Genomic DNA, 72,089 nt, shown 5'->3' with positions numbered 1-72,089 from the left:
TAGACGTCAGAAGATTCGCGGTTAACAGTCACGGTAAACAGACACACTCCCTTGGTCGCAGTGAGACTGTTATTATTGTCTACGCTCTGGTATCCGACGACGGTGGTCAACTTAACATACTCCCTACGGCTGGCCCTCAGTTCATGAAGTAGGAACACAGGATAGGGGAAGCAAGATTCTTCACTGGAGTTAGCGCTGCCTGGTAAGTTAGTGAAGCAGTTCGTCATGATGTCTCAGGGAGCAACTTTCCATATCCTCATGAGGACAACCAGATTCTGTTCCGCTTCACACACATGAGCTGGTGCTATACACACTGCACACGGCTTTTTTCTGTTGTGCAGTGTTCAAATGGACGATAGCATACATAATGAGGTACCTCAAACATAATGTCATTCGCTATGGCACCCAGCATAGGTCCCACAATCATCGCACATGCAAAAACCCATTTTGCGTTTCCGTAACATAGCATCCTGAAAACTATGAATCAAAGTGATCAGCTGTATGCAGTGTAGACTTCTGAATAGCATTTGATTCAATAGCATAGAAACGCTTTTTTAAGAAAGTACGATGATATAAGTAGCGCATAAAACAAAATTCGTGACTGTAGTGAGGATTTGTTGACAGATAGGGCAAGCTATGTTTATTTGTATGAAGAGTAATCGACAGATATGTAAGTAAATTCGGGTATGCCACAGGGAGTATCGACAGATACGTAAATAAATTCAGGTATGCCACAGGGAGTGTGTTGCCATACTTGTTCACTTTGTACAGGGTGTAGTAACAGGTATAAGTGCAGATATTTTTACATGTGATATCTTAATATGTACACACATCAGTCTGTTGGATGTTTTTTCTCTGCAACACAGTCTTCGTACAAACACATCACAAACTTTACGACCTAATTTTTGTGTGCAGTCGTAACCGCACCACTAAATCGACTATGCCTGTCAGTACAGATTAACCACTTTGCGTCCTCGAGTCCACGCTTCAGCAGCTAGCCTGCTTCCCATGGGAGCTACACATTGATTGCTTGCTCTTGCCACATGTTCTTGGAAGTATTAACCAACCTAAAAGCATATGACTTGTAGTAACTATATTACTGGGGAAATGACGGGAATACCGATATAATGTCTTCAGTGCACCATCCTCTGTTACCAATAGAAGTATCTGCGATTATATCTGTTGCACGCTGTATATTAATGACCCGGAAAAAAATATTAACAGTAAACTCAGTTCCTGAAGAGGATACAGTTATTCATAATGAAGTACTGGCTGAAAAAAGCTCCAAAATATTAGTCCACATCTGGATTATACATATTTCGATGTGGTGCAAAGACTGGCCAATTTTCTTCAAACCAGGAATATGAAATTAAGCTCTTCGTAAAATGAAAACGTAGTATCTAGTGACTACATCAGTGAGACACAACTGGACTTAGTCAACTAAAACAAACAACAACTTGTAGTGATAAATGAAGTGCCAGCACAGGTGCAGCCGTAGCTAACGCAGGCAGCAGACGTCAGGTAACTGGTACAATACTTGGAAAATTCAAACAATCTGCAAAGGAGATCCCGTACAACTCTCTCGTCGGATCCGTCCTAGAATATTGCTCACATGTGCAGGACTCCCATCTAAAGTATACAAAGACAAACAACACGATTGTACAAAGGTTTTTCGACCCACGAAGATACTGAAAAAACTAACTAACAAACATTTCCAGATAGACGCCAACTATTACGTGAAAGCCTAGTTCCAAAGTTTCATGAACCAGTATCAGCTGAGGAATCTACGACTATATGATATCTCTTACGTATGCTATCGAAGGAATCGTGAAGACAAGGTTATACTAATTACAACAAGTATGGGAGTACGTAATCAGTTGTTCGCCCCGTACCATACCTGAATCGTAAGGTAATAAACAGTGGTACAGTGAGAAGAACCCTTTGTCATGAACTTCAGAATCGTAGAGGGCACGCAGCAATTTCAGAAAGAAAGTTATATTTGTCATTCCACGCATAGACCATTCCAAAACAAGTGTGGTGCGGAGTCAGAAGAGAGTACAGGGTCTGGATCTCTACACAGACAGTTCTGCTACGGTACGGATAATAGTGTGGCCGTGAAATGGAGCGACAACGGGAGAAGTATTCCAAACATGTAAGTACAGTACGTGGGATAGTATGATTCTTGTTGTAAAAATGTGTAAATAGCTCATAGATTACCCATGAAATTCTGGCGATACATGGCCCAAACGAAATGTTAAAATAATTACTGTTACGGTCTCCTGGAAACGCTACTCGCTTCGTACATAGTACAGGCACCTGTCTACGTCCACAGATACCTAGACACCACGAGCCAAGGTAACTTTTAATGAGTACAGCACTACACTTCAAAGTAACAAATATACATGGCACTCTTTTCCAACAAAATCACTAAGTCCCTGAAAACAATGGCCAGAAAGCTTTGCCAGTTGTTCAGACCCTCGAGCATGGAGATCCGCTCCTTGGTCACGGAGCGATTGGACCACCGCCATGAGAACGTCCTCATTTTTGCAAAGTCTATTCGCCAAACACGTTCTTTGCTTTGCATAAAGGTTGATAACGGATGGAGCAATATCTTGGCTTCCCGATCAGCATCACCCACCCACATTTATGAGGTCTTGGTCTAATCGTTGACGCCATTTCATTATACCGGATGATAAATTGCTAACTGCCCGTACTCCGCCAGAATTTCATGTTTAATTTGTTGGCCATTTAGACGTTTTGCAGACAAAAATCGCACGACTTCGCTTATCTGACCTTTGGAGTACGTTTCCAGTGTAGTGTCTTTTCCATTGCACGCTATGATGCACCTGTTATCCGTACCGCAGCAGGCCTGAGTGTGCATGAACGGTGGAACAAGTACTCTTTTCTGACAAAGTCCCACTCTTGTTACGCAGTTGTCTCAGCGTGCGACGGCGCAGCTATGTAATCTCTTCTCTGAAATCTCTACGTAGGACCGGTTGTTGAAATCAAATACAACAATACAAATCACCGTTATTTAGGTTTTATTTTGATGCTAACAGTATCCTCGATACACTAAGTCATATTCAGGCCTATACAGTGAAGGTTATAACAGAGCAATAAGTACATATTGAAATACAGAGTTATTGTCTAAAAGATGCAAGTGTTACGTATTAATTTACACAATTAAAAGAACTCAGTCTTAATTAAAATCCAGATGGTACAAAGTAATATGTACTATCAGAAATTAGTTATTCTTGCACATTGTGAAATCTTCAGTAACGTAATGGAAGCATTCATAAAACAGAAGTGTCACAGTAATTTAACCATCAGTCGAGTATATACTTTATCTGCTAAAATGTATGGTTATATGTGGCAGACTCTACTGGTTTTGTCAAAAAGTAAAAGACGGGTAAAGGGACAGTCTAATCATATGTAAAGTAGGTAACAGGATCATGTATCAGGTAAAGTAAAGGGGGTACACTATAACCAATGGGACTATTTATAGTAAGTACACATACAGGAACGATATATTAAAAAGACATTACACCTATTTGAACACCAACTCAATGGTTATTAGACAGTATTCCACAAGGAGGAACCAAAAGAACATTCTAGGATGATGACTGTAAGAAGTAATAAATAAAAATACGAAAAGTAAAAAGTAAACTTGTGTCCAGCCATATGATAAGACCTTGGATACCAGAACCCATAAGTGGATACTGGGTACTTTAACTTTTCAAAATGCACACCTTTTCCAACAATAACACAAGGTTTTTGCCGGCCGGGGTGACCGAGCTGTTCTAGGCGCTACAGTCTGGAACCGCGCGACCGCTACGGTCGCAGGTTCGAATCCTGCCTCGGGCATGGATGTATGTGATGTCCTTAGGTTAGTTAGGTTTAAAAGTTCTAGGGGACTGATGACCTCAGAAGTTAAGTCCCATAGTGCTCAGAGCCATTATTAACACAAGGTTTTTATGTTTCTATTTGTAGGAACACTATTTGGAAGATGGAACACGCACCAGTTATTTCGGTAGAAAATTCCTAACGTCATACTTCTTGGGAGTATCTATCAAACAAAGAAAATCAACAGTAGTCTCGTTATAGGAAGTCGCTCAAAAAAAACGTATTATTAGTAACATGTTTTTGAGTGAGGTCCACCTTTAGCAAAACTCTACTTTGCCTTTGTCCCAGACATATTTCACTGCAGTCACAGCATCATCAGTGGCTTTTTTATTGTTATGGCTTCTTACCACATGGCGTGGTTTTCCTGCTGTATTACATTTTTATAGTGTCTGCTTTTCTTTACAATTTGTCACCTGCAAGGTATCTTTCTCCGTCATCTTCTTCATTGCCAAGTTCAGTGTTTAGAGTTGTCGCTGTCTATTAGACTACGTCACTATGGATTTTAAATATCGGTTAGTGCTCAACCAGACCGGACGTTGACTGTTGAATATAAGTCACAGGGGAACCCAAAAACCAATAGGTAAGCTCAAGTACATACCACGAAATTTTAAATCAAATGAGAGTCCACATTGGGTCCAAAATTATCAAAGTACAGGATCATATACACTTTATCATATAGTATCCGAATATCTCACTTCTTAATCACATAATCGCGTAAAAGTCACTAGAAAATAATCGCCACTACATAGACCATCGTTACAGCATTTGAATGCAGATGAAAATTGCATAGATGTGACAGCTACATCCGTCCTTAGGGTACTGTAAAGCCGAATGGACCGAAACATCTACGTAGCTAAACCTAAAGTACACATACCCTAATGGTCTAACTATACGAAACATGTCATGTAAATCCAGTACTATAATTGACCACAAAGACACAAATCAACACGAGAGGGTGTCTACTCACCTGCTTCAATCAAGTAACCTTCGTGTTACAAAATACAGCAGCACTGGTCTCGTAACGATTATTCTGGAAAGAGAGGTCAACATGAGTAATAAAATAATGAAAAATATATCAGAGATAAGGTCTGGTACCGTCAAAAATATACTCACACGTGTTCCTTCAACAACTGTCAGCAACTGTCAATACATCCATTCAAACTAGAGGGCCAAAGATGACATCACAACCTGTTCCATATTGCCTGGAAGAGTCTACTTAAGACGAGTCGTCATATCGCAGTTCGGTTACTGGCACAGAACGGACTTAGGATATATTATAAGAAGATGGACGCAAACTTGACAAGGAAGCCTACGAATGAACGACAAGCAATAACTAGAAAATATCTAAAACCACACATCAGGTATGCCATCGTCAACCTCAAAAAACACGTCGTAAAGATACCACGGAATTCGCAAAGTATAAAAATCACGAAAAGTTTGTAGTACGATATTCCATTACTATTAACACTTATGTGTAACAAAGGTAGTCAGAAATAAATGTACATTACATGAAAACATATGAGTAATTGATCAAATTAAAAGAAGTCACTAAATGTTTCAAAGAACTGTTTATTTTTAAAAACAACCTGCTCATTTAACAGGTCATCAGGTTCATTACCCAAATGAATAAATATCTCCATCTCTTCTAGTAAAACCATCGTTCCCCCTGTATCTATAAAGTGTAAACAATGCTTTCTACGTGATGCTTCTTAGTTCTGAGGTGTTCTTTAACCGTTGTACGTTTAATTGTATGTAGGGATGTGTGCTCTCGGAATCGTTCCGTAAATGATCTATCAGTTTGGCTAATATAGAACGCATACATCTAATTTTATAAATGCCATGCTTCATCAGAGGGTCATTGTGCTCCATGGAATGCGTCAGTACTTTAACTAAAGTATTATTATTACTGAAATCTACGTTAACATTAGTGTTCATAAACGCACTTGCTATCTTATTAGGTATCTGGCCCTTGTACTCCATACGTGTATAAATTTTATGCATTGAGTTTTCCAGGTCAAGACCTCTCATTTAACAGGTTCGAATCTTTCCTCAGTATTCTAATATGAATGTTATCAACAATGTCCGGTGAGAAACCATTACTCACTGCTATGTCCTTGAGTATATTATTATCTTTTCTGATCTCCCCACTATTCAGTGGAATTCTAGTAAGCTTACTACACTACTGGCCATTAAAATTGCTGCACTAAGCAGAAATGCAGATGATAAATGGATATTCATTGGACAAATATATTATACTGGAACTGACATGTGATTACGTTCTCACGCAATTTGCGAGCATAGATCCTGAGAAATCAGTATCCAGAACAACCACCTCTGGCTGTAATGACGGTTTTGATACGCCTGGGCATTGAGTCAAACAGAGCTTGGATGGCGTGTACAGGTGCAGCTGCCCATGCAGCTTCAACACGATACCACAGTTCATCAAGAGTAGTGACTGGCGTATTGTGACGACCCAGTTGCTCGGCCACCATTGACCAGACGTTTTCAATTGGTGAGAGATCTGGAGAATGTGATGGCCAGGGCAGCAGTCGAACATTTTGTGTATCCAGAAAGGCTCGAACAGGACCTGCAACAAGCGGTCGTGCTTTATCCTGCTTAAATGTAGGGTTTCGAAGGGATCGAATGAAGGGTAGAGCCACAGGTCGTAACACATCTGAAATGTAACGTTCACTGTTCAAAGTGTCGTCAATACGAACAAGAGGCGACTGAGGCGTGTAACCAATGGCACCTCATACCGTCACACCGGGTGATACGCCAGTATGGCGATGAAGAATACACGCTTGCAATGTGCGTTCAGCGCGATAACGCCAAACATGGATGCGACCATCATGATGCGTAAACAGAACCAGCATTCATTCGAAAAAATTACGTTTTGCCATTCGTGCCCCAGGTTCGTCGTTGAATACACCATCGCAGGCGCTCGGGTCTGTGATGCAGCGTCAAGGGTAACCGCAGCCATGGTCTTCGAGGTGATAGTCCATACTGCTGCAAACATCGTCGAACTGTTTGCGCAGATGGTTTTTGTCTTGCAAACGTCCCCATCTGTTGACCCAGGGATCGAGACGTGGCTGCACGATCCGTTACAGTCATGCGGATGAGGTGCCTGTCATCTCGACTGCTAGTGATACGGGGCCGTTGGGATCCAGCACGGCGTTCCGCATTACCCTCCTGAACCCACAGATCCCTTATTCTGCTAAGTCATTGGATCTCGACCAACGCGAGCAGACATGTCGCGATACGATAAATCGAAGTTGCGATAGGCTACAATCCGACGTTTTTTCCTAGTCTGAAACGCGATGGTACGCATTTCTCCTCCTTACACGAGGCATCACAACGACGTTTCACCAGGAAACGCCGGTCAACTGCTGTTTGTGTAAGAGAAGTCGGTTGGAAACTTTACTCATGTCAGCACGTTGTAGCTGTCGGCACCGGCTCCAACCTTGTGTGAATGCTCTGAAAAGCTAATCATTTGCATATCACAACATCTTCTTCCTGTCGGTTAAATTTCGCGTCTGTAGTACGTCATCTTCGTGGTGTAGCAATTTTAACGGCCAGTAATGTAACAAGGCTGTAAAAGAAGGACGTTTATTACTGGTTGATATGTGCTGAATGAAACGGAATAACAGCATCTGATGTGGAAGGGTTTCTGTAAATTGCAAACTTGTGTGCACCATTGTTGTTAATCAAAGCGATATCTAAAAGGTTAGTTTTATTATTATTTGTGAAATTTCTCGTGCTTCCTTCCGATGCTTTTGTACATCGCTCCATCTGCGACTGATCTCCTGATCTTCACCGAATAGAGTGCTGCAGAGCATGGCTGACGTGGACGGGGAAGGAAGATAGGTGGAAGTCAGAGTTTAACGCACGGTTGATGATAATGTCATTAAGAGGTGATACGATGGAGAAGGAATTCAACGATTCCTTTTAAAAGGAACCGTTCCAGCATTTGTGTTGTGCGATTTATTGAAACAAGGAAAAACTAAATTTGGATAGCGGGACAGCAATCTGAACCGCCGTCTTAACGAAAGCGAAACCAACGTTTTAGCCTGTTCGCCACCTCGCTCGATGGTACTGGAGCCACGAATTAGAAACGCTGGCAGCCGCACTGTGGTCTAGTCCCTAAGGCTTCACACAGTTGTTACGCTGGAACACCAGTTGAAAGACCATCATTTCACAAAGGGCCTGCAACAGCAAAGTCAGGCATGTGTCCCTCTAGTTACAGAGGCAATCTGAAATAGCTGTGGCACCCCTGGTTAATGAAAATGGGCAGGTGTTGTTGTGGCAAACTACTGCTGACTCTAGCTCCCATATTCAGAGAAAATAACATGACCAGATAAAAAGATATATTTTTGTTTTACACAAACAGTAATTACTAATCAAAATATTATTTAATATTGTGGGATAACTATAACCTGAAATACTGTGTATCATTCTATAATCCTAAACAACTAAACCGGTTCATGGGGACCCATTACCAGTTGTAGACTGCCTGTTTAACAGGCTCCAGGTAGCGTAACTCACAACTGGCAAATACCTAGATTTTGTTCCTCCAATATTTGAGAATAGTGCATTTAGTGCCAACATAATTTCGAACATTTAATAAGTTCTTTGTCGCTGACCCCCCTCCCCTTCTACACACACACACATACACACACACACACACACACACACACACACACACACACAAACGATGGAAAGCGTTTGTACCTTAGTACATATTCACTGTCGATGCAGTAAAACTACCGAATCAGACATTACGTTCTAATCTCCTTTATTACAAACTATTCGCAACGCGTTTTTCGGGTGGTATCCACATATACGATAGAATTTCCAGCAAAATGGTATCATTGTACGACAAATAGTTCAAGAGACAAGGCGTCATGAACTTTGAGATGCGTGAAACACTAGCTTTAGCTTCAAACCGAGCGTAAGTTAGCCAAGACTGTACTCGTGTAGTGCTTGATAATGAGAGTACTTATCGGCTTCCGGAGAACTTTAAACACAATTTCAAAGGTTTCCTAATCGTTTTTCTCGCTTGCGTTCTTAAACTCAAATATTAAACACCTTAACTCATTTGGAATGTAATCATTAGCGGCAAGCTGTTATATGATCGTATGAAAATCCTGAGATATATGTTGTTTGTTCAGACGTCCTGATAGAGTTCTCACAGAGACGCGGGAAGTAAATTCCACCCACCAAAACCCAACGCCAATACAACCGCGGGAAGAGCTGATGTAAGGCTGTGGGGGGAGGGGGGGAAGGGTGGGGACAAAGTGCACATTCATCACACACTATAGATGTGCTTAGGCTTCTGTATGCACGGTACGTCTATCACTTGGTAATGGCTGCTTTACACTTTATTGTATTTTTCGATCGTCTTTGTAGAAAAACCTTGTGTAGGACATGTAAACAAATAACAGGTTCCTTCCGAATGTCAAACAGATGATTTCTAATGTTGTTTATTTTCTTTTACCCACGAGGAGAGCGTAGAAACATTTTTGCTGACGCGACAGCGGGGTGTTATTTCATTTGCATGAGAAATTTAAAAAAAAGTTCAATGACACGACTTATACAGCTCACTATAACCCACTATTGTAGCAATAGGCCGAAAATCTCTACTCTGACATATGTAGAAACACTAATAATTTAGTAAACAAACCGCCAAGACAGTGAGCTGCATTTGCCTCGCTGGAATATAGTGTTGTCATTAGTGTTAGACAGCCCGCCAGGCTAGCCGCGCGGTCTAACGCTCTGCTTCCCGAGCGGGAAGGCGTACCAGTTCCCGGCACGAATCCGCCCGGCGGATTAGTGTCGAGGTCCGGTGTGACGGCCAGCCTGTGGATGGTTTTTAAGGCAGTTGTCCATCTGCCTCGGCGAATGCGGACTCGTTTCCTTTACTCCGCATCAGTTACCCTATGTCGGCGATTGCTGCGCAAACACTGTCTCCACATACGCGTACACCATAATTACTCTACCACACAAACATTTGGGGTCACACTCGTCTGGCATGAGACGTTCCCGAAGGAGGGAGAGAGGGGTAGGAGGGGGAGGGGGTTCCTCTGGGGCCCGAACCCCACAACCACCCTGGGTTAGGTGTGAGGCGGCGGTGGGGTGAGTGGACTGCTATGGCCTGTTGTGGGGTTGTGAACCACTGAGTGTTACGGCGAGACAAAGCCTCTCCGTCGCGTCTAGGTCCCCGGTTTAATACACAATACAAGCACTGTAAGACAGCAGTTTTAAAAATAAAAGAAATTGGCCGAGTGCTAGTAGGGCCCGCGCTGAGGGTTCCTTTTTTTCCGTCTGTCTTCTGAGTTTTTTGATCCGTCCCGCCACATATTCCCCTCCTGTGCCAACCTCTTCGTCTTGGAGTAGCACTTGCAAGCATCTTCCTCAGTTATTTGCCGGATGTATTCCAGTCTCCGCCTTTTCAACAGTTTCTACCCTACACAGCTCCGTCTAGTACCATGGGAGTTATTTCCTGACGTCTTAACTGATGTCCTACCATCCTGTCCCTTCTTCTGGTCAGTCTTTTGCATATAGTCCTTTCCTCACCGGTTCTGCGGAGAACCTCCTCATTCCTTATCTTATCAGTCCACCTAATTTTCAACATTCTTCTGTAGCACCATGTTTCAAATGTTTCGACCGTCTCCTTTTCCGCTCTTTCCACACTCCGTATTTCACTATCATACGGTGCTCTGCTCCAAACATACATCTCAAAAAGTTCTTCTTCTTATACTAGCAGACTTCTTTTGGTCAGGAACGCCATTTTCGGCCAGTGCTAGTCTGCTTTTGAAGTCCACCTTTCTCCACCCATCACGGGTTATTTTCTTGCCCAGAGAGCAGAACTCCTTAACTTCATCTACTTTGTGATCGCCAGTCCTGATATTAAGTTTCTGACAGTTCTTATTTCTGCTACTTCTCGTTACTTTCGTCTTCCTTCGGTTTACTCTCAGTCCGTGTTTTGTACTATTTAGACCGTTCATTCCGTTCGCAGATCCTGTAATTCTTTTTCACGTTCACCGAGGATAGCAACGTCATCAGCGAATCTGATTACTGACAGCCTTTCACGTTGAATGTTAACTCCACTCTGGAACCTTTCTGCTATTTTCGTCATTGCTTCTTCGATGTGTTAATTGAAAAGTTTATCCGAGCGCTTCGTACTTTGTGTTCCACTCTTATTATTTCCTCTTCGTTCTTGTATATATCGTATATTACCCGTCTTTCCGAAAAGATTATCCCTGTTCTCCTCAGAAGTTGGAAGATCTTGAAACATTTTGCACTGTCGAACGCTTTTTCCAGGTCGAGAAATCCTATGACCCTGTCTAGATTTTTCTTTAGTCTTTCCATTATCAACTACAACGTCAGAATTGCCTCTGCAGTGGCTATACCTTTCCTAAAGCCAAACTGATCCTCATCTTACAAATCTTCATTTCTCTTTTCTCTCTTGTTCCTATCAGCAACTTGGACGCATGAGCTTTTAAGCTGATGCTGGAAAATTCTCGCACTTGTCGGCTCTTGCAACACTCGCCCGGGGACTGGGTGTTTGTGTTGTCTTCATCATCATCATCATCATCATCATCATCATTCTTGACAGTGGCAAAATTGGGCTGTGTTAAACTTGGGGCTTTGTACATGCGCTGAAGTGCGCGCAGTTGAGCGCCCCATAAACCGAACAACACCTCAAAACTCAGATGCTATATCGCCAGACTTACATATTTTACACACCAATATGAATAGTCGTCTTCTTGCCATTTCTCACAATGATTTTTGAAATCCCGATAGGATGTTATCTATCCTTTCTGCCTCATCAGAATTTAAGTATTCCAGAGTTCTTTTAGATTCTCATTCTAGTACTGGATCCCCTATCCCTTCTATATCGACTCATGTTTCTTCTTGTCTCATGTCATCCAATAAGTTCTCCCCGCCATAGAGGCCTTCAACGTCTTCTTGGATTGAATTGAATACACTGAGTGTTCCTTACAAACTTATTTATCTACAACCGAGAATGTCAGCGATTTCTGCTTGTTATCGGTATCGATACTGGCAAGATATGGGTTCAGGGAGTTCGAAGACCGAATCAAAATCTCTACAATGCTTCCTTAGACTAGCGAGGACACACAAAAAGAAACGAGGCAGGGACATCAGCTTATACAGGCAGAGAGCGCAGATCTAATAAAACATTTCTTATTTATTTACTAAAACGTGACTGCAACTTACATCTTATGTTTGCATGCAGTAATGTTCGGCTGTTATTCTTTTGACGGGCTATGAATGTTGTAACTCCCCACGGAAATTTTAATTTAAATGAATTTTTGATATTGTAACCTCTGAACAAAATTGGCTCCCATTTATAATCTCTGTGCAGAAATGCAATCACATTTAATGTTCCCACAAAATTCTTTTCCCATTTAATGTTAAGTTCGAAACGGAAAAATTCCTAAACACCAAAAATAATAAAAAAAATTCAGGAACCTGGTAAATTTTACGACGACAGCAACGCTGCGCCACGGCCCTGTACTCTGAATAAAAAAGCAAAAATTCTTACCTCAATAAAAACTGCGAATATATCTGCTCTTACCTAAAAAATTTTCGGCACAGCTCCGTGCAATACTGGCCTATGCTTTGTGACTCGTGAAAGGAATTAATTATTCATTGGATAAAATCTTTAAATTGAAATGAATGCTTTTTTTTTTAAAAAAAGTACTTTATATTATAAAAGATATTATTGGGGCATTTTTTTTTGAAAGAAATTGGATGACAGTTAACATACATTACCAGATATGCGCAAGGCTGCTTCTTTACCTTCTACAATAATACTAATCCTCCAGAGTCCCGACCAAAGCAGACTGCCGACACGTGCCGACTACCGCTGACTACTGCCGACTCACGCAGACTACTGTCGACTACTGCCGACTCACTCAGACTACTGTCGACTAGCGACAAACAACAACTAACTACATACTGCTCTCTGGTCAGAGACTCTCCTAAGTCTTGCCTGTTGCAGGCAGCGCATACATCGCATACCTCTTACAATGTAATGTATTTTCAAAAGGCAAAAGTATGTTTTCATATGATACAATTGCAGATTCACAAGTTTCAGATTTTGTACGTTACTTGTACTTTGAAATCTTACTTCCCCAGAATTACGTGAATACTGGTCACTGGAAACTAGCCTGTAGGTTTTTGATGAGTGCGTTTGCGAGTTTCAAAATATGTAACATATATCGCCGAATCTTTTCATCGCATTGACTTAGAAGCTCAAAGAGATCATAGACCTCAGTATGTGACATAAAGCTGAACCTGATACGTCTATCCATCCCTGAGGAAAAGGGTCTTAACAGACAGATAGACACACAATTAAGAAAAATTGACAAAAAATTCTATTGTGTGATATAATTACAAATTAATAATTTTCGAATTTTTGCATTACTTGCAGTTTTAAACGTTGCTTCTTACTATTTCAATGATTCTAGGTCAGCGGACAGTATCCTATAGATTTTGGTGAGTGAATTTGTGAGTTTCGAAGTATGTGACATTAATGGCCGTATCTTTCGATTGCATTGTCTTGGAAGCTTAAAAAAAGGGGCCATAGACCTTAATATGTGACATTAATATGAACTTCACACGTCCGTCTGCTCCAGAGAAAATGGGTTCTTAACAGTTGGATAGACGGACACCCAGGCAGATCGACGAAAAAGCGATGTCATAAGGGTCTCCTTTTTATGTAGAGACTGAGGCATAGAATCCTAAAAATGGCGTTTCGCACTTGCAATTTTAACAGTAATTTCTTCAAGAATATGTATCCCCCAGTGATTTTAAAGATGCACAGAATAGCAAATTCCGTATAGCAGTCACTTACAGAAAATTAGTGGGATCCATCACACCCGATAGAACAGAAAACATATATATATATATATATATAAATTGCATTAATTTAGTGTTTTCACAAATTCGTATTTGAGTATTAACCACAAGACATTTTAATATAATTGAAGACGTTACTTGTTTTATTCTGTTATACTACTAATGAATTATTTGTTTAAGTTTGCTGCTAACGACTGTACTTAATCTATATCTATGCCAAAAAGAATTACTTTTAACTACAGATCCTACACGAATGTTACCCCAAACGCTTAAAATTTTAAAATAGTAACTACTTTTCTGAATTCATGATTAGGAAAGAAAAGAGCTTAATTTGGGCAACAATGAATACTGTATGTAGGTTTGCATAATACAAACTGCACGCCATTATTCACTTTATGAAAGCCAACTTTTACAAAATATGTCGGTATGAGAGGCTGCTGATGCTTTCAAAGCCTGGTTTACACCACAGTCAATGAAAGCGAACGGACATGTAAAGCCAATTTGCCATTGTCCACTGCCGTTAGATTGTACCTATGAACAGGCATTAACGCTACTGGGAATACAAAAGATCGCGAGATATCCTATGAAAGCTGCCTTACTGTTTTGTGGTGGTAATAAGGAACACACAAGATACAACACTATATAGTCGCAATGCAGAACTTTGATATTAAAATACAGTTATTCTACAGCACGTGCGCCCTATATTTCCCGAAATAGGCAAAGTGGGGAAACGAAGAATGTATGCATCTGAAAACTTGTGGAAAAGAGTGAAACGCTTGAAACAAAATCGTTTCTAGCTTGCCTTAGCTTAACTTTCAACATAAGTCGCTTGACAATTTTCGCTGACATCTCCTTACAGTCAAGCAGGAACATTAATTTCCGATCAGCAACATAACCTGGAAAATGACTAGCATTCACACTGTAGTTACTAGCAAATGGAGACATTAACGTCAGTGACTTTTTCGCATTTCTATAGCTACTGCATATCACATAGTTTATGATTACAGTCACTTTATGCGAAGCTCTTCAAGGATTTTATTTATGTGCGGACAAGCCGGACGATGAACGAGCCGTTATTCTTTTCTCGTCTGTCGAAGGATATACTCCAATAGACGTTAATCGGAGAGTGTAGGATGTGTATGGGGCAGCAGGTCTTTCGAAAACTACCGTTGTGGAATGGTGCGACAAGGGGTGTTGCTGGTTCATGATAACGCGCGTCCACATATCTCAAATATCGTAACGCTCAACCTACGCCCTCATGTGAGTGACACTCGGAAACATTCCCTATAGTCCTGATCTCGTTCCATGCGATTATCACGCCTTCGGAAGCTTAAAAGAAGTCTTTGAAGTCCCGACGATGCTGTGCAGCAGGCATTAACGGACTTCTTCACGCAGGTAGACACAATGTTTTACCAAACGGTTATCTACAACCTGGTGCGTCGGTGAAATGATTGCCTCAGTGCTCACGGCGAATTGGTCTGATTGGCTTACTATGGACTGAGCGGTCCCAGAACGGAAACTTTTTTCACCCCTTATTCGTCTGCCCCTTCCGATCGGTTTTCATGAAACCCACAAAGCTTTCAAAAACTAAGTGTGACATTTTCCTATTTTGTCGTTCTCCACGTTCATACACTGATTCCTACTGAAAAAAGTTAAAAGGCCTTTTTGTATGCAATCTAATGCAGTTAAATTTAATACTTACATACGTTTACGCTGAAGGCCACGGTTTTCCAGTTATACGTAGAACAAAAACGCGTTTGCAGTTCTCTTTGGTATGTTTTTCTTGAATAATTAGTATACTACAGTCTGTGGCGAAAATGTATCCCAATATAAACTTCAAATACATTAAGTGTACTGTAAAAAGATCCTACTCATTTTACTGTAGGACCAACATTTTGGCCGCAGCGAGCGAGAAAATACGAAAACTAGCGTTTGGTATTTGAATGCATATTGCATAACACCTAGCTGACTCACCCTGTATGATTAATGAAATATGAATTGTACATACGACATTTCACATAAGCTACTTGGTAAAAACTACCAGATACTGTCTTAGAGGTAAATAGTGTGTTCCTGGATAAACCATTTCTGTATACAGGGTGTTACAAAAAGGTACGGCCAAACTTTCAGGAAACATTCCTCACACACAAATAAAGAAAAGATGTTATGTTGACATGTGTCCGGAAACGCTTAATTTCCATGTTAGAGCTCATTTTAGTTTTTTCCACCTACGCTCAATGGAGCACGTTATCGTGATTTCATACGGGATACTCTACCTGTGCTGCTAGTACACGTGCATTTACAAGTACGACACAACATGTGGTTCATGTACGATGGAGCTCCTGCACATTTCACTCGAAGTGTTCGTACGTTTCTCAACAACAGATTCGGTGACTGATGGATTGGTAGAGGTGGACCAATTCCATGGCCTCCACGCTCTCCTGACCTCAACCCTCTTGACTTTCATTTATGGGGGCATTTGAAAGCTCTAGTCTACGCAACCCCGGTACCAAATGTAGAGACTCTTCGCGCTCGTATAGTGGACGGTTGTGATACAATACGCCATTCTCCAGGGCTGCATCAGCGCATCAGGGATTCCATGCGACGGAGGGTGGATGCATGTATCCTCGCTAGCGGAGGACATTTTGAACATTTCCTGTAACAAAGTGTTTGAAGTCACGCTGGTACGTTCTGTTGCTGTGTGTTTCCATTCAATGGTTAATGTGATTTTAAGAGAAGTAATAAAATGAGCTCTAACATGGAAAGTAAGCGTTTCCGGACACATGTCCACATAACATATTTTCTTTCTCTGTGTGTGAGGAATGTTTCCCGAAAGTTTGGCCGCACCTTTTTGTAACACCCTGTAGTATCAGAAATCTCTAAGGTAACTGTCGTACATCAGCTATGTAATTACAGCAACCAGAACGTAAGCAAGGAGATTGATCGAGCTCTGAGCACTATGGGACTTAACATCTATGGTCATCAGTCCCCTAGAACCTAGAACTACTTAAACCTAACTAACCTAAGGACAGCACACAACACCCAGCCATCACGAGACAGAGAAAATCCCTGACCCCGCCGGGAATCGAACCCGGGAACCCGGGCGTGGGAAGCGAGAACGCTACCGCACGACCACGAGATGCGGGCAGATTGATCAGGTCTTCCGTATATTTTTTAATACCAGTCAGCATATGTGACACGAGGGATATTCGGAAAATAAGTTTCGATGGATGAAGAAATGGAAACCACTTTGAAAATCTAATAAAGCACTTAGCACATATGTGTTCGACAGTGTCTCTGGTATGCCTGTCGGTTGCATAACTTCTCTCGTTTTAGTTCTGACGTATGGTGATAACATAAAGATGCTTAGAAAATAGTGTCTCCCGACAAGTATGAGGTCCTGGTGAGAGATTTCGCCTGATGTTATGCAGCCGACATTACAGAACTGTCATACGGTTCCTACTTCGTGACAATCCTCGGTCGCAATCTGCAGGGGAAACGAAAATGCTCGTTGAGCGTTTTCGATGGGAAATGTTTGATCAACCGTACTACTGCCTGTAATTGGCTCCCTGTGTGTTTCATCCCTGCTCACATTAACTACTGGCTATGAAGACAACATTTTCGCAAAGACAATGAGCTATAGATGACCATAGAGAATTGGCAGGAAGCACAGTCGGCTGCCTTCTATGACGAGGATATTGGAAAATTGGACAACGCTACGACATATCTCTTAGTCACTATGTAGAGCAGTTGCTCGAAGCTGTATATAACTGTTACAGATAAAATATTTCTGATTTTCTAAGTGATTTCCGTTTCGCGATCAATCGGAACTTACTTTCCGAATAGTCCTAGTATGTAGCGTGATTCAACTTATCCATCCGAGGTCGTTTCATGCAGCCCACAAAACACACTTGTGGCTTTCGTTTTCTCTCGCTCGCTACGCGCAAACTAGTAGTTCCACAGAAAAAAATGAACAGGACTTTTTTTGTAGGAAATCTGGTTTAGTTAAATTAGGCACAAGGATACGTTTCCACTGGAGGCGACGGTTTTTCAGTAATTCAAGGAAAATTTGCAAAAGTTACCTTAAAACGCTCCACCACTCCATATTCATCCCTCACCAGTCAGGATTTCTAGTATGTTGTTCGTAGCACTCTCTCCTTACTCTGTACAAAAATTGCCCACCACACGAAGTATTCCCGATATTCGACCTTTCTTACTTTCTGTTTATTGCGCTGTTACGCCACCAGAATTGTCGGCTATTTCGTTAACATGTCGACTATTTCGTTAACATTAGTAATTTAAACAAGCTCATGAAGGTAATGGAAGTGAAAAGACGTTTGTAAATGTTACACTAAAACTAATTACGTTGGGAATTCGATCCAAACATAACCTTTACAAGCACAGTAGAATCGTAATCAGAATGCCTTGGCAATATATCGATTAATTATTTATTTTATGATGTTAAAATTCACAAACTGTTAGGTAAAGTTATACAAGCATCCATTTTACTATACGATATTGCACAGCCTGTGTTGTTCGAAAACAGACGTACGTCCGAAAGAACATTGCATCGTTCTTCTGAACGACACAGGCAGTGCAGCATCGTATTTACCCGCGACACTAGGCAGCGACTTTCGATTAAAATGTCCCCCCGTGTGCGGAAATTACATAATGTGTGCACGAGTACAGATTTTGACGCAGGAACTGCGACATATAGCAGTCTCGGTCTGGCCCTGAGTTGTTCCCGGACAGCCAAAGCGATTAAGGCGATCACTCAGGTAAAGCGCGATATCTGGATTCGAGTCCCGATCCGGTACAAATTTTCATTGTCGTTATTCCTTGGTACTGTGATGGTTGTTCGTATTCGCAGCTGCGAATGCCTTTCATGTCAATTTCACAATTTCTGGGTGCTCGTCTTAGCCGGTGGCGTAACAAGGTCTGTAAACGAATACTAAGAAAAATGACACTAAGACTGTGGGAAATGATAAGTGCGGTGCATATTTTGGTACAGTAGTAGGAGGTAGTGTCATGAACAACACATCAAAAATCCTCACCGTTGGGGGGGAGGGGGGGAATGTGGGGGTGCGGGCGCGCTTGAATGTCGCTACAGCCTCTAGCGAAAACTTATCGCAGCACACAATTAGGTACATCAAATTTAACACAAAAACGTCCTGTTATTTTTTTCTGTAAGAGTAATAATTTGCGCGTAGCAAGCGAGAGGACACAAGAATATCGAGGGTGCTTTTTAAAGACCAGGTATAGAATTGTTGGTCGCATAAAATGACATCGGTAGGGGGAGCTGGATCACCTTGGATATTCGCATTATCAAGGTAATAGTATAACTGAGATATTCATTTTTATCGAAATGAAACACGAAGTTTGTGCTTAGTCACTCCGTTCTCCTCTGACGCAAGAACCTGATCAATTACACTACTGGCCATTAAAATTGCTACACCAAGAAGAAATGCAGATGATAAACAAGTATTCATTGGACAAATAAATTATACTGGAACTGAGATGTGATTACATTATCACGCAATTTGGGTGCATAGATCCTGAGAAATCAGTACCCAGAACAACCACCTCTGGCCGTAATAACGGCCTTGATACGCCTGGACATTGAGTCAAAAAGAGCTTGGATGGCGTGTACAGGTACAGCTGCCCATGCAGCTTTAACACGATACCACAGTTCATCAAGAGTAGTGATTGGCGTATTGTGACGAGTCAGTTGCTCGGCCGCCATTGACCAGACGTTGCAGTTGGTGAGAGATCGGGAGAATGTGCTAGCCAGGGCAGCACTCGAACATATTCTGTATCCAGAAAGGCCCGTACAGGACCTGCAACATGCGATCGGGTATTATCCTGCTGAAACGTAGGGTTTCGCAGGGATCGAATGAAGGGTAGAGACACGGGTCGTAACACATCTGAAATGTAACGTCCACTGTTCAAGTGCCGTCAATGCGAACAAGAGGAGACCGAGACGTGTAACCAATGGTACCCCATACCATCACGCCTGGTGATACGCCAGTATGGCGATGACGAATACACGCTTCCAATGTGCGTTCACCGCGAGTCGCCAAACACGGATGCGACCATCATGATGCTGTAAACAGAACCTGGATTCATCCGAAAAAATGACGTTTGGCCTATCGTGCCCCCAGGCGCTCCTGTCTGTGATGCAGCATCAAGAATAGCCGGAGCCATGGTCTCGAGCTGACAGTCCATGCTGCTGCAAACGTCGTCGAACTGTTCGTGCAGATGGTTGTTCCCTTGCAAATGCCCCCATCTGTTGACTCAGGGATTGAGACGTGGCTGCACGATCCGTTACAATCATGCGGATAAGATGCCTGTCATCTCGACTGCTAGGCGTTCTTTATTACCCTCCTGAACCCACCGATCCCATATTCTACTAACAGTCATTGGATATCGACCAACGCGAGCAGCAGTGTCACGATACGATAAACCGCAATCGCGATAGGCTACAATCCGACCTTTATCAAAGTCGGAAACGTAATGGTACGCATTTCTCCTCCTTACACGAGGCATCACAACAATATTCCACCAGGCAACGCCAGTCAACTGCTGTTTGTGTATGAGAAAACGGTTGGAAACGTTCCTCATGTCTGCACGTTGTAGGTGTCGCAACCGGCGTCAACCTTGTGTGAATGCTCTGAAAATCTAATCATTTGCATATCACAGCATCTTCTTCCTGTCGGTTAAATTTCGCGTCTGTAGCACGTCATCTTCGTGGTGTAGCAATTTTAATGGCCAGTAGTGTAATTGTCCTTCTCATATCCACAGTTGGCTCTTTGAGTGTTTCGGAAATTTTCTACTATTTTCCTTCGGCATTTGTGCTGTGGCTTTCTCTGTTCCGCAGAAGCCACTATGAAATCTACAAGTGCGATTAATATGTTCCCAATCACCGACCCGTCATTGTATTTTTAAGGGACAGAAGGCGTGATAGTCACATAGGAAGAGATCAGAGCTACATTAATGGTGCTCCAGCGTCACCCACTTGAGTGGCCTAACTTTGCCTTACAACATTTGCGGTATGGAGACGTGCGTTATCATAAAGCCGTAGCATCCCATGTCGAACCATTCCATCCATAATGGCGGATTTCGACTGACTTACTGTCTCATATACATTCTTCATTATCCCTGTGATGTCTACTGGCGTTTCGGTTCACCATTTACTGCACGCACATCGGAAAGACACAAATGCAACACTAATCCCTTGACTATACGTCGACGGTTTTATACCCGCATCGGAATCGCGCTGCGTTACATATCTTCTACAGGAACGTCCTCAAACGGAAACTTTTTGATCACCTTTATTTATTCTTCTCTGAGCTACATTACAAAGTCATGTGAGATCTACATCGTCCATGCCACTCATGTCAACAACAAAATAGGTAAGATCGATTTCTAGCTTTACTGCTAGTGCCGAAGCGAAAAGGACGCGAACTTCCTTTGATGATTTTCTAAAAATCCGACAACCAGTGGAATGTGAGTAAACCGAACCAAACACAGTTCATTGCAGTCCACTCGCGCTCACCTACAGTTCACACCGGAGACAATTTCGTTCGCTGATGCTCGCTTGTGTTCACTCCAGCACAAAGCAAACTTAATAATTTGTTACGAAAATCTTATTGTGTTACTGCGTGTTACCTCTTTCCTAGTCTTGGCTGTGCTGATGCTGCCACGATCCCATCATTATAACGAGAGTGCAAGATGGCGCCAGCAGCTGCACCTGACCATCTGCTCAACCACTTCCACGAACTACCCACGCATTTCCTCTTGTTGCAGCCGTAGAAGCTTTACGCCCCAAATTTGGTGGCGTAAATACGTAGCGTTGACAACGAACATCTTTCTACAGTTTGACCCCCTTTCAGATTCATAGACAGAATACCTATTGTCGAAATACACTGTGACCTTGTGTTACTATCCGATCGGAAGTAAATGTTTCTCCTTTGACGTTATTCGATTGCATTCGTAGTAGCCACATTCATTCATCATTGCTTTTACTTAACTATAAATGAGCAAAAACATGGAAAATACGTGTAATATCTGACCTCCAGTATTGACATAAAATTTTCGTGCGCTCATTTCGGAACCGCGCCGTACATTTTTCGGGAAAACGTCGGGTTAAAGTCACAGCAAATGCTTTGCATTAGTATGTAATTTAATTATCAATCTGGTAATAGAATGGTTACACAGTAGATAAGTCACAAATCTCTACTGTCACTGGTCGCCATATTATGCGCGACGGACCAACTACGTAATCGCTTTTCGCCGTTTTTCCATTTCCTCCTGTTGTCTCTTATTCACTCAGCTCTGGGGTTTTTAGGTTTTCCAGATTCCTTTCGACACGAGCTTTCCTCTGACTTAGTTTTTTATAATGCCGAGCATATTTACAAGCTGTGTGAGACGACATCTAAGTTCGCAGTTTTCAGCTTAACCCCATTTTCACGTATATTCCGACGAATGTGTTTACTGTATTAACTTTTGGTCCTGGTTGTGCTCCGTACGCTCTTCACATTGACACCCGAGTCACTGTTCCAGCCAAACGCATTTCCACGCGACAACAGTTTATAACTTTACATAAAGCTAACTCGTAACAACCATGCACATGTACCTAAACTGGTGCCGTGACGTCATAAAAGAAACAAATACTCAGCGACAAACACAGATATGGTCTATCCGTTGTGAGTTCAACCATTGTTCAATCATTGTTAGTCTCATGGTTATTACACTCCTGGAAATGGAAAAAGAACACATAGACACCGGTGTGTCAGACCCACCATACTTGCTCCGGACACTGCGAGAGGGCTGTACAAGCAATGATCACACGCACGGCACAGCGGACACACCAGGAACCGCGGTGATGGCCGTCGAATGGCGCTAGCTGCGCAGCATTTGTGCACCGCCGCCGTCAGTGTCAGCCAGTTTGCCGTGGCATACGGAGCTCCAACGCAGTCCTTAACACTGGTAGCATGCCGCGACAGCGTGGACGTGAACCGTATGTGCAGTTGACGGACTTTGAGCGTATAGTGGGCATGCGGGAGGCCGGGTGGACGTACCGCCGAATTGCTCAACACGTGGGGCGTGAGATCTCCACAGTACATCGATGTTGTCGCCAGGGGTCGGCGGAAGGTGCACGTGCCCGTCGACCTGGGACCGGACCGCAGCGACGCACGGATGCACGCCAAGACCGTAGGATCCTACGCAGTGCCGTAGGGGACCGCACCGCCACTTCCCAGCAAATTAGGGACACTGTTGCTCCCGGGGTATCGGCGAGGACCATTCGCAACCGTCTCCATGAAGCTGAGCTACGGTCCCGCACACCGTTAGGCCGTCTTCCGCTCACGCCCCAACATCGTGCAGCCCGCCTCCAGTGGTGTCGCGACAGGCGTGAATGGAGGGACGAATGGAGACGTGTCGTCTTCAGCGATGAGAGTCGCTTCTGCCTTGGTGCCAATGATGGTCGTATGCGTGTTTGGCGCCATGCAGGTGAGTGCCACAATCAGGACTGCATACGACCGAGGCACACAGGGCCAACACCCGGCATCATGGTGTGGGGAGCGATCTCCTACACTGGCCGTACACCACTGGTGATCGTCGAGGGGACACTGAATAGTGCACGGTACATCCAAACCGTCATCGAACCCATCGTTCTACCATTCCTAGACCGGCAAGGGAACTTGCTGTTCCAACAGGATAATGCACGTCCACATGTATCCCGTGCCACCCAACGTGCTCTGGAAGGTGTAAGTCAACTACCCTGGCCAGCAAGATCTCCGGATCTGTCCCCCATTGAGCATGTTTGGGACTGGATGAAGCGTCGTCTCACGCGGTCTGCACGTCCAGCACGAACGCTGGTCCAACTGAGGCGCCAGGTGGAAATGGCATGGCAAGCCGTTCCACAGGACTACATCCAGCATCTCTACGATCGTCTCCATGGGAGAATAGCAGCCTGCATTGCTGCGAAAGGTGGATATACACTGTACTAGTGCCGACATTGTGCATGCTCTGTTGCCTGTGTCTATGTGCCTGTGGTTCTGTCAGTATGATCATGTGATGTATCTGACCCCAGGAATGTGTCAATAAAGTTCCCCTTCCTGGGACAATGAATTCACGGTGTTCTTATTTCAATTTCCAGGAGTGTAGTTATTTTGTCACACGAGAAATTTCAGTTCGACCGAAGAGCAAATCGACGTTTTCACTTCGACATGTAAGCAAACAGCACTGGCGCAAATTACGTAACAGTTACAGTCACATCTTCGAGATGCGCTGTACACCACGTTCACTTTGTAAATATCTGTACACTATGTATTAGAACAAAGCAGGAAAATAGCGTAACACAACAGGGAAAGTTTTTCATTTGTAAATCGCAGCCATTCACTTCGTATTTCCTTTATCAACTCTGCTGCTCAATTTCTGTTTATGAAAATCACCGTTCGGCAGTGGCAGAGGCACACTGCACATACTGAGAAAGCTGCCAACTTCACGTTGCACACATAAAAAAATACACTTCCACACACAACAGGATTTCACACTTTCATATAGTAAATCCACAGTATGTCGCTTTCCCCAACTTGTGATCGTGGTGTTCCTTGGTTGCAACGTAAACGCCGGAACTGGAAATCCTCTCCCAAATATTCCCAATATTGACTCCTACTGTCCTACCATCGACTCGCCACGAATTTGGCTAAAATCATCCTGTCTCTACAATTGTTCAGCCCTTGAACAGCATGCATTATCTTTAGGGAGAGAACAGGAAGGTTAAAATTTTGTTAACGTTGTTGAAGAAATATATTTTACATTGAATAGTGCTAAATTATACTCTGTGAAAGTCTATGCTATCCTGCCAACAACATTGTTACACATGTGCGCCCTGCTTTCGATTCTTACTTTAGACTTCAAGGTCTCAAAACAAACATCGCATTCATCAGAGAGATTGCTGCCTTCTTATGTTAAAAATGAAAAGGAAAACGTACAGCACAAGGTGTTGTACAGTGCACATAGAACGGATTGTAGCTTTACCCCAGAGAAAAAAATGCACTACACTAGCTGTTAACTGCGGATGCACTCGCGTGCCATTAGCTGCGTTGTGATAAGTGATGATGAATAAGTGAGCTAACAGACAGGTACGACGGGTTTCGATAAAACTTTAAATTTTGATATCATTCTTTCTGTGAACCGTTTTTCATAAAGTAAAGCCTATACGATGGCGGCCACTATATTCAAGCGACAGATTTATTGATTTTAAAATTAGCATAAAGAAACAAGACATACCGGATCTATCGTTAGAAGTATCTTTCAAACGTTTTGTTACTACCTAGCCGTTCTTCTGGTTGCATCACATTATTAACTGTCTGTCGTCAGTTTTTGATGTTTTCCATTCGTGGGAAATGCATGATGACGATATTTTACCTTGTTGTAATGCGCTACTGACATTCCTATTAGAAAACGTACCATGGGCACGTCCGAACCGACAGTTTTACTACTTCTGATACCTTTGATTGTAGTGATCATGAAAATGAAATGAAGGCCGCGGTGGCCGAGCGGTTCTAGGCGCTTCAGTCCGGAACCGCGCTGCTGCCACGGTCGCAGGTTCTAATCCTGCCTCGGACATGGATGTGTGTGATGTCCTTAGGTTAGTTAGGTTTAAGTAGTTCTAAGTCTAGGGGACTGATGACCTCAGATGTTAAGTCCCATAGTGCTTAGAGCCATTTGAACCATTTGAAAATGAAATTCTGAAATGAATTTCTCAAACAGCACAACAAAAACGTGCATTCATTATTTCATCAACTTATAATTTGCAGTTGCATGCCTGTGTGGGTACATAACCTTCGGTGCCAATTTCATCCTGGTTGGTGACAGAGAACGCAAGGAAGATTTTTTTCTTTTTATTTTTAAATTCAGTTTAGCAGTCTCCATGAGGTAGCCATGAACGCTTCCTTTACCCTCCAGGATCGTTGTTCTCGGCAGCATGGGCCAGCAGTTTGAATGCTCTGCAGAGACCAAAGTAGTCCCTTTCCTTATTCTCAAAAATTTCACTTCTCATACACACCTTTGGGGCCGTCTCCCTGACAAAATGTGTACGAATTCTGAGGAATCACGAGCCCTTCCTCTAAGTTCGGTCTGGTAGCTAGAATGGCATCTAGTTCTCGGCCAAAACTGTTTCCTCCGTTTGACCGCATTAGAGGTGCGCCAATTTCCGCCCCCAAGGACCCAGCGCTCCTCTACAGACAAGGGAAGGGGGGCCGTTGGTGCTAGTGGGTGGAAGCGAGATGTTGCGGACCTGGGATTGGTATGCAAGTGTGTTCTCCGTGAAGGCCAAATTCGCTTAGTTGTGATGCGTTTAGAGCTTCAGAGGACCTGTTAATTAGCAACCATTGGTATTTTCCGTTTTCTTTACAGTTCTCCCCAGTTTTCATTGCAATGCTCCCCCGAAAATTCAATGTTTTCTAAGTGTATGAAACGTCCCCTTTCAACAATTATACATGACTGTGCTTAAACTGACACACAATATTTTTTAGCGCAACGCAATCTGACTTTCAGAAATCCCTACAAAGGAATGGCCGTGACTAACATTAACCTATACCTTTCACAAATCACTTACCTCACAAAAATCTTCATTACTCGAACTACTGCAATACAGCGAGCGCCACTACTGCCAGCTAAATAAAAGATTCAAACTACGGAAGGCAGCAACTACTAGTAGGCATAGTTAGCAAATGAAAAATTTAATAAAGAACAAACAATGTATTTAGCTTAATAGTCATAATATATATAGCAGTTCATGCCATCCAGTATTACACATTTCAAAACTCCGCCATCTCTCTCCCCACATCCACCACTGCTGGCGGCTCACCTCCAACTGCGCAACGCTACGCGCTGTTCACATCCAGCTGCCCACCACTACAATGGCTGACAACAATGCAAACTAGCCACAGGCTGCACACAGCACAGCCAGTAATTCTCATACAGAGCGCTACGTAACGTTGCCAATAAGAAAACATAAACAGCCTACTTACATAGCCCCCATGCTCCCCACAAAAAATTTTACAAATTGTTTTGGGCAGTGGCCAATAATGATTTGATAAAATTTTTCATAATTACAATAACAAAGATATCAAACGCACACACTTATTGATACAATGTTGGTCAAAAGCTAAAATTTTCTCACAGTCCATAAAGATAGTCCTGATCATTCATCACAGTAAAACTGCCGTTCCTTTTATCAAAGTCTGAGCAGTAAAAGACAATGGATATGGAAGTAGTGGATGTCCATGCAGTCTTGAAGAAGTAGTGTTGTCCTTCCAACGGAAAGACAGTGCTGACTCTTGACATGCTGACAGGTAATGGGCCACAACAGAGCAAACCCACAGCAGAGTCATTCGACGTTTTGAAGAATATTGGTAGGTAGGTCATCACAGAGCAGACCCACTGTAGTCCTGGTAGAGAATATGGTATTGGTGGGCCACCAGAGGCGCAGACCCACTGCAGTACTTGTAGAAATAATGGTATTGGTGGGCCATCAAAGATGCAGACCCACTGTAGTCCATGAAGAAATAATGGTATTGGTGGGTCATCAAAGATGCAGACCCACTGTAGTCCATGTAGAGACGGCCAGCAGCCATCTGTTGCGACTGTGCAGGTGCACATTCACCATCGAAGAGTCTTGCGGAGAATATAGCACGTCCATAAACCACCACTTGTGCACTCACAAAGTTTTTTTTTTTTTATCCTTAGAACCAGCAATGCTGTTAACCAGTCCCTTGCTGAATTATTAACACACGTGCCAACACTATCAGTCCCTACTTCTCACATATTGTCCATATACTATGACCAACAGAAACGTGTGCAGTGAAATGTAACTTAAAGTTACTTAATTTGATTAACTGGTGTCAATTACAATTTTATAACATAAAAATACAATAACAAAGGTACAAAATACATCATTAAAGAACATAACAATACAGATAACATTTGTGGTACAGGCTTTACAAAAGAATCGAACTAACATATACATCAGTGTTACAGGAATTATGACATAAGTAAATACATAAAAGATCAGAATAACTTTTGAAACATCAACTTTACACATGAGCATTAAAACAAAACAGAATAAATAATGTCTAAGCATATTTACAAGGTAAATAACATATTATTAACGCCAATTATATTTGAGGATAACAGTATTCCTCATCATAGTGAATGTAGCTTAGTTCACATCCAGCTGCCCAACACTACAATGGCTGACAACAATGCAAACTAGCCACAGGCTGCACACAGCATAGCCAGTGATTTTCATACAGAGCGCTACGTAACGATGCCAACAAGAAAACATAAACAGCCTACTTACAAGTGCTACTGGGCTTAACCTCAGATCTTTGTCCATTAAGTAATTCAAGAGCGCGAAGACAGTCGTTATCACGTTAGAGTAGAAATTTCTGTTCTTAATGTTATTGCATCGCCTTCAGCGTAATTTCCTATGAATTTTCGCATTATGAGTGGGGAACTAATAATCTATAAAAGACAGTTTTTGTGAGATCGGCCTTGTGTCCCTCTGTGTTAGAGCGCGCGACCGCGTGCCGCGTAGCGGTCGGTCTTATATACATTTCACAGCAACTGCCAGCACTTGTGGTGGTGTAATCAATATTTCTCATAGGAAATCCCGTGTGATACATTTTAAAGAGATTTTCTTAATTTGTGGATGGGAGGATACTTTGCCACTTTATTATTCTTGTACTGATCTTTTCCACTGATACTGATTAGTTAGTGATGGTTGAATGATGATAATTTCTTTCACTTATTGATCAATAACGTTACTATTTAGTCAAAACGATCGGGTTTCATGCTTCCTTTCCCGTTACGTTTTCTTCGTCATTATGGAAGGGCTAGGCTGCTGAGACAACTGTTTGTCCCATCAAATGTCATGCCAAATAATTTTAGCAGAATAGGCCTGAGTTTCCAGATAGTTCTTTATTTGTATAACACCAAGTTTTGTTTGTAATACAACTTAAAGTTGAATTGCGGTTCTTCTTTTACTAAAATCTACTCTAACACAATAACAGATTTGCAAGACCCCTGCAGATGTTTGGATGTTTTTTGCTAATAAAAGAAATTATTAAGTCAATGATTTACGTAGTCGAATTTCTTATGGTTGTGCGGATCTCTTGTTTTCCGTTGCCAGTACTCAATTAATTTTCTCAGATTCTTGTCGACCATTGGACTTACGGAACCGCTGATAGTCACATCGAATTCTTACCTTCTGATTAAGTGAAATGTAGTAGATGCCTCTTAGTCAAGATTAAAACTAACACTGGATTTGGTGAAAGTTGGCTGCATTTTTTTGAGTGGTCTGTAATGGGTATTAGAACTGTAGAGCTATGAGCTTCCATAAATGCTGTTTCCTTATGTCAGATGCGTGAAATCATTATTGCTAATAAAGCTGCAATGCAAAAATAGCCACAGCCTGTCCATTTATCTATTTGCTAGGAAATCTATCCAAAACATCCTTATACTAGAGAAATTAAACCACAAGGCATCGCTGTTAATGGTTTATCAATTACCTCAAACATTTATACCAACGAGTTGTCTGTGGATTAGTAAAATAGTCACGGAAACATGTGCTCACTGGAGTCGCCAAGGATTCACTCGTTGGTCTAGTGCCTTTCTTACTCTGCATCAATTGCTTTTAATCTGTATTACGTTCTTGTGACCACCATTTATAAGTTGACGATATCCTGTTGTACCCAAGCGCCTGTCGTAAGAACATTACGGCTGCCAAGTCAGGTAAGAATGACGATCTTTGCTCAGTTTCACGATGAACACAAGATTTTAAAATAAATCCTATGAAGTTAGTCATCGTACCAAAAATTCATCAGTGGAAATTCCTTCAATACTCAGTTGATAGTACCCTATCACCCTATCAAAAAACAATAAAAGATCTCTGCATAATTTTGGATTAACATACAAATTGCGAAGAACAAACTGTTACAGCCTATAGAAAATCTCTCTGTTTCATATATGCGATTCAAAACTTTTAAAAGAGTTTCCATCACATCTGTGATGTAGTTCAGTGCGGAACAAATAATTAAAGCTCCATACGACTCGAACTGGCCTTGCATCAAATACGTGTGTTACGTTGAGTTGTTTTATCAAACAGCATGTCTGGCCCGCCTATTGTCAGCCAGTGAGGAAGCGACCGGATAGGCACTATGATTTTCACTCGGTCTGTTTTCTTCATTGGTTTCTTAATCACTGCTGTCTTCAGTACTCCTTCTCAAATATCATAAAACCATCATTATTCCATAACTGTAATACGATATCGAATATGTCCCACATTTTGCCTGTACCTTTGAATAACACTGAATTTTTCTCCATTTCAGCAGAACAGCTCTGCGACAGACTACGCTCTGACAAGTGTCTAATCCTGAAACACTCATCTTTCAAGAGGAGCTTTACATGTTACCACCAGTGTTGTTCCTCTCTCAACATATTCCAGTTGTTTTCCTTCTGTTCAACAGTGAACTAGTATCTCTGTCACATTTTCGGCACTATCGGTCCTTTTCTCATTCCCACCAATTTCTGTTATGTTTTTTCCATTCCATCTGGTCACCTCATAGTAATGGTCCTGGCGCATCATCCCGCCACTTAACGTGGTGTTCCACATTTCTTTTGTGTCACCCATCACATTTTGGAAACTTATAAATAGGAAATTGCTTAACACAACTTGTATTTTCATGTTTTCATGATGCAATGTCTGCTCCATTAAATTTAGGCCACGCATTTTTCTACTAATATTTCTGCTGTGTACGGTTCGGCATTTTCAGAGTGAGCCGAAAGCCTGACGCTGTTCGCTCTGTCGTTTTAAACCCATGGAATGCGCCAATGCGCATGTGACTACAGACAACAGGGTGCCAGAGACTTTGCTCGGTGCGAAGAAGTAAAGAAATTTGATATGAGAGTATGTGGTTGATCCACGGTCGATCCGGCCTAAACAACGCGACCGCTACCGTCGCAGATTCGAATCCTGCCTCTGGCATGGATGTGTATGTTGTCCTTCGGTTAGTCAGGTTTAAGTTGTTCTAAGTCTAGGGGATTGATGCCCTCTGATGTTAAGTCCTATAGTGCTTAGAGCCATTTGAACTTTTTATTTTTGAAACACCATTCTCAATTATTTATCCAAGCTGAAACTTCTAACTCTGTTAATTAAATTAGTAGCCAAACGAATTTCAGCTCTTCCTCTCACTACTGAGTCAGTAAAACATGGAATCAATGCTAGAATTTAAGCCATACATGAATGTCGAAATAGCAGACTGCATGTGTGTATGTCCAGGATCTCTTCCCAAAGCCCTTGATCGATTTCACCTAAATTTGTCATGGAAACAGTGGGCCTCATGAGTATCTGCACTGTGGGTTTAAAGCCTCCTAGCTCCTGCAGGAGATACAAGCAAAATCATGATTCTTTCCAACCCCTGGTGTACAGGCTGTCCTGTATGAAAGGCTTGTTGACTGATAACAGCACTGACCTGCCAAATCAAACAGCTGTGCAGGATAGCCAACATGCCAGGGGCAAAAAATGGTTTTCTGGGGCCTTAGATAGAGACTGTCCTGCATGACAGTGTATTGTGTTGAAGTAGTATTGGCCTGCCTTGTTGACTTGCCATGCATGGTGGCCTATATGTCAGGGGCAAATAAATGAATTTCAAATGCCTGATACTCGTATAAGGCCAGCCCTGCATGATAGGTGCGTTGTGGGAGTAGTGTCAGACTGCTGTAAGAAACTGTACTTCAAGGACCCTTATGTACAGGCTCCCCTGCTTGACAGTACATTGTGTTGGAGTAGTACCAGCCTGCTTCATCGACCTGCTGTGCGTAGTGATCTTTGTCACGGGAAAGAAATGAATTTCAAGTCCCTGATACTCATATGTAAGCCTCCATGCATGATAGGTGTGCTCTAGGAGTATTATCAGTCTGCTTTATTGAACTGTATTCCATGGGCTGAGCATGACTGGAGACAGGTTGAATGGATAGAGGAGGTAATGGATAGAGTGCAGGGGGGGTGAAGGAAATGGGTAGAGAGAGGAGAGGAGGGGGAGATGCATGAGGCAAGTGGAAAGTATAGAGGGCAGATGGAAAAGTAAGAGGGGTGAGGCAGAGAAGATGGAAGGATGGGGAGGAGAATATGGGCAGAAGAAAGGGGGACACAGATTTGGTCAGAGAGAGGGAGTAAATGGAGAAAGAGAGGGGGAGCAGAAGATGAAGGGTCAGAGAGAGTGTGGAGGAGGAGGTCGGAGGGTCAGGTAGAAAGACAAAGGGCATAAGAGGTGGACGTGAGAGGTGGAGGAGGAGATGTATGTGTCAAACACATACACAGACAAAGCTACATGGGAACGGCTGGTGTATAAATAAAGAAAAAATAAATAATTTCCTGATTATGTTTACCTTTTGCACCACGGAGACCTAGTCAATGAATACTTACGGTATACCACTCATGTTTCGGTATATTTGTCACCTACACAGATTTTCTTGGTGTAATGGACAGTCGATCAGTCCCTGAGTGGCCACACCAGGGCGGCTGTAGCTTACGGAGACCGATGGCTCCCACGGCTCGGTGGTTGCCCTCAGTTCACGACCACTGGGAGAGGCCATCCGTCGCTGAGGACTCTGGAGTGCCGTGGGCAGCCCCTCGACTCCACTCGGCACGCCCGCCGCTCCATTCGAAGCTAATAATAGCGAGAACGCCCGAGGCGCGACGCCTGACTGTGGTGATTAATCCACGTCGGCGTCCCATGTTGCCCTCGACGTTCATTGATCGCTCGACTCCAGGGGTGCCACTACGTCCCTGATTTCGGTATCTCAGCAGTGAGGAAGTCATACATCTGCTACGCTTTCACGAAAATTTGCATTAGTTTTTCGTGAAAGTAAAATAAATATCCTTTAACTATTTGCCCGAGCTTGTATTCTTTCTCTACGTGGACTGACGCCCTCAACTTGTCATACACAGACTTAAATAGAAAGAGAATTGACAATGGAAAAAAGTGTCACCAAACTTCTGGCTGGTGGATAGTTTCAACCAGCTATGCCTCGAAATTTTTAATCAAATTTTGTGATCGATATAATCTGGATTTTATCTTTCGTTCCAAGACTCCCAAAGCATTTCACTTCACCTCAGCAACCTGTACTTGTGAAAATTATTTTCGTTCTATGCAACAGGCATGCACGGTGGATACAAGCAGAAACAGACACATACAAGATAATACCAAAAATGCCCGAAGTGATAATTTTGCAACATGAAGTCACCCGAGCAATTAATTCTACACACAATTGGAAATCCCCTGGAAAAGATAAAATAACAAAATTCTGGCTAAAGAAGTTCACCTCAACACATTCACATCTAACTAAATTATTTAACAGTTACATTCCAGACCCATACACATTCCCTGATACACTTACACATGGAATAACGTATCTGAAACCTAAAGATCAAGCAGACACAGCAAACCCAGCAAAGTATCGCTCCATAAAATGCCTACCAAAAATATACAAAATATTAACTTCAGTCATTACACAGAAATTAATGACACATACAACACAGAACAAAATTATAAATGAAGAACAAAAAGGCTGTTGCAAAGGAGCACAAGGATGTAAAGAGCAACTGATAATAGATGCAGAGGTGACATATCAAGCTAAAACTAAACAAAGGTCGCTACACTATGCTTACATTGATCACCAAAAAGCTTTTGATAGTATACCCCACTCATGGTTACTACAAATATTGGAAATATACAAAGTAGATCCTAAATTGATACAGTTCCTAAACAAAGTAAAGAAAAATTGGAAAACCACACTTAATATTCAAACAAATTCAAATAATATCACATGACAGCCAATACAGATTAAGTGTGGAATATACCAAGGAGACTCATTAAGTCCTTTCTGGTTCTGCCTTGCTCTGAACCCACTATCCAACATGCTAAATAATACAAATTATGGATACAATATTACTGGAACATACCAACACAAAATCACACATTTGCTATACATGGATAATCTGATACTACTTCCAGCAACAAATCAACAACCCAACCAGTTACGAAAGATAACATAAATATTCAGCAATGATATAAATATGGCTTTTGGAGCAGCCAAATGTAAGAAAAATAGCATAGTCAAGGGAAAACACACTAAACAAGAAGATTACATATTGGATAACCACAGCGACTGCATACAAGCTATGGAAAAAACAGATGCCTATTAATATCTAGGATACAGACAAAAAATAGGAATAGATAATACAAATATTAAAGAAGAACTAAAAGAAAAATATAGACAAAGACTACCAAAAATACTGAAAACAGAATTGACAGCAAGAAACAAGAGAAAAGCTATATATACCTATGCTATACCAATATTGACCTACTCATTTGGAGTAGAGAAATGGAGTAACACAGACCTAGAAGCTCTCAATACTCTTACACAATCACAATGCCACAAATATAGAATACATCACATACATTCAGCAACAGAAAGATTCACATTAAGCAGAAAGGAAGGAGGAAGGGGATTTATCGACATAAAAAACCTACATTATGGACAGGTAGACAATTTAATAAAATTTTATCTAGAATGAGCAGAAACTACCAAAATACACAAAGCAATCACTCATATAAATACATCAGCTACACCATTGCAATTACATAACCACTTCTACAACCCTTTAGATCACATAACATCAACAGATACGAAGAAAGTAAATTGGAAAAAGAAAATGCTACATGGCTAGCACCCGTATCATCTAACACAGCCACACATCGATCAAGACGCATCCAACACATGGCTAAGAAAAGGCAATATATACAGTGAGACGGAAGGATTCATGATTGCAATACAGGATCAAACAATAAACACCAGATATTACAGCAAGCATATTATTAAAGATCCCAATACCACAACAGATAAATGCAGACTTTGCAAACAACAAATAGAAACAGTAGATCACATCACAAGCGGATGTACAATACTAGCAAATACAGAATACCCCAGAAGACATGACAATGTAGCAAAAATAATACATCAACAACTTGCCATAAAACATAAACTAATAAAACAACACGTTCCCACATACAAGTACACACCACAAAATGTACTGGAGAATGATGAATACAAATTATACTGGAACAGAACGATTATAACAGATAAAACAACACCACATAACAAACCTGACATCATACTCACCAATAAAAAGAAGAAATTAACACAACTAATCGAAATATCCTTACCCAATACAACCAATATACAGAAGAAAACAGGAGAAAAAATTGAAAAATACATCCAACTGGCTGAGGAAGTCAAAAACATGTGGCATCAGGATGAAGTTGACATCATACCAAATACACTATCAACTACAGGAGTCATACCACACAACATCCATCAGTACATCAACGGAATACAGCTACATCCAAACGTATGTATACAACTACAGAAATCTGTAATTATTGATACATGTTCAATTACCCAAAAGTTCCTAAATGCAATGTAACATATACCGTACAATTAAAAGAAAGTCACGCTTGACAAGGTCCGTGTCACTTTCCATTTTTAACCAGACATAACGTCTGAGACAGGAAAGAGAAATAATAATAACGATTATGATAGTAACAATAATGACAATAATAATAATAATAAATACGCTGCAGAATAATTTGATTATTTACATGAACGTTAACAATGGACATCAAATGGCGAACAATAGGAATTAACAGAGAATTTCCCTTAGCAAGCTTTATTAAAACCATACTACACACAAAGATGTCTGTTTCAATAGTAGAATCATGTATTCATTTTAAACTGACACATTTTTTTTCAAGTTTTACTACTTTGCTTTCAGTTCTTGTGATTAAGATAAGATGTGTTCAATAGGACCTAACTTGTTCTGTAGCTTAATAATAAAAATCATTTCGTGAGGCTAGATTTTGTAGTTACATCATGAACAGTGTGTATCACTGTCCTGTTAAAGAAATATTGTGGTACAACAATTCAAGGTATAGCCACAGACTTCGAACTATGGAGTGAGTTAGAAACAGGAAATAACCATGATTACATAGAGATTTTCATTACAAAAATTTGTTTATATATTTAAGTCGCCGATTAAAAACGTATAAAATCATACAAATGAGAAATACAGTTAAATTATAAACGCGTGTTTCGTTTAGGACTAATCATAAAAATTTTATAAGGGGCGATCAAACCATTTCCGTTTGAGGTCATTGCTGCAGCTTATATATAGCATAGCGCGTCTCTGATGCGGATGAACAAGGACCGACGTGTATGCAAGGGATTACTGTGGCTTTCGTGTCTTCTCAACGTGCGTGTGGTAAATTCGGGAAAGTGGACTAAGGAAACCATGTCACCAAATGCGCGGTATAAAGACCAGCGTGCTGCTATTCTTTTCTGCAGAAGAGTAAACACCGGCAGAGATCCATGAGAGAATGAAAAACGTATATGGGGTAACATGTCTATCAAAAACCATCTTTGATGAATGGTGAGACAAGCGGTTCTGCTGCTTCATGATAACTGGCTTTCCCATATCGCAAACGTCGCTCCGGGCGAAAATTCGCATCACTGAGAGGTGAAGGCTAGACTAAGGTATTCGGAAGAAAACCGGACTTAATATCCGTTCCCAGGTATGCGCATCACCTCTCGAACAGCAGGCCACACGTCGCTGCACTTGAAAACTCATTTGTACAATACTACTTCAAACTCTACGTAATAAAATTTCTTCTGACGTAGCATAACATACTTTCGGCCACTACATAAAACTACTTCAAATTATGTGTCTCTTTCTATGCGATCTTTGAGCTGATATTTACTATATCAGGTTTCTTTGCCTTTCAGATTTACTCTTTTTTAGAAATTATCCCAAAATCTACTAACACGTACACCGAAGAGCCAAAGAAACTGGTACATCTGCTTAATATGGTGTAGGGCTCCCGCGAGCCCGCAGAAGTGCCGCAACACGACGTGGCATGGACTCGACTGATGTCTGAAGTAAAGCTGGAGGAAACTGACACCATGAATCCTGCAGGACAGTCTATAAATCCGTAAGAGTACTAGCGTGTGGCGATCTCTTCGGAACAGCACGTTGTAAGGCATCCCCAACATGCTCAGTAATCTTCATGACTGGGGAGTTTAGTGGCCAGAGGAAATCTCTGTTCTTGAATACGCATGCCTATGCCAGTTTACTTAGTGCTTCAGTGTATTTGAAGTCAGAACCACCTGTTATTCACACCGAAATATTAGGATTTGTGGGGGATAGCTTGCACGAATTAAACTCATCAAACCTGATTAGAAGAAATATTCTTCTTGTCTTCATCTACTCTACATCCATAGTCCGCAAGCCACCTGACGGTGTATGGCGGAGGGTACTTTGAGTACCTTTATCGGTTCTCCATTCTCTTCCAGTCTCTTATTGTTCGTGGAAAGAAACATTGTCGTTATGCCTCTGTGTGGGCTCTAAGCTCTCAGATTCTATCCTCATGGTCTCTTCGCGAGATATACATATGAGGGAGCAATATACTGCCTGACTTCTAGGGCCGGACGAAGTGGCCCGGCGGTTCTAGGCGCTTCAGTCTGCAACCGAGCGACCGCTACGGTCGCAGGTTCGAATCCTGCCTCGGGCATGGAAGTGTGTGATGTCCTTAGGTTAGTTAGGTTTAAGTAGTTCTAAGTTCTAGGGGACTTATGACCACAGATGTTACGTCCCATAGTGCTCAGAGCCATTTGAACCATTTGACTCCTCGGTGAAGGTATGTTCTCGCAACTTCAACAAAAGCCTGTACCGAGTTACTGCGCGTCTCTCCTGCAGAGTCTTCCATTGGAGTTTATCTATCATCTCCGTAACGCTTTCGCGATTATTAAATGATCCTGCTGCTCTCCGTTGGATCTTCTCCATCTCTTCTATCAACCCTGTCTGGTACGGATCCCACACTGGTAAGCAATATTCAAGCAGTGGGTGAACAAGTGTACTGTAACCTACTTCGTTTGTTTTCGGATTGCATTTCCTTAGGATTCTTCCAATGAATCTCAGTCTGGCATCCGCTTTACCGACGATCAACTTTATATGATCATTCCATTTTAAATCACTCCTAATGCCTACTCCCAGATGATTCACGGAATTAACTGCTTCCAGTTCCTGGCCTGCTATATTGTAGCTAAATGATAAAGGATCTTTCTTTCTATGTATTTGCAGTACATTACACTTGTCTACATTGAGATTCAATTGCCATTCCTTGCACCATGCTTCAGTTCGTTGCAGATCCTCCTGTATTTCAGTACAATTTTCCATAGTTACCACCTCTCTATATACCACAGCATCATCCGCAAAAAGCCTCAGTGAACTTCCGATGTTATACACAAGGTCATTTAAGTATATTGTGAATAGCAACTGTCCTATGACACTCACCTACGGACACCTGAAATCACTATTACTCCGGAAGACTTCTCTCCATTGAGAACGACATGCTGCGTTCTGTTATCTAGGAACTCTTCAATCGAATCACACAGCTGGTCTGCTAGTCCATATGCTCATACTTTGTTCAATAAGCGACTGTGGGGAACTGTATCGAACGCCTTGCGGAAGTCAACAAGGGGTCCATCAGTCCTGTTAATCACGGATTTTTATGAGTCTCAGATTCGTTGTAGAGGGACCTGTCGTGGGTGGCTGGTTAGCAGCTTCTCTTGCGACGGACCCTGGTTCCCGAGAAAATCGTTGTTGAAGTCTTACGTGTACCTCTCCTATCTGTGAACGGTAAACGTCTAGCGACCGTGGAGACAGAGTGTGGGGGCTACAGTTCATGCCCGTCACGCTGCCTCTGCGGCTTCAAACTCTGCCCGTGTATGGTTTTTTGAATTTCATCGTACAGAATATCACTAAATTGTATAGCGTGGAAAATTACTAAAAGGTAGTCATTTTCACCATAGCAATGTCGTTACTAAATCAATCATTATAGCATACTTTCTTCAAATGCTGAAGAGTACATTGGAAATATTGTAAAGAAAATGCAGACTGAAAACACACATACCAAAAGAAATCAAAAGCCGTAAAAAAAGCAACAGGACAACCATCGATCCATTCGAGCACAGTTTTATGAATAAATCGTTAATCGAGCTGATATCACCTTCAGTGAAAAATAGCAACTTTTACTCAAGAAATGGCTAACGCACAGTGTAAAAATCCAGATTAAGCAAAAGTAACCTAACATGCTTCATCATACTCAATAAAAAAGAATCTGACGTAACAGACCTAAATAGCACTGAACAAACTGTCCTATCACACAATATAAATAAAATCATGCAGAAAGACACACGTATCCACAAAGAAATCTCCAAAGCAATATATGAAGAGATAAAACTTGTAAACAGCATAAACACGAAACTCAATAATCATAGTAAAGCCATGATTGCCAAATCTGACAAAAGCAATTCTGTTGCAGCCTGTGGTTGTTTATAGAAATACACCTTCCTTTAAAATCTCTCAATCACTAAATGAATTTCTGAAGCATTACTATAAGTCTTATATGTCATACTCAGTTAAGAACACAAATGATTTAGCAACTAAAATTAAAGGTATGGATATCCCTCTGGGTATTACGTTTGCTGCTTATGATGTACCTAACCTATTTAGAAATTTATCGATTGAAGATACAATAGAGGTAGTCCTCAAAAACTTTGAAAAACATAAAATTTATCAGTTTCCGAAATATCAAAGATCACTGACATGTTGCAAATAACATTGCCAAATAATTACTTCACTTTCAGGAAAGTTTACCAACAAAAAGAGTGTCTTGTCATGTGCAGTACCACGCGAAGATTCCTGGAAGATATACTGCTCAGTCATCTGGAAAATAATTTCTTTAAGAAAAACAGTAAGCTGTAAAGTAAAATAGTATTTTATAGGAGGTGTGTTGATGATACGTTGCTGATATGCGATGACACGAAAGAAGAGACTGAGGTACTACTTGTAGCATGCAATTATTTCCACAAAATATAGGATTCACAGTAGAGCACGAGGACAACGAAAACATAAGCTTCCTCGATCTTGGAATCATCAACGTCCAACAAAGACATAAATTCAGTTTACTCAGAAAACACACATATACATACACTCCTGGAAATTGAAATAACAACACGGTGAATTCATTGTCCCAGGAAGGGGAAACTTTATTGACACAATCCTGGGGTCAGATACATCACATGATCACACTGACAGAACCACAGGCACATAGACACAGGCAACAGAGCATGCACAATGTCGGCACTAGTACAGTGTATATCCACCTTTCGCAGCAATGCAGGCTGCTATTCTCCCATGGAGACGATTGTAGAGATGCTGGATGTAGTCCTGTGGAACGGCTTGCCATGCCATTTCCACCTGGCGCCTCAGTTGGACCAGCGTTCGTGCTGGACGTGCAGACCGCGTGAGACGACGCTTCATCCAGTCCCAAACATGCTCAATGGGGGACAGATCCGGAGATCTTGCTGGCCAGGGTAGTTGACTTACACCTTCTAGAGCACGTTGGGTGGCACGGGATACGTGCGGACGTGCATTGTCCTGTTGGAACAGCAAGTTCCCTTGCCGGTCTAGGAATGGTAGAACGATGGGTTCGATGACGGTTTGGATGTACCGTGCACTATTCAGTGTCCCCTCGACGATCACCAGTGGTGTACGGCCAGTGTAGGAGATCGCTCCCCACACCATGATGCCGGGTGTTGGCCCTGTGTGCCTCGGTCGTATGCAGTCCTGATTGTGGCGCTCACCTGCACGGCGCCAAACACGCATACGACTATCATTGGCACCAAGGCAGAAGCGACTCTCATCGCTGAAGACGACACGTCTCCATTCGTCCCTCCATTCACGCCTGTCGCGACACCACTGGAGGCGGGCTGCACGATGTTGGGGCGTGAGCGGAAGACGGCCTAACGGTGTGCGGGACCGTAGCCCAGCTTCATGGAGACGGTTGCGAATGGTCCTCGCCAATACACCAGGAGCAACAGTGTCCCTAATTTGCTGGGAAGTGGCGGTGCGGTCCCCTACGGCACTGCGTAGGATCCTACGGTCTTGGCGTGCATCCGTGCGTCGCTGCGGTCCGGTCCCAGATCGACGGGCACGTGCACCTTCCGCCGACCACTGGCGACAACATCGATGTACTGTGGAGACCTCACGCCCCACGTGTTGAGCAATTCGGCGGTACGTCCACCCGGCCTCCCGCATGCCCACTATACGCCCTCGCTCAAAGTCCGTCAACTGCACATACGGTTCACGTCCACGCTGTCGCGGCATGCTACCAGTGTTAAATACTGCGATGGAGCTCCGTATGCCACGGCAAACTGGCTGACACTGAGGGCGGCGGTGCACAAATGCTGCGCAGATAGTGCCATTCGACGGCCAACACCGCGGTTCCTGGTGTGTCCGCTGTGCCGTGCGTGTGATCATTGCTTGTACAGCCCTCTCGCAGTGTCCGGAGCAAGTATGGTGGGTCTGACACACCGGTGTCAATGTGTTCTTTTTTCCATTTCCAGGAGTGTATATAACAATTGACAGATCATTATACCATCCCACTGCACACGAACATGCTGCTTTTGGGTCCATCCTACACGGAAAACACTCACTTGACATAGAAAAAAAGCAACCTTAGCGCAGAAATGGACGCAACAAAAAGTATTGCCAAAAGCGATGGCTATACATCCAAAACAATTGGTAATCTAGACACACAAATATACAAAAATAAGAGAATAAATTGCCACCGGAAGAAAGAAGAGAAAATAATTGCCAATGTCCCATACCTTGGCCCCATATCACAAAAAACTGCAATCCTATACAAAAAAATCTAGAAGTTGCATTCTCGACACGTTATAACGTGGGACCCTCACTGGTCCACAACATAAAAATAGATAACCAAAAATACAGTAGCAGTGCAGTGTATAAAGTATCGCGCCCCAGTTATCCTGTCTATTATATAGGAGAAACAAGCAGAAATTTCAAAATCCGATTCAAAGAACACACAAATGCACTCAGGTTCAACCACACTAAAAAATCAATTACAGCATAGCAGATGGTTGAAACCAAACATATTATCAATAGGATAGAAAAAAATTTGGTAATGATGCAGAATAAAGTCAATAGTGCGGCAAAAATCCGTTAGAAAAACTGGAAATATACTTCCACAAAATCAAAACGCGTGAATCTGTGTCAAATGAAGCGACAGATTTAGATAGCCATTGTTGTTTTAGTTTTATAAAGACCTACATCTCTGAAGCATTTTTAAAATGTGCAAACAAATGTGCACCTTGAGTGACGTGATGTGCGACGACAGAATGAATAAACCGAAGTATGCTGATCTGAAAAGTTACAAACGTTCATCTTTGATTGTTCAGTAAAGTTTTTCACTGTTTCTTGCATGGTTTTTTCCGCACTCGATCGGCGAAAAACATATCATCCAACTTTCTCATAACGGGAAAACGCATTTCATATCACTTAAAAACGAATCTAAATTATGTATTAGGCGATTTGCATCGGAACTGCGCCGTGTAATTTAATGAACCGCACAGAAATTGTGATTGAAGGGGTTTTTATTTTCGTGTATTACGTTCACACCTGCAAAACATGGGTAAAATTAAAAGGGGAAACGGTGTTGTTAATCTAGAGAACCAATCATTTTGAAGATCTATGCCAGTCAAATAATTCTGGAACAATGAAAATTTGTATGTGAAGGTCGCTGTCCTTCCGTTCTGCTGGATTTTAGCGCCCATGTGTTCGAACCTACCTGTGACGTATGAGCTCAAGCTGTAATTGGCTATGATCTATAATTCATCACCCGTACCCTGAAACACTGTCGTGCCCGCATCGCTAACATTACAAGATAATTTCAGCTCATTGTATGGAAATAAGGAGCTTTCGTCTGTTCCATCATTGGTGAAAGCAGACGATATGATCAATGCATTTACTTTTATATGAGATGATATAATTTTGTACGACATTTTGCTGTGAAGTTTGGTTAAGCAACCCCTGTCACTGATTAATAATAAGTTTATTCTTAAATACGTTTAAAATTATGTTTATGGATTCTTCCGTCGCATCGTAGAACATTTTCATACTTAAGGTTGACAAGAAAACGAACTCCTTTTTTGTTCTACTAACGTTTGTTTATTTCGCGCAGGTTTTCGGCTGATGTGACATTACAGTGTAGGAAACCAAACTTTTTCTCAAATTAATTTTAGTGACTTTTTGCGTCAAGCAGTACAGCCATTACAATTGCTTACGTACGTAAGCACAATTAAATTTTAAGGACACAGTTATTTTATACTCGTACATATACAGAACTAAACATTCATCTTTGATTTGTCAGAACTTCTAAGACGGCCGGAGGTACGTATAGTGGGGGTCTCTTTAACTGGAATCTCGCTTTTCGCTTTCTCACTTCTTGACCGTGCGCCCTGTCCACACCACGAACCTGATACTCCCGCGAAGATCGTATTGTTCTGCTCCACACTGCTGATGGCTTGCCTGAAATTACGAGGTTAATCCCAAAAGTGAGGTCTCCTATTTTTTATAAGTACATAGACCTGTTTGTTTGTTCGATGGTTTACATCAGTTTACAGCTTGAACATTTAGCTATATTTCGGCGTTATCACCATTTCTGTCGATGCATTTTTGTGGACGCCGTGGCAGGTTTTGTATGCCCACGTCACACCAGCTTGCCGCCATGCTGTTCAGAAAGTTATGAACTTCTTCTTTCACCTTGTCATCGGAGCTGAATCGCTTCCGGCCAAATGTTCTTTTAACTTAGGTAACAGGTGATAGTCATCGGGCTCCAAGTCAGGACTATAGGGTGGGTGATGATGTTCTACTGAAATTGTTGCAGGAGAGCATCGGTTTGCCGAGCGAAGTGCGGGCGTGCGTTGTCAAGGAAAATGTGTGCCCCTCCTCAACGTTCCTCTTCTCCGGTTCTGAATTGCCCGTTTGAGTCTTTTCAGAGTCTCACAGTACCTGTCAGCGTCAATTGTGGTCCCAGTGGGCATAAAGTCGACCAACAATACCCCTTTCCAATCCTAAAACATGGTTACATAACTTTACCGGCAGACTGTGTTTGTTTGAATTTCCTAGGCTTTGGCGAAGAAGGACGCCGCAACTGGTGTGATTGTTGCTTGGTCTCAGGTGTAAAGTGGTATGCCCAGGTTTCGTCACCCGTGACAATTGAGTCCAGAAACAACATGACGGTAAGCTGGTATGACATGGGCATACAAAAACTGCCACAGCGTCTACAAAAATGTATCGACAGAAATGGTGATTATGTAGAAAAATAGCTAAATGTTGAAGCTGTAAACTGATGTAAACCATTGTAGAAACAAACAGGTCCATGTAGTTATAAAAAAATAGGAGACCTTACTTTCGGGATTACCCTCGTATGTGTCAAAATATGCAAGCGGGTCAGGGGAGCCACTCAACATCAAACACAACACTGTCCTACTTCTGGTATAAACAACTACATTCTGAGACGATAAGAAGATCGCAGGTTGCATTGTTTACATTATAAGTCGTAAGTGCGTGTGCCAATTAATATTTTTGATGATTATCTGTCCTCAATATCAGTTGGACGGGCGTACGCGTAACCGAAGACGGCGCGGGTGATTGTTGATGATGCGGAAGCCGAATAATATAATGAAAAGTTCTTACGCACGTCACGCCTACACAGATATCTAGTACCAGTCCTCCTTGACACTAGTAATAGTATAACACTGTTCATAAAGTAAAATTGTCAGTTCTCAGTTCTCACTTGTACGAGCGTGCGCGTAACCGTCACGGCACGGTTGATTGTTGAAGATGCGGAAACGCGATTAGCGAACGCACGTTCTCACACTCGCTGGAAGACACTGGCACTTCATTACACTATTTTGTGGTAACTTTTTTTTACTGACTCCCATTAGTTTATTCTGGGAGAACGAACACGGCACGGACGGTTGATGCTGTACGATACGATACGCAACGCGCGGATACATAAAAACGTTATCGGTGGGGACTGCTCATATTTAATTTCATCTTTGTGCGTTTTTCATTGAAACCCAAATCTCATTACTTCACTGTAATAGCACTTGTAGCAACACTTGAACTTCCATAACAATGCCTTTTACATGTAGAGCTACCGACAGCACAACATAACAGCGTCGTGTCCTGTGCTCGACTCTGCAAACACGCTGCCCGGAAAGATATTCCGCAACCAAGCCAGCGATATGACAATACGCTTTCAAACTTATTACCTGATTCTTGTAGGTAACGAACTGTTAAACTATTAATTTTGAGTTTGTTCTCCCTCATTAATATTTTGATATTTTTTGTTTTGGGAATCTTCATATTTACGAGAGTTTTCCCCACAGTTTATTTTAATATGGAATATATCTGGAACATCCGAATGTGATAGGATTTAGATCTCTGTCGACTGCTAGATGTTCTATATATGTGGGAGGGTCTGTCACTCCAATCCTATAAAGAGCTGCAGGGAAACAGGCGGTCCCCAACGTTATTGTAATAATTGATGTTACTTAAATCCTTGGGTGTTTTTATTGCTGTTCCAGGGCTTCGTTGGAATAGTGCCCTTAAATGAAAAAAGCGAGACGTCCTTTTTCTGCTTTGATATTTGCGACGAGGTTTACCATTGATCGTAAGCCTAGTTTATTACTACGGCAGAAAATCGCATTATGGAAGCTGTGTAAATAGCGGCTCGCTTTCTTTGATACTTTCTTTAGCAAGACCGTCTACTACATCAGAGCAACATCGTAAGATAGCTGTTGCCAGCTTACCACTTACGATACTCTAATTGCTTCAAAACACTTTAAGAGTCAGACAACACTAGTATTTTGTTTCAAAAGTAACTGCTTCTTAAAAAAAAAAACTTCCTGGCAGATTAAAACCGTGTGCCGGACCGAGACTCGAAGTCGGGACCTTTGCCTTTCGCTGGCAAGTGCTCTACCAACCTGAGCTACCCAAGCACACACGACTCACGCCCAGTCCGCACAGCTTCAATTCTGGCAGTATCTCGTCTCCTGTGGACGGGTGGACGAGTCGTGAGTCGTGCATGGGTAGCTCAGTTGATAGAGCTCTTGCCCGCGAAAGACAAAGGTCCCGAGTTCGAGTCTCGGCCCGCCACAGAGTTTTAATCTGCCACGAAGTTTCGTATCAGCGCACACCCCGCTGCAGAGCAAAAATTTCATTCTGAAATTACTTCTTTAGTTTCTGTTAGTTCTGCAGTGAAAATTCTGCTTAATGATGGTAATAAATATTTTTTATCTATCTACAACCAACTTCTTTATTTGTGTTTAGAGACATAGCTACTATCAAATACAGAATCTTTAGTCACGACTGATGAGAAACGTTAAAAAAAAGCACCAAAATTACAATGTGAAATTGCAGCTTACGAAATGGATGATATCAAACATGGCCCATAGCGAAAACATATAATATTAAATTATATAAGAACGTGTCCGCAGCTCGTGGTCTCGCGGTAGCGTTCTCGCTTCCCGAGCACGGGGGCTTCGATTCCCAGTGGGGTCAGGGATTTTCACCTGCCTCCAGATGACTGGGTGTTGTTGTGGCGTCTTCATTATCATAATTAATCCCCATTACGGTCGGAGGAGCGCAATGGCAAACCACCTCCGCTAGGACCTATCCTAGAACGGCGGTGCGGGTTCAAATGGTTCAAATGGCTCTGAGCACTATGGGACTTAACTTCTGAGGTCATCAGTCCCCTAGAACTTAGAACTAATTAAACCTAACTAACCTAAGGACATCACACACATCCATGCCCGAGGCAGGATTCGAACCTACGACCGTAGCGGTCGCGCGGTTCCAGACTGTAGCGCCTAGAACCGCTCGGCCACCCTGGCCGGCGCGGTGCGGGTCTCCCGCATCGTCCCCCTACGCTCTATCAAGGAGTATGAGACTTCATCATCATCATAAGAACGTGAAGTCGAAAGTTGTTAGGAAGAGTAAAGTTTGTTGATACGACATTTCTGTTTAGTGTCAAGCACGATATCTTCAACTTCTATACTTTATTACTAACTCCGAAGGATGGGACGACGGGAAGGACAGATCTGTTACGTGTTTTCAGGCCTTAAGCGTCTGATGGGAGAAGACAGTCACTTTAGTTCACTAGTGAGGTTTGTTAAGGTGTGAAAAGTGCCAAAAGGCGTGTTACCGCTAACTGGCTAAAAGTACCATGGAGTAACATACTGTCTGCATCACATAGGTGATATTCTGATACATTACTTGTGGATTAAGCTGGTGGTTGCAAAATAATAGTCACCGGATGTTTCTGGACACATTTAAAATACATTATGCGTTTCGGGTTGTGTCCCTCTTCAGATTGCCTGGTGACAAGTTGGAAACAGAGGACCTGTCTGTATAGAGGATGTATGTTAAAAGATGCTTTAAGACACTTGTGTGAACTTCCAAGATTGTAAAAAAAAAAAAAAAAAAGGAAAAAAGAAAGAAAGAAAAATTTCTGTTTGCAGTTTGTTACCAGGTCATATGAAGACGGGAAGACCCAGAAACGCGTGATGAGTAATAAACGGGTCTAGAAACATCCTTTGACTATCGATTCGCTACCAACCATCTATTTTAGAGCCAGTTCAGCAATGCTATTATAGTGGCCACGCGCCTCTACTACGACTTTCAGTCACGTCTACGAAAGTATTACTATTTTCAAATAATATTTTCGTCTTAATTTTAGTGGACATCCGTGTATTGACTACCCTGTTACAGAGACTGCTGTTGTCATCTGAGCTCTACAGTCAAGCTTCACATCCCGAATCAGTGCCAGTAACAGGGCCTCTCTTACCTTCGAAGCTCTGTCATAAACTCTCATAATAACAGCACACTTCTCAATGTCGCTATAAGTGTTATAACAGTTTCCTTTCATCGTAGTTCCGCAGAAATAAGTTTTAACGAGGTGGCAGCTGTCCTCCCGTCCGTTTGGAATGGTCAGACGCTATTTGGTTTGGTTCGGGCTTCTGATATGCAGCTTGTAATAGCGACCCAGAATAATTATCCATCGAACACTTCAGATATCACGGCACCGGAACTGATTCTATTATATAGACAATTGATTTAGCTACTACCAATTATTATCACGTTCCGTTCTTGGCTTACATATAAATAAGTATCCTCGGCCCGCATGATAAGTCCAAGAGATAGAAATTAGAGACAACCACTGTTTCCTAAAGTTCTCTGGAAACTGTAGTTTACTTCTGGTATCGTGCAGATAAGCATAGGAGATAACTGGAAAGGTAGTTAACGGGTTTGTGCTCTGATCCAGAATGTGATACATATTACTGGAGGTCTCTACCTAAGGATAACTCCGATCTGAATTTTAGTCTTTCGCTCCGTGCTAGTTAATCTTCGGCGTCAGCACTGTGTGATTTATCGTATGATATTAATTGCACTGGATTAAACGGCGCAGCAATAAATATTCATAACTGGCTCACCGCTGAGATAAATGATAACATTATATGGCCTTACATGCGAGAAACGGAAGCCATTAGGCTGGATCTGATCCCAACTCCGAATTACATTTGTAACTCAGTTGCTAATGAGGAAGAGCGAATAACAAACCTGAAGTCGTTCCGTGTTGAAACCAGTTGCAGAAACTTCGACCTGCCTTTTTTTGCGTCTTTTAGAGCAGAATCCAAAGTCACACAATACAGAAATGCAACAAATACACAGCAGGAGATGCATTTTGATTTGTGGCTTAGACCTACCCAAGACGTTGGCCACAAAACAGAGCAGACAAATCTTTCAATTCGCACTGATGGGTATTTACACGTTTTCTCTTACAAGTTAAATTTATTGTCAGTAACAAATTGCGCTACACCTGTAAGAAATATCTATTTCTAGAAATAGTTATGCATCCTTCGTGGACTCACATTTTAATAGGCGCAAGAAGACGGCTTGTAGCTATGTCATGAAACCCTTTCCTTTTTAGAAATAAATAAATTTTACAACTGTAGCGTATTTCATCATTGATAGTGAATTCCAGTTGCGGATGTCCCGTTAAAAGAGACATTTGAAACTAAATTTAGAGAATTATGATGAAGTTAACTGATTATAATAGTTGACGCTCTGTCAAGTAGCGAAGATGTATTCGACAGCAAACTTGAACTGAAAATAGCGCTTTCTTTGGTACCCTCGTTAGAATGGTTGTTGCTCCATAGGCCACTCAAATGATGTAGTTATTTTAATCTCATAAGATACCGTAATAATAATCAACTTGGATATATTCTTTGTTGCTCAATTCAATCGAATACTTAGGATACCTTACAGCGTTCTGTAAATTTGACCACCACGAAGAGAAGGATCAGAAGACTAAATAAACGCGGATGCATAGGGCGGTTTCCAAGCACCGAAAAATGGTAGTGCTCTATCGTCGTTTACATTATTTGTCCGCAGGTTATGCCTGACCTTCATTTAAGTTCTGTTCCAAATTTACAGAAGAATTTCCGGAGATTGTAAAATTAATCGCCCTCTCCATTTTTGCTTTTAGAAGCATTTCACCAAAACTCAGTACGATCAACTCCAGAGAAACATTGCTGTTCATTGATAATGGCCCCTCTGTCCAGATAATTTGCAATAAATGGTTGTCTCGCCAAACAGTTAACTGCATCGTACGCAAAGCGTCATTAACGTTTTAGCAGGCGTATTCAGCGTTTGTTGTTTAGGAAATCGGTGACGTTAACGTTATACCTCCTGCCCCATAGTCGCCCATAATGTGGGTTGTTCACATGATCGGCCCACACAATTTCGCGGTGTTTGGTTTTCCATTAGCAGGACACGTATTTTGCCCCGGGCCGCACCTGCCCGCCTGTCTCTTCCCACACCCCAGCCGCCGTGCTTCTGGCCTGCTAATGGAAAACTAAACAACGCGAAATAGCGGTGTGCAGTGGAACTGCTTGTTTTGCACCGACTGCTGTGCAAATGTCTCTGTGAAACGTATTCGAAAGCAAAGTGCGTAATGACTGATCGGCTGCAATAATGACTGCGAGTGGTGATGTTTTTAAAAACTGGAAAGTCTTCGTATTCCAAGTTTGCGATGGTTTCATTATCATTTCTCTCAGTTCGTCACGTGATTCTATAATTTTTCTTTAGTATCTCTACATCTATATCCGTGTACAGTACTAGGTGTTCCTCTTACTTCCCTCATCTCAATAAAACAAGATGTTTGAAAAGGATTGACCCGGCTTCACAAGAATATACAGAGGTGAGACACAAATATGGGAACAAAGAGAGAAACACATGATTGAACGTAAATGCTAGCGAATCTTGCAGGTTTCACTGTTGCATTTGACTACGAACTGCTCCTGCGCAATGTTCTCAATAAGTTGCAAGTTCGACTCGTTGTCAGAACAGTGTTGTGTGGATTTATGAAGCTAAGTGAATTCGAACATGGACTAATTGTTAGTCTTTGTACAGTTCGTGCTTCCGTAACCCAAAGCCGCCATATCGAAGATTTATGCCGCAAGCAGGGAAAACTGCAAAACAACATCACGTAAGTCACAACACGGACGGAAGTGTGTGTTGAGTGATCGTGACAGACGGTCATTGAAGAGGATTGTGAAGAAAAATAAGAGGACAGCATGAGGAAAAGTCACTGCAGAACTGCATGTCGCACTCGCAAACCCTGTCAGCAACAAAACAACAGAAATTTGTTCCATAATCTGGGAACTGCAGGGCGAGGTGGAGTTTGAGTACAACAGATGAATGATGAAGATAGCCGTAACATGAAAACGTGGCGCAGAAGCCATAAAAACTGGACGATGGAGCGATGTAAGGAAGTCATTTGGTGTCGTATCACCGTATTTCCAATTTCGCCGTTTAAGCCGGCGATACCAAGAGTGGTTTCCCAGATGGTTTCGACAGCCATGTCGTGGTATTCCGTGGTCCGCATGATTACTCTGCAAGGTCTCTTTACTGCCAAGAACTGTGTGATCATTTTTCCCCCCGATGGTGCTGCTGTGTCCCAAGACGACAGGACGCCGGCTGACGCAGCTCGCACCGTTCAGGACTCGTTTTGTGAGCAGGGAGAGGAGCTGCGCATCTCTCCTGGTTACCATCCACCAGTTTTTGTGGCCTACACTGGAGACATGGGAGCATGATCAGTGTCCACCATCATCATTGTTACAAGAACTTGCCCGTGTTTTGCTGGAAGAACTGTAGAAATTTGCCTTTGAAACTATGAAGGGGAAGGACCTGTATTTATTCATTGTGAGAAACGGGAAGCTGTTCTGAATTCCAACCGTTTTCCTACACTGTTTTAGGCATGATATCTTTGATGTTTGCGTATTTTTTGTCTACCAAGGTATCTTCTGAATCAGAGCTCACCAAAATTCTTGCAGAGCCGGCCGGACGACTTGATGGAGCGCCGAGCGCGGGCCGCATCATCATTCGGTACAGTAGTCGTAAAGCAGAATGGAGGCTCTGGGGGAAAAAGACTGGGTGTTCATCATGGATGAGTGGCATATACCGCACACGATCACAAAGGTAACGAACATATTATTTCTACATCTACATCTAATTGATTACTCTGCTATTCACAATAAAGTGCCTGGCAGAGGGTTCAATGAACCACCTTCTTGCTGTCTCTCTACCGTTCCACTCTCGAACGGCACGCGGGAAAACGAGCACTTAAACTTTTCTGTGCGAGCCCTGATTTCTCTTATCGTGATGATCATTTCTCCCTATGTAGGTGAGTGCCAACAGAATGTTTTCGCAATCAGAGGAGAAAACTGGTGACTGAAATTTCATGAGAAGATCCCGTTGCAACGAAAATCGCCTTTGTTTCAATGACTGCCACTCCAATTCACGTATCATGTCGTGACACAATCTCCCCTATTTCGCGATAAAACAAAACGAGCTGCCCTTCTTTGTACTTTTTCGATGTCGTCCGTCAGTCCCACCCGATGCGGATCCCATACCGCACAGCAATACTCCAGAATAGGGTGGACAAGCGTAGTGTAAGCAGTCTCTTTGGTAGACCTGTTTCACCTTCTAAGTGTTCTGCTAATGAATCGCATTCTTTGATTTGCTCTACCCACAATATCATCTATGTGATCGTTCCAATTTAGATTATTTGTAATTGTAATCCCTTAGTATTTAGTTGAATTTACAGCCCTCAGATTTGTGTGACTTATCGCGTAATCAAAATTTAGCTGGTTTCTTTTAGTACTCAAGTGAATAACTTCACACTTTTCTTTATTCAGGGTCAATTGCCACTTTTCGCACCATAAAGAGATCTTATCTAAATAATTTTGCAAGTTTTTTTGATTATCTGATGACTTGACAAGATAGTTAATGACAGGATCATCTACTAACGGTCTAAGACGGCTACTCAGATTGTCTCCTATGTCCTTAATATAGATAAGGAACAATATAGGGCCTATAACACTTCCTTGGGGAACGTCGGATATTACTTCTGTTTTACTCGATGACTTTCCGTCTATTACTACGAACTGTGACCTTTCTGACAGGAAATCACGAATCCAGTCACACAACTGAGGCGATACTCCGCAGGCACGCAGTTTGGTTATAAGACACTTGTGAGGAACGGTGTCGAAAGCCTTCTGGAAATCTAAAAAAATGGAATTTTCTAAGAAAGTCATCAAAGGAGGTGACTTCAGCAAAAATTCCTTGTGCTAGCGTATCCAAATGTCAACAACAAAGCAGAAGAAATAGTTAATGAGATTTACGAACCTATTGTTTGGCTGGCAAGATATCATAAGTGTCTGGTTTAGTATTGCTGCATCCAAGCAAGAAAATTACTTTCAAATATTCATCAGCCAACCTTGTTCGTTGTTCTGACTTCACATATTTCAGTTTTGAAAAAGTTTGCACAGATACGTAAGTTGATTCCACATACTGACGCCACACAGGCAGCAAATTTTTTCAGTTTCAGAAACTTAACATGAAGCATACAAGTTCTCATTCTCTGTGCTTCTCTTTCAACAAATCATTTGTTTGTACGAGTTACACATTCCTTTACAGGAAACATTTACCTGAACAGATTTCTTCGAGTTTCTAGATTAAGTTGGATGCACGTATATTTCTCGGAGCGTAGTTTTCCAGAAGTCTTTAAATATTTTGACAGATGTTTTGTTTTACTGTGACGCCGAAAATTTTACTCTTTCAGAACGGTAACACCATCACTGCATATTACGCAAATTGTTTTCCGGCCATTTGTTTCCAAAAAGTAGTAGTTTACTCCCCGTTCTTCATTGAAAGGGCGACACTCGGCATCCACTTTCCTTTTATTAGTAGTCACAGTGAAGGATGAAGTACACGGAATCTTCGATCATAAACATAGTTAAAATCTTGGGATGGCGCAAAGTAAGTAAACATTATAATAATCGAGAAAATTTAGCTACAATAATTTAGCCTGCCGGTGTGACCGAGCGGTTCTAGGCAATTCAGTCTGGAACCGCGCGACCGCTGCGGTCGCAGGTTAGCATCCTGCCTCGGGCACGGATGTGTGTAATTTCCTTGGGTTAGTTAGGTTTAAATAGTTTTAAGTTCTAGGGGCTGATGACCTCAGATGTTAAGTTCCATAGTCCTCAGAGCCATTTGAACCATTTTTACAATAATCTAAAATTGAACCTAGTAAATGAAGGCAGCCAGAAGGTTTCCGCACGTGTGAAGATTTATTATTCTAAGCACAATATTTAAATTTCTTTAGGAAGAAAATTCAAGTACCGTCGACGTGCTCGAAGAACTGACTTTCCGACCTGTATCAAGCAAGCAGGCCGTAGTCTGGTGACCCGTGTTCTACATGAGTGAGGATTTATCGTAAATTTTAAATTTTAGCTTAAGCATAGGAAACGGAAGCTGACATTGACACCAACCGATAGTTGCCGGTTCATTTGGTTATCTGCAAGGTTATCCCATGAGCAGCTCGTCCGTTTACATGAACCACAGACCTGGATATGTTGGGTATTTCCCACAACTGCGAGATGATGCCGAAAATTTAATTTTTCATTAGGACGAAGTGCTTTATGACTGGCCCCTGCATGGAACAGCATTTCTCAACATCGAGCTGCCTCAGTGGTGGATCGACCGTAGAAGGTTATGTACCATCTAGCTGTAAGGTCGCCTGATCTCACGGTACGTTATTTTTTGTTGTTGTGGAGGTTGGTAAAGAGTTCGTCTAGAATGCATGACGATATTGCGTGGGGAAGAGTTTACGTTTTACGACCGTGGGCATTTCCTATCTATTTCAGCTCCAGCATAGGCCGCTCTCCATTCCGTAACACGCTGACGGCCTCTATGCTGAACCGTTTTATTTAGTATACGATTCAGTACGGAGGGAAAGAATTGATGTTACAATACCAGTTAATACGACACAGTTCTGAAGAAAATTTCACTATATTCTGAAATAGTTCCTTCTCAGGGCGGCACTGTTCAAACGCTGCTCTTACATTTGAATCTGAGATATTTTCACAGTCATCCACTCAAGTCTACTGATCGTCCGTTCGTGAGTGTTATTACTATCTTAATGGTTCAAAACCGTGCGGCGTGGTAGATATATGTGGATGACAGCTACACTGACGGAAAAAAATCGCAGCATCACGGAGCAGTTGTGCGACATAAACGTAAGTTGGTAGGAGTGTTTCTACATCTGAAAGATGTCTGTTCAAATTTCACGCCAGTCGCATCAGCATGGCGTGAGCTTTAGTTACCTTTGAGATTGGGGCGGTGAGCTGATGTTAGTCAAGAATGCTTTTAAATCGACAAAGACGCATTTGTAATCACTTCACTGAGTTTGAACGAGGCGGTCTGATAGGGCTACGAAAAGCTGAACGTTCCTTCTGGATGTTGCAGAAAGACATGGCTGGAACGTTGCCATGTACGTGTCGCAAGAACACCAGGCTCCGGGAGAGAAGACCCTCGTGTTCGAGATATGGCTGTGGCGCATCGTGCGACATCTGCAGTAGCAATTCGAGCAACAGTTGGAACCACAGTGACACAACAAACTTTTACAACTCGTTTAGTTCAAGGACAGCTCCAAGCCAGACACCCCGTAGCGGCATTCCAAGGAACCCAAACCACCGCCATTTGCAACTTCAGTGATGTGAAACGAGAGCCCATTGGTGGGAAGGGTGGAGGTCAGTTGTGCTCTCTGATGAAATCTAGTTTTGCCTCGGTGCCAGTGACGATCGTGTGTTGTTTAGAAGGAGGCCAGTTGAGAGCCTGGAAGCATCCTGTCTGTGTGCTAGACACATTGGACCTACATCTGGAGCTATGATGTGGGGCGTGATTTCGTATGAGATCACTCTAGTACTTGTCCCACGCACCCTGACTGGAGAATTGTACATCAATCTGGTGATTCAACTGTTGTACCAGCTTTCATGAACAATATTTCAGGAACTGTTTTCCAACAGGATAACGCTCTCCCACATACGGCTGTTGTAACCCAACATGCTTTACGGATTGTCGATACGTTGCACTGACATGCTCTATCACCAGATCTGTTTCCAATCGAGCAGTTATGGGACTTCATCGGACGAAAACTCCAGCGTCATCCACAAACAGCGTTAATCGTCCCTATATTGAGCGACCAAGTGCAAAATGCACGGAACTCCTTCCCACAAACTGATATCCGGCACTTATACAACACAATGCACGCACGTTTGCATGTTTGTATTCAGCATATTGGTAGTTACACTGGTTATTAATGTGCAAGCATCTCACGTTTGCAATGGATTAGAGCGAGGTGGCGCAGTGGTTAGCACACTGGACTCGCATTCGGGAGGACGACGGTTCAATCCCATCTCCAGCCATCCTGATTTATGTTTTCCGTGATTTCCCTAAATCGTTTCAGGCAAATGCCGGGATGGTTCCTCTGAAAGGGCACGGCCGATTTCCTTCCCCATCCCTCCCTAACCCGAGCTTGTGCTCCGTCTCTAATGACCTCGTTGTCGACGGGACGTTAAACACCACTAACCTAACCAACCTACAATGGATTATCTTACATTAACTTGTGAAAATGTTATTCACTTACGTTTGTTACTTAGACAAATGTATTCCCGAAATTTCATTACTAAACGTTATTTATTTTTTGATGTAGCTTTTTCCGTGTGTGTAATATGACGCACGATACGGCTTAGCTTCTCCATTACACGTATCGTCGGAAGTATTATGTACCAGTCATACATGCGTAAGCGTATCATCAACAACTGCTTTTCAATATATATTTCTACATTTCTGGCATCACACTCTGCTCCATTGCCCCGACAAGCCGCTATTAGCCGAGGGACACTTGCGACATCACTCGAACGTCACAAGTGCCGCCGCTAGGTTACAGAGTGTTCCGAGAACTGTGGTTTTGCGAGCAGTGGCTGAAGCCTATTAACCTACGGCATCTAGCGGCGCGACTGATCCACTACCTGCCGGGCCCAGCAATGGTTCTGACCCCTTGGAGTCGCCGAAGACGCGTCACGCGGCATTGTGGTATATGAAGCGTATTAGCCGTGGGGCACTCGTGGCGACACTTCTCACCGAAGGACCTGCGCACGCATACGTCACTGGAGCACGTGCTCTGAGCTCCGCAGTTCTTCAATAACTTATTACTCCAATGAAGGAAGACGGTGTTTGATGCAATTCCTTACAACACTGTTTTTTTTAAATCCATACTAATGTCATAAATGCGAAAGGAACTATATCTATGACGCTGAGCCGAGTGTGATGAAATTTGGTATGCAGTAGGCCTGAACGCTGTAAAAGAACACAGGCTATCTTAGAAAGTGTGTAATACAACACATTTATTGATTTCAATAATTTAACTCGAAGTACAGAACAATAATTACTCTTTGAAGAAAACTGTTTATTCTTTGGCTCTTGAGTATCATATTTGAGAAAAATGTTTATTGTTTGATATGTTCTATGTAATAAGATTTGACGTAATGGTACCAGCTAGGTTTATCGCGACTTGCCACAGTTCGTGCGTGCGAACCCACCAGGTTCGAGTCCTACCTCGGGCATTGGAGTGTGTTGTCCTCAGAAAAAGTTAGTTTAAATTAGGTTAAGCATTGTGTAAGCCTAGAGACCAATGACCTCAGCAGTTTGGTCACATAGCACCTAACTACAAATTTGCAAAGAAATGTAATAAATTCAATGCTTATACTAACTTCTACGTATTTAATCCATACTTCAGTCCTAATAATAATCACAAACTCACCGCATTTTAGCCGCTAAGCATCATAGGTCACTGAAATGAAATGATCGTAGGGCATTTATTGGCCGGGATATCCCCTCCGGGCCGGCCGGGGTGGCCGAGCGGTTCTAGGCGCTACAGTCTTGAACCACGCGACCGCTACGGTTGCAGGTTCAAATCCTGCTTTGGGCATGGGTGTGTGTGATGTCCTTCGGTTAGTTTGGTTTAAGTAGTTCTAAGTTCTAGGGGACTGATGATCTAAGAAGTTTGTAACCTCCCCGCAAAATTTTTAAAATGTCAGTAATATTGAATTCGTAACCTCGCAGCAAAATTATGAAAGTCAATGTTAAAAAAAAATAAAAATGCGCCAAGCGTAACCTCCTTGCAAAATTAAAGAATAATAATGACCCAAATGTAAACTCCCCACACACATTAACGAATGAACATTGCTCATAAAACCCTGAATAATGTTTATTAAATAATGAAGCATGAACTGAATGTAACATCTGAACAGCAATAATTAAACCTGATAAATTTTATAGGCACAGCAGCGCTGACCTACGGCCCTGTGAAATAATCAAACCTGATAAATTCTTACCTCAGTAAAACTGTATGTCTATCTGCTCTTATTTTTGGCACAGCTTCGTGCAATGCTGGCGTATATTTAATTCTGATTCTTGGAGGAAATGCATAGGAAATATTCTTTGAATTGAAATGATACTTTTTCTTCAAAAGGGTGGAAAAATTCTTTAAATTGAAGTGATTACTTTTCTTTAAAAGATCTACTTTATAAAAAAATTATTATTGGGGCAATTCTTGAACAAATTAATTACAATTAACATATGTTATTAGCTGAGCGCAATGCTGCTTCATTACCTTCTATAACAAAATACCTCGTCCCGAACCGTGACCAGAGATAGAGGGAGAGCACGCCGCCGACCCATGGCGACGCCCGCTCAGTACAACCGTCCACTCGCTACGTCTCCCGCGCGCTACTGCTAGTGTCTCCCGCGCTCTACTACTGTACTGACTACTAGTGTCGTCTCGCGCGGTCAAGCGCAGACTAGCAACGATAAATAACTCTCAGGTCAGAGATTCTGTCATGCCTCGCCATCGCTGGTAATGAATACATATGAAACGTACGCGTTTCAAGTTAACTCCCATAGTGCTCAGAGCCATTTGAACCATATCCCCTTCGGGTTTCGGCCGCTGTATTGCAAGTGTTTTTAGTTAACGCCACTTCGGCGACTTGCGTGTCAGTGATTATGAAAATGATGATGAAAGACATACAACATCCAGTCCCCTGTCGGGAATTGCATCCTCGCCCCCTTGCGTGGTAGGCGGTAACGTTACCGCTGCGCTACAGAGGTGGACATAGGTCACTTATAAGGTGTGAGTCTCGAAGTAAGCTGTGTGGCAGGTGGTGGTTAGAGATTGACCGTCATGGGATCACGGATTCGATTTGGGAAAGGGTCGAACTTTTTGTTCTGTTTGCGACTGGATGAGTGTGTTGCTCTCATCAATATTTTTTCATCATCGACGCGAAAGTGCCGTAGTGGCGTCAAATAAAAAGACTTGTACCAAGCCCCAAATCTCCTGACAGGGATCTCATGGCCAATAAATCCGTACAGACATTTAATTCCATTTTATTGAGAAGTGAGCGCAGGCTCAGGTAACAGCTAGAATATAATGCCTATAGAGTCTCAGCGTGTTTAATCCGCACCAAACCATTCTTCCATACTAATAAATGTGAAAGTAACTCTATCTGTTACGTTTTCACGACTAAACCACTCAACCGATTCCGATGAAATTTGATGTGGAAATAGCTAGAACAATGTGGACGATCATAGCGTACTTTAAAAAGATGTATCTTTTTAAATATTAGCAAAATTTTTAAATATGGCGTACGTGAGTGGGATGCAGACGACACGGGCGCGATTTCGGCAGCTCTTAGTGTCTGTACATTATTTCGTGACAGTGCAAATGCATTGCATTATGAACGTGGCTTATGATATTGAGTTTCTACACCAGCTGGCTTAGCTGTAGAATGAAGATACAACAACAAAATCTCATAGTAAGTCCGTGAACCATATTTAAAACTGTTACGATATGGGCCGCAAGCGTAAGTCTGATTTTGCGCTCACAGGTTTCTAAGAAAAATCAAGCTGCGAAAGTTTCTCGAATCCAGCTAACCTCGCAACAATCTCAGGCCCTTTGGAACTTGGATGCAGAACGTCAGGTGGTTATAAGTGTTACAGAGACAGCAGAGCAGTCACAATCCAGATACATTTTAGACGCCGGGGGTCATGCGTCTCTTACGGCTTCCCAGGCGCCTAAAGACCTAACGACAGCGTCCTTTAAAGGCTGTATCACGTACAGAGAGACGCTGTATCTTTTCATGCGGAATGTGGGAGCTTATTGGTGAGGTTGAGTTTCATTATGGTTTGTTAATGGATTATGTTAATCATAAACGGTTCATCTTAGGCGATGGAAGAAAAATGTAAGCACTATAATACAATGAAACTGAAGGTGAAAACAGTTGGTATGTGTTGCTCTGGCGAGAAAATCTCACATCCAGTTTTAGGTAAGCTAGACGAACCCTCAAAATTTCTACTTATGTACGTATGTAATGAATAGAGGCATCTTGTAAATATAATAAAAAAGTATAATGTATGCCCTCTGATTCGACATATACTAAAATAACAGAAGCACATTCGTTATGTACCTACTGGAATTGTACACATTTTTATGTATACATCTGTAACAACTATATACACAAACATAATTCGTCATAACAGAACTACTGGTATGCAAGCGAAGCTGCGGGTGACAGCTAGTAAGTGAACAGATATGAAAACATCAAATAAGGTAGGCCGAGAAGTGAGGGAAACGAACAAAATGTTCCAAAGTAGAACAACTACAAAAGACCTAATTTCTGAGATTAAAACACTTTCCTGGATGCATAATACGTATTACCTCCGGGAACTTCAAAAGGAGAAAAATTTACAAAGCGGCTCTGAAGCCTTTAACGAACAGCAATGCGTATACGTATTTCGATCAACTCAGTTTCGTGGAAACTCCTTCCAAGAAATCAGGAAGCAAAATGGAAGCAGACGACAGTAGTTATGCCCATGGTTACGTTGACCCACTCAAGTGTGAAAAGACTTTCGAATTTGGAAAACCCAAAATTAAAATAAAGAAGACACATAAAAAGGAAAACTCATTGTGTTGTTAAAGAAAAGAGACTGACGCAGAGACACTTTCTTAGGAGGAACCGAATGAGGAGTAAGAAGGCTGTTTAGGTTTTTATGTTGGTAACGCCACGTTGTGCTCTGTATGAAAATCGCTGACTGCACTGTGTGCAGTCTGTGGCTGGTTGAACTCTTTGTTGGAATGTTCGCTTGTGTAGTATTGGGCAGTTGGATGTGAACAGCACGTAGCGTTGGGCAGTTGGAGGTGAGCTGCCAGCAGTGGTGGAGAGAGATGCCAGAGTTTTGAGCGGACGATCTGAACGTGTGTCCGTCAGAAAAAGGAAATTCTTTAATTGGATGTCACAAAATTATATGACTTTTGAACGATATTAAGATAAATACATTGTTTGTTCTCTATGAAAATCTTTCATTTGCTAACTATGCTTACCAGTGGTTAGTGCCTTCAGTAGTTAGAATCTTTCATTTGGCAGTATTGGCGCTCACTGTATTGCAGTAGTTCGAGTAACTAAGATTTTTGTGAGGTAAGTGATTCATGAAAGGTATAGGTTATTGTTAGTCAGGGCCAATCTTTTGTAGGGATTATTGAAAGTCAGATTGCATTGCGCTAAAAATACTGTGTGTTACTTTAGCGATGATCAGAATAAGTAAAGAGAAAACTGAGTACGTTGAGTTTTGCTCAGCTGTTTGAAAATCAAATAACGTAGTAGTTTACCAGCACAGTCATTTATAATTTTTTTAAGGGGACGTTTCAGAGGAAGACAGGGACACCCTTTTGCCCTTCTGTCAGAGATTTGCAAAGACAGTCGTGTAATAAAGCTGAAATTACGTTCCGACGTAATTTCAGTAATTGCAGCGGCGAAAGCCCCACATAACCAACACCAGGTGGGCCTTCTGTGCCGTACCCATTTCATCCACCACACAATTTTCTAGTTCTTCATCGTGTACCCCCTCTGCAAGTGCTTCCGCTACCACATTAACGGTCGGATACTAATCGATCACAAACAAGCATATATGTTCATTTGCTGTAAGGTTGTTAGCATATAAATGTTTTTGTTTCTCGATTTGGAAATAAAAACACATGTTCAAGAACGTACTTAGTTAATGGTTTCTGCCTATCTTATTCACCAGAATTTTACTGTTGTTACTAGTTACAAAAAATATTTTTCTAAATTATATCAAATATCTGAAGGTATATCATGAGAAATAAAATGAAGGCTACTGCATTATATAACTCAGTGTGAAGAACAGCCGGACGGAGTGGCCGAGCGCTTCTAGGCGCTACAGTCTGGAACCGCGCGACCGCTACGGTCGCAGGCTCGAATCTTGCCTCGGACATGGATGTGTGTGATGTCCTTAGGTTAGTTAGGTTTAAGTAGTTCTAAGTTGGGGACTGATGACCACAGCAGTTAGGTCCCATAGTGCTCAGAGCCATTTGAACCATTTTGTGAGGAGCAGTTTCTCATCTGCTGGAAAACACTTGTTTGGCTCTGTATCGATTCTATTCATATTTCCTTTTATATAGCCAAGTAACTCCTAAATGTATGATTTCGACATTCGAAGAAAACTGAAAAAATTTATTACTGTCCGCATTTAGATCGTCATTGACTATTTTCTCATTTTCTACTCTTTCGGCTTTTCTTTTTCAACAGGAGGGTGAGAAGAAGTAGTTCTTCATATGGCGTCATTCTCTCAGCTGATCATCTTCCTACGAGAATTGAGTTATTATTCAAAATTGGTGCCACACGTTTGCTGGTTCATAAAATCTCCGGCAGCTAGCGTCGCTACTCGTGACATCATGAGTGATACCACTAGGATCCCTCGGCTGATACAGTAGAACAAATCACTATAAAGTCATGGATATTTGAAGAAAAATTAGTATTGTTGGCTGGAATAGTTGTACGCAACGTGTATGCAGTGGTATGAAATCCAATATAACGACAAATGCAGTCAAATGGCATCGCATTTGATGTCAGTAGTACAATATATAACAAGGCACCAACGATTTAGATGGCAGAGGGTGGAACTTTGTATAAAGGCAATCGGCTCTGTGCTGCGTTAATACACTCCTGGAAATTGAAATAAGAACACCGTGAATTCATTGTCCCAGGAAGGGGAAACTTTATTGACACATTCCTGGGGTCAGATACATCACATGCTCACACTGATAGAACCACAGGCACATAGACACAGGCAACTGAGCATGCACAATGTCGGCACTAGTACAGTGTATATCCACCTTTCGCAGCAATGCAGGCTGCTATTCTCCCATGGAGACGATCGTAGAGATGCTGGATGTAGTCCTGTGGAACGGCTTGCCATGCCATTTCCACCTGGCGCCTCAGTTGGACCAGCGTTCGTGCTGGACGTGCAGACCGCGTGAGACGACGCTTCATCCAGTCCCAAACATGCTCAATGGGGGACAGATCCGGAGATCTTGCTGGCCAGGGTAGTTGACTTACACCTTCTAGAGCACGTTGGGTGGCACGGGATACATGCGGACGTGCATTGTCCTGTTGGAACAGCAAGTTCCCTTGCCGGTCTAGGAATGGTAGAACGATGGGTTTGATGACGGTTTGGATGTACCGTGCACTATTCAGTGTCCCCTCGACGATCACCAGTGGTGTACGGCCAGTGTAGGAGATCGCTCCCCACACCATGATGCCGGGTGTTGGCCCTGTGTGCCTCGGTCGTATGCAGTCCTGATTGTGGCGCTCACCTGCACGGCGCCAAACACGCATACGACCATCGTTGGCACCAAGGCAGAAGCGACTCTCATCGCTGAAGACGACACGTCTCCATTCGTCCCTCCATTCACGCCTGTCGCGACACCACTGGAGGCGGGCTGCACGATGTTGGGGCGTGAGCGGAAGACGGCCTAACGGTGTGCGGGACCGTAGCCCAGCTTCATGGAGACGGTTGCGAATGGTCCTCGCCGATACCCCAGGAGCAACAGTGTTCCTAATTTGCTGGGAAGTGGCGGTGCGGTCCCCTACGGCACTGCGTAGGATCCTACGGTCTTGGCGTGCATCCGTGCGTCGCTGCGGTCCGGTCCCAGGTCGACGGGCACGTGCACCTTCCGCCGACCACTGGCGACAACATCGATGTACTGTGGAGACCTCACGCCCCACGTGTTGAGCAATTCGGCGGTACGTCCACCCGGCCTCCCGCATGCCCACTATACGCCCTCGCTCAAAGTCCGTCAACTGCACATACGGTTCACGTCCACGCTGTCGCGGCATGCTACCAGTGTTAAAGACTGCGATGGAGCTCCGTATGCCACGGCAAACTGGCTGACACTGACGGCGGCGGTGCACAAATGCTGCGCAGCTAGCGCCATTCGACGGCCAACACCGCGGTTCCTGGTGTGTCCGCTGTGCCGTGCGTGTGATCATTGCTTGTACAGCCCTCTCGCAGTGTCCGGAGCAAGTATGGTGGGTCTGACACACCGGTGTCAATGTGTTCTTTTTTCCATTTCCAGGAGTGTATATGCGTACGTGTCTTTACTGCAGAAAAGAAAGACACCACTATTGAGAGTGCGTTTTGTGTACATAAACCACAATTGTGACAATGCCATGCGGAAAACAGTTACCATTTGATGAAAAAGAAAAGTTGGTACGTACAGAGAAATGCGACTCTCTAATCGTCAATCTCCTAAGTAGCTGAATTGTTCAAGTACAGTGACAGGCAATTTCGTTGGATGGGGCGCAAGATATGGACAGAACAAAAGATATGAGCAAATTAAAAAATTATCTGAGGCATACAAAGGGTTACTTTTGCACAAAGCAAGGGCCACAAACCGTAATTCTTCTCGACTTGTTGCTGATTCACGGTCGTCAGTAACTACCAGATGTGAAAGACAAATTTCACCACGTGATAAATATCTTGCGTGTAAGAAACGACTGCAGAAACCCGCCATAATGATAAACAGACTAGATTTGATTTTGCTGTCAAGGAATTCGTAATGGTATAAAGTAATTTTCACTGATGAGAAGAAGTTTAACTTAGATGGTCAGTACGGATTTCAGAAGTACTGACATGATGTGAGAACAGAGAAGCAGGCAACAATGGGCAGTAACTTTGATAGTGCACGTGTTGTGATATGGGCAGCCTTCTGCACTAATGGTAAGGCAGGCATTGCATGGCTGAACCCTAGAATAGCTCTGACATGCACGCAGAGATGCTAGAAACAGAATTGATTAGAATGAATGAGAACTTAAGGGAAGAAAGTGTATTGTTTCAACAAGACAATGCATCCATATATGTTTATGCTACAATCAGAAAAGTTATTTAAGATAAATATATCGAAGTCTTGTCTTGATTTGGACATAGCCTCGCATTTGAACCCCGTGGAAACCTTTTAGAGAATACTTTCAAGGCGTGTTTATCGCAATGGAGGACAATTTCAGGCCGTATGTGACCTGAAGAAAGTGACACGAGAAGACTGGGCGCTAATTTCACGTCTAGTACTACTAACCTTAACAAAATCAAAGCCGAAGAGATTTTTTGAGGTAATTAGGAATAACGGAGGTTGGAAAAAGTACCAACGATCCAATAACTCAACGGCACAGTGAGTGTCTTTATACCAATTTCATCCACGAAATGTGAAGGCCTTATTTTGATATTTTAGTTGTGAAAGGTACTATATCATTCCATCATGCTTTTTTTATGTCTTATATGTATCTACTATTTTCTTATTCAATTGGGTACATGCATGCCTTTATACCAATTGGCACTACTGTAGCAGCCTAATACTAATGCTAACCTTCCTCACGCTTCATCCATCATGGCTAGAGCGCATAAACAAATGTAACGCTAATGGCGCTAGAGCGACAATCGATACCAACGGTATGATGTGTAGCTCACATTGTGTATCGCGCGTGACGATTGCCTTCGTAGAAAAGCGTCAAGTGAATAGTGACTTTTTGATCAAAGTGTAATAGGCGAGCCGGCCGGAGTGGCCGAGCGGTTCTAGGCGCTACAGTTTGGAGCCGCGCGACCTCTATGGTCGCAGGTTCGAATCCTGCCTCGGGAATGGATGTGTGTGATGTCCTTAGGTTAGTTAGGTTTAAGTAGTTCTGAGTTCTATGGGACTGATGACAACAGCAGTTAAGTCCCACAGTGCTCAGAGCCATTTGAACCATTTTTTCTAATAGGCGAGGTAGTCGTAAAGTTATAATTAAAGCCCACACAATATCAAGATACAACCATGATAATTGGTGACGGTGTTAGTTCGTTTATACTTATGCACATATCAATGCGACATATTTTTCTGAACGATGGATCATTTGGCTGAGTCTTTGGTTGTGGAAATCAGCATTTTGGCTTTTCATCAGGGTGTATACTCGGACGAGGAAAACTATTTCTGCATTTTTCTCTGATTCCCCGGTTAAAAATACACTTTTCCTGGATGAGAATAAATTTTTTCGGCCGAAAATATACTATATCCCGGGTGAAAGTAGATTTTTTCCATGATAAGTGGCCACATACTTGCCCTCGGGGCTGTAAAGCTTATTAGCTCTTTGAATGGTAAAGGTTTTGGATACCGACGAAGAACTTCCCAGTACTTTAGGACACAAATTCAGCAAAACAAACCCGTTTTGGAAAACATCTTTGAAGCGCGTTAACATGAATAGTGCATATTTTCGTATTACGAAAGTATAAATACGAATTCAACTAAATACAGCACAGTAATTTCCGAAAGACGAGTCGAGACTGCGCTGAGCGATGCGCTCTCGTCAGCCAATCATAGCACATGTCACATGATTTTGCCAGCCAGTGACAGCAGATATTCAGAGCATAGGACAAGTGATCAAGTGACGTAGTCAGCCAACAGCAACATCGCTGTTACGTAACGCGAACACAGGAAAGGAAAAATTAATTGATTAATTTAATATCCAGACAGGAAAATACAAGAATAGGTAAGTCATCACATATAATACCGGCCGTCAAAATTTTTTTGCTGTTTTTCCCCGAAGCAGGATCCTTAAAACGCAGCTTGAAATAACACCAGCTGAATATTTCTGACAAGCACTATAATGAATTTCACTGCTGTGCACTGAACATTTCGTGGGTTACCCGATTGTATACATGTTCCGTCGAGTACATCGACTTTTCTATAGAAAAGCTAATTATGTATGAAATTGCTCAAGAACTCACCTCATACTTTTTTGCATAATAATTATTCTTTTTGCCCTATTTGTTGCATAAATTGTAATCTATGAAAGAGCAAAAAGAAATGTGAGAACCTAATCTTGAAAGTTGGTCTTCATTTAGCATTTCTCACACTTTACGATATTCCAAACACAAATGTGCCACTACGGTTTTAAATAATGCCGTAAATGGCTGGTCTTCGGAGCCTTACATTTTTGTACGTGGCTAGTCCTAAAACTGTTAGGTTTTGTAGAGGGTCAAATGCTTTCTGATTTAAGACATTCATCGTACATTGTCACACGTAACATAATTCATCTTGCGTAAAAGGAAATTTATTTTGAAAGTAAGGCTTCTCAGCTCACCATTCGCAATATTTTCGCGCGACCTGTTAGAAAAGTAAAGAGCTGTGACGTCACGCTCATCGAAAGCAGTTCGTTGTTACTAAGCATTGCGTAGTTTTCGTCATAAAGCCTTTGACACATTTTGCTGTCGGTAGACGCTTGCGTGTGCATACGTTTTGTTGTTATAAATGGCTCATTTTCTTTGCAACTGAAGTTTTATTTTGATGTTATTCTCTCATTTATGTTTTATCGTTGCAGTATTACTTTGCAGTAGCGAGCTAAAATTAACTTGTTTCTTAGAGAATCAGTCCTTAGCTGTCAAAGTTATAAAAATTTAACTCATTACTAAAATAATGAAAATCTCCCGGATTTTTTCCCGGATGAAAGAATGCCCGCGTTTTTTCCGGATGTCCTGGGGCGTATACACCCTGTTCAGGAAACATTCCTACTCGAAGATCACTTTGTTCTAGTTCTGGAAATACCTGTCATATAATGGTATCGTCATCAGAGGAAAGATCAGGAAATTACTGAGTTCCGTGACAGATGAATACGTTCAAAAAATTATTCAAATGACTCTGAGCACTATGGGACTCGACATCTGAGGTCATCAGTCCCCTAGACTTAGAACTACTTAAACCTAACTAACCTAAGGACATCACACACATCCATGCCGGAGGCAGGATTCGAACCTGCGACCGTAGCAGTCGCGTGGTTCCGGACTGAAGTGCCTAGAACCGCTCGGCCACCACGCCCGGAATACGTGAAATGAGGAAAACTTCAATAGCCCAAAGAAGCAGCATATGGAGGATGATTTGTAGCGTTGTCGTGAAGAAAAAGATGATGATGATGATGATGATTGGTTTGTCGTGCGTTCAACTGCGCGATCATCAGTCCCAATTTGTACACAGTCTAATTTTATTTTCACAGTCCAATCTAGCCATTGTCACAAATGATGAGGTCAACAGAATCACGCAGTTCCCGGGCATGAAGACAAACGCTCGCTTGGATAGCTTTCCGTTGCGCTTCAACTTAACAGTCCCCCGTAACCTCATCAGGAAATCTCGGAAGAATAATCCTCTGACGGTATGCGTCTCAATGGCGCAATCTGATAGCGCCATAATATGGCATTGCTAAAAAATACTCAGGGTCACCTTGCCCAATGATGGATTGATCTTTTGCGGCGTGGTGAATCCGTATGCTTCCATTGCTTGCTTTTCCCCTTTGCCTCTGGTTGATAGTGGTATCCTCAGAATTCGTCCTTGGTGAACAGGCGCTCTGACAGCTGCATCAATCCCGCTGCTGCCACAGTTCAGTGGGCTTTTTAAATAGGTGGAAGCAGTAACGCAGCTTGTGGTGACTTTTGCAAAGTTCGAAATATGCTAGATGTTGAAAACTAATACCACTGGCCTTGCCACTGTGGTAAAACCGGTTCACGTCGGATCGCTGAAGTTTCAGTGACGCCTGTCAGCTGAAGATGACACGGCGGCCGATCGGTACCATTTTCCCTTTCGAGGACTGTGCAGACAGAGATCTTTTTAAGTTGAAAATCATTCCTAGACTGATTTCAGTTTTTACAGTGTTTCCTCGATTGTGATAGGCCAGTGATTCTGCACCAAGGCGAAGAATTCCCGGTTCCCCACACAGAGTTGGTCTGCGCTATTGTTCTTCATCATTCAGATCTGTCTGAAGATAAGTGATGTGTCAGCGTCACCTAACCACTGTGTCATATAGTTCTGTATTGTTACCGTACATTGCCAACGAATCAGCATGAACTGTTGCAGCGTTGTTACTCTTCAAATTCACAAAATGAACTATTGCACGATATCCACTTATCAACAGGTTACTCTTTCATCACTTTCATTTTGGCTTTTCTAGGGACGGAGGGGGGGGGGGTGGAGAGGGGTTGCATAGAGTAGAGATATCAGTGTGAACCAGGACGGAAAACATTTACCTGCTAATTAACAAAAAGTTAATTACTTAGCTTTATATTTCCGAGACAATAATTAAAATTTTGATTACTCTTATTCAGTTGCTGTCCACTATTTGCTGGATTTAAATCGCGCTATTGTATCGCTGCTCGTGGGACGAAATGACATTACTTCTTGTCATACGAAAGTTATGTCTCTGATCTGCTATCATGTTCGACATGCGGCGGTACTAAATACTATCCGAGAGCACTCAGCTTAGCGTCTTCTACAATCTGTATAAAGGTTTCGACACTCTGTTCACCATCAGCTGGCCTCCTTTATACCTTCAGACGTTTGTCAAACTCGAGATTTGCCAACAAAGCAGCAGACACTGTGATCAATGATTATGGAACTGTTGTTGAAATAATTATTAGTGTCTGGATCCAGCAGTTAATATCATGTTCACAGCTATGGAGAACATTATATATGTGATTAAAGCGGAGTCAACTTTGTGTGAAGAGGCAGATCGAGATTCGAATTTCGTTTGAATCCAAAGTAATTGTTATACATCATTATCAATAGATTTTAGCGGAGTCTCAATTGCGTACCAAATGTGAGAGTGCTATAGATGAGTTCATCAGTGATATATGAGAACACAAACGAGTAATAAAGAGAATAAATGAAATGAGAATATGGCATCGTTGGCTGGGAGGACCCATTCGGGGAAGTTCGGCCGCCAAGTGCAAGTCTTATTTCAGTCGACGCCACATTGAGCTACTTGCGTGCCGGTGATGAGAATAAAACGATGCGGTGGACAACACTACACCCAGTCCACAAGCGAAGAAAATCTCCAACGCCGCCGGGAATCGAACCCGATCACGCCTGCATGGCAGGCGAGCACGTTACCACCCACCTAAGTGGCGGACGACAAAGAGAATTTACGCTGAGAGTGACCGAATTTGTTTGTCGTTTTCGGAGAGTGTGGTTTTATGCAAGAAATGTCAGACGTGTGATACATTTTTCTGTGGTGTGTTGTTGCACGTACTTCATCCGCTGACAGCGACGTTCTGAGACAAACGGCCGTGAAAGTAGCGCCACGTGGAAGAAATAAGCTCCCGTAGTTCCAGGTTCTTTTCTAACAAGGTGAGGCCACGACGTTCGGATCACGGATTTATTTCGAACTTCGTACACTTTTAATAGTCCATTAGGATAACATAATGGGCAAATGGTAAGGAGTAATACCTAGGCGATTTCGAGAAAATCACAAGAGAAGTTTTACGTGTTCGAGGTGTCTAATGCATTGCGACGCTGAGCATCAGATGGTGGCGGTCGTATGGTTAACGTTCAAGCTCTGTGCTCTGTGGAATGATGGGTCGAGTCCTGCTGATCCCTTGCTTTTTAATTTATAATTTTTAACGCTAGTCATGTTATATGGTACACATTGCAGCTGAAAGTTAATTTGATGAAAAGACACATTTATTTGTATAAACTTTTATTGAATTACCAGTCTTATTTGTGTTTACTAATTTTTCGTTTTACAACCAATATTATGCAATTTTTATTCCTACAGGAAAATTAAAATGTTTCTCAAGCACTATCAAAGGTATTCACATTTGATGGGCGACGAATGAGAACGAGAAATTGATTCTCGCGAAGATTTTATTAAAATACGTTTAATCGCATATGGCCCTTTCGTCAGCGATATTTACGAAAATGTGGTGATACGCGTGTTTTGCATCCCAATTGTCAGAAGAAAGAAAAATTTTTAAAATGTCAGCGAGTTTCATTTTTTCTTAGAAAATCATAAGATTCCTTGTGCATGATGAAAGTTGCATTCATTCGATGTAGTAGATGCAACTTGTAATGTCGAAAGCGCACCCGACTGTTAATTGTACATTACCTTCACATTGTGGCAAATCGTAACTCATAGTATTATTGGATACAGTTATTTACACGTTTACTTATCGATGTTTGACTTCCACTTTCCAAGCCTGCTCGTCGTCCTTGAAATCTGTTTCTGCAGATCGAAGCATTCAGGTGCAAAGCAGTTCGCGGTACCATACCTGATTGAGTAAATAAGAGACATCAAAGAACATTTCAGGCATAAATTTTTAGTAATATTCATTGCGTTTGGTCGTTCTCTTGTCAGTACTTATAAAAATAATATTTTTTGTGACAATGAAAAACAGCAAGGATGCATATAACACTCAAAATTAAATAAAGGTTCATAAAGATAAACGTACCTTTTCATCTTATTACCTTCCAAATGTAATATGTATGATATAAATTGACTAGTGTTGAAAAAATATAAATTAAGATAAAAAAGATGAGTTAGACTCGATCCGTGTAGGCCTTAATACTTGCACACTACGTTGTCGTAATCGACTGTTAAAGGTGCACAGAATTTGAATTAAATTGTGATCTGATGTCGTGGCCTCCCCTTCTAAGTATGAAAATACAGGCTGTTTGAAAGAGTTTGCATCGAACGTTCATGGGCGATGTAACAGGTTACGGAGAACAGCTTCTGTTAGAGATAAAATGCTCACTGGCGCTTCCCGACGACGTAGACGTCTTTCAGTATTCGCTGGCCCTGTGACGAAGAGATTTCACCGAGCTAGCTGGGTTTACTAAACAGGTGTGCTGCATATTACCTACACCCGTAAAGTGACGGAGTAATTTTCAAATGGTTCAAATGGCTATGAGCACTATGGGACTTAACTTCTCTGGTCATCAGTCCCCTAGAACTTAGAACTGCTTAAACCTAACTAACCTAAGGACATCACACACATCCATGCCCGAGACAGGATTCGAACCTGCGACCGCAGCGGTCGCGCGGTTCCAGACTGGAGCGCCTAGAACCGCTCGGCCACATCGGCCGGCGAGTAATTTTCAACGAAGAAAATAAACCTCAAGAATGAGTTCGTCTAAAGAGAGATAGGTATTGTAGAAGGGAATAGATAACTTTAATTTTTTGCTGCAATGCGTCAGCGAACTTTCTGCCTAAAACAAAAATGACCCAAAGACGTGTGATGCCAAAACTTTGAAATAGCTATATATCGGCCTGTGGTACAACGTTCGCTGGCGGCACATACAGACGAAATCTACATGTCTTGTGCGTTATTGTCAAGATTGGGACAGAGCAAGAAGTGATGTCCTGGACAATGGCAGGCTGTCCGCTGCGTCGATATTGATCTGCAGTTCGAGAGGTCTCGAATTCTGAGGGCGGTTCCGATGATGATGGCAGCTGCGTCTGTGCTAGTAAAAGATTTGTGGACCTGTCCAGATGCAGACACATGCTATCACAGTCCCTTGGAGCTACATGGCAGCGTATTGTGACAGACCACTGAAGCAGCGGCGTTGGAAACCACTGCTGGAGCACAGGGTTGCAACGTGTAGCTGCTAGAGGTAACGTGAATAAAACGGCGG

Source organism: Schistocerca cancellata, chromosome 8, assembly GCF_023864275.1.
Source record: "Schistocerca cancellata isolate TAMUIC-IGC-003103 chromosome 8, iqSchCanc2.1, whole genome shotgun sequence".
NCBI classification, from domain to species: Eukaryota; Metazoa; Arthropoda; class Insecta; order Orthoptera; family Acrididae; genus Schistocerca; species Schistocerca cancellata.
This window is presented reverse-complemented; position numbering follows the sequence as displayed.